Source organism: Physcomitrium patens, chromosome 22 (assembly GCF_059467195.1).
Source record: "Physcomitrium patens ecotype Gransden chromosome 22, ASM5946719v1, whole genome shotgun sequence".
Taxonomy (NCBI): Eukaryota; Viridiplantae; Streptophyta; class Bryopsida; order Funariales; family Funariaceae; genus Physcomitrium; species Physcomitrium patens.
Window position 1 is genome coordinate 4,145,358 of NC_143431.1, and position 72,089 is coordinate 4,217,446.

The 72,089-nt window shown below is 32.0% G+C and overlaps 4 protein-coding genes and 1 long non-coding RNA gene across 11 annotated transcripts; 2 read left to right on the plus strand and 3 right to left on the minus strand.

Annotated features, from left to right (window-relative positions):
* The first annotated feature begins 839 nt into the window (after positions 1-839).
* On the plus strand, positions 840-4,273 carry LOC149986611 (uncharacterized). Of its 4 annotated transcripts, XR_016500002.1 has the most exons (3): positions 1,012-1,759; positions 3,606-3,691; positions 4,004-4,273. It is a non-coding gene; the product is annotated as an uncharacterized LOC149986611 (long non-coding RNA). The 4 variants fall into 4 exon arrangements; XR_016500005.1 differs by lacking the exons at positions 3,606-3,691; positions 4,004-4,273 and adding an exon at positions 2,864-3,588 and having other exon boundaries at positions 840-2,711; XR_016500003.1 differs by lacking the exons at positions 3,606-3,691; positions 4,004-4,273 and adding an exon at positions 2,864-3,588 and having other exon boundaries at positions 1,030-1,759.
* A 4,601-nt stretch (positions 4,274-8,874) lies between these two features.
* Positions 8,875-14,749, plus strand: LOC112274738 (mitochondrial import receptor subunit TOM40-1). Its single transcript, XM_090246148.1, has 12 exons — positions 8,875-9,266; positions 9,631-9,712; positions 10,126-10,225; positions 10,390-10,500; positions 10,990-11,040; positions 11,382-11,447; positions 11,756-11,857; positions 12,206-12,274; positions 12,949-13,032; positions 13,460-13,555; positions 13,861-14,007; positions 14,375-14,749. Exons 1-11 carry the CDS (start codon positions 9,131-9,133, stop codon positions 13,915-13,917), a joined length of 954 nt encoding a protein of 317 aa, XP_090102274.1. The 5' UTR covers positions 8,875-9,130; the 3' UTR covers positions 13,918-14,007; positions 14,375-14,749.
* A 25,822-nt stretch (positions 14,750-40,571) lies between these two features.
* Positions 40,572-43,022, minus strand: LOC112275062 (pyruvate kinase 1, cytosolic). Its single transcript, XM_024505015.3, has 2 exons — positions 41,257-43,022; positions 40,572-41,046 (listed from the first exon to the last, which is right to left on the minus strand). The coding sequence occupies exons 1-2, from the start codon at positions 42,724-42,726 to the stop codon at positions 40,936-40,938; spliced, it is 1,581 nt and encodes a 526-aa protein (XP_024360783.1). The 5' UTR covers positions 42,727-43,022; the 3' UTR covers positions 40,572-40,935.
* A 1,420-nt stretch (positions 43,023-44,442) lies between these two features.
* Positions 44,443-46,767, minus strand: LOC112275063 (glucan endo-1,3-beta-glucosidase 1). 3 transcript variants are annotated; one of them, XM_024505018.3, is made up of 4 exons: positions 46,471-46,767; positions 45,444-45,767; positions 45,157-45,190; positions 44,443-44,925 (listed from the first exon to the last, which is right to left on the minus strand). In XM_024505018.3, the coding sequence occupies exons 2-4, from the start codon at positions 45,742-45,744 to the stop codon at positions 44,805-44,807; spliced, it is 456 nt and encodes a 151-aa protein (XP_024360786.1). In that variant the 5' UTR covers positions 45,745-45,767; positions 46,471-46,767; the 3' UTR covers positions 44,443-44,804. The 3 variants fall into 3 exon arrangements, with proteins under 3 accessions (XP_024360786.1, XP_024360784.1, XP_024360785.1); XM_024505016.3 differs by having other exon boundaries at positions 46,135-46,548; XM_024505017.3 differs by having other exon boundaries at positions 46,277-46,495.
* A 5,454-nt stretch (positions 46,768-52,221) lies between these two features.
* LOC112274796 (uncharacterized) lies at positions 52,222-55,672 on the minus strand. Of its 2 annotated transcripts, none has more exons than XM_024504563.3 (10): positions 55,466-55,672; positions 55,178-55,258; positions 54,695-54,765; positions 54,505-54,569; positions 54,212-54,324; positions 53,788-53,931; positions 53,374-53,460; positions 52,986-53,051; positions 52,789-52,869; positions 52,222-52,666 (listed from the first exon to the last, which is right to left on the minus strand). In XM_024504563.3, the coding sequence occupies exons 1-10, from the start codon at positions 55,526-55,528 to the stop codon at positions 52,589-52,591; spliced, it is 849 nt and encodes a 282-aa protein (XP_024360331.1). In that variant the 5' UTR covers positions 55,529-55,672; the 3' UTR covers positions 52,222-52,588. The 2 variants fall into 2 exon arrangements, with proteins under 2 accessions (XP_024360331.1, XP_024360332.1); XM_024504564.3 differs by having other exon boundaries at positions 54,695-54,784; positions 55,466-55,669.
* Between the last annotated feature and the right edge of the window lie 16,417 nt (positions 55,673-72,089).

Consider the following 72,089-nt stretch of genomic DNA (forward strand, 5'->3'; position numbering starts at 1 on the left):
TTTGCTCTTCAATATTTTTTGTATTTTGTGTAGATAAGTTAATGTGGTAAAATTGTTTATGAGGTTGTAAAATCCTTCAAAATCTTAGTGACTTTGATGAAAGAAATACTTGATTTTTCATAAAAAATGATGCACATGTATTAAACAATTTGAAACAATGATGTTTCTAGATTGTAGAAATCATCCAATTTTAACAATACTTGATAGCACTTTACTTGTACTCCCCTTTGCTACTCAAAAGTGATGCAAAATATTTCTTATCTTGTATAAATATCAATTGCAATTTCAAGTAAATATGCATATGTAAATAGTGAATATACATTTCACTTTATATTACATTTTGCCAGAATAGTTTGTCACATGCAAAAAAATAATAAGCAACACTGAACTAAATAGAACCCATTAGGATAGGTAAGCCAACAATTAGAACTCATGATGTCCCCTCCACATGGTTGCCCATTCCAGTAATACAATTCAGTTTCCTAAAAAGTGAATATGCATAATATGCACAAGAAGCTGCTAACATAATAACATCAGCATAACTAAATTTCCAGAATAGCTATAGTTAAGTAAATTTCAGAAAACATTTCCTCCGAATTTTTAGCAGTGTTGTGAAACTGATATTGATGAGGAAAACACGTAGATGTCACAGAATAGACTTTTTATCTTGTACACACAAATATACGAAGAATGATAATAATAATTATTGGAATTCAGGGCATATATATATATATATATATATATATAATATAAATGAATATATTGGGTGGGATATGTAGCTGGCAGAAGTGGAAATGGGGGGAGGTGCCAGGCAGGCAGGCAGGCAGGAAGGAGGGAGGGGAGGGAGGGAGAGAGGGAAAGTGGAGTTCCCAGTGCTACAATACAGGGCCTTAATATTACTGCGCCAGGGTCGGGCAATAGGCCGAAGGGGAAAGCACGCGTCTGCTGCTCTGCCGCCGAGGGGGGAAAAGAAGGCTGGCTCGAGTGTTGGCGGATGAATGCCCTTGCTATCTATCTTTAGGGCCGTCAGCTCCGAGTAGAATGAGAGGGTATAAGTGCGTGGCGATGATACTCTTTTTCCAGCGTATGTGAGTCGAGCCTGCCTTTGTGCGTTTTGGGCTACCTTTGTCTGGGATCGTGCACATCTGCGGAATTGCTGTATGTTGGCCGTCTACGGTCTGGCCCGGGGGGAGGAGCGGCATCAGCAGCAGCATGGCCAGGTGAATGATGGCGGGAGGTCAGTGGCGGGGTTCGAAGAGAAAGAAAGGCGGACTGTCTCATGACAGCGTAGTAGTCGCGGGGTGAAGGCAAGGGTCGGGGTTGGGCGGGGGCGGGGTTTGAGGTCCCTTGGCCACCATGATTGTGAGTTGGTATGGTAGGTTGAGGTGGGGGTGCGTCAGCACGTAGAGTGGCGGTGGAGGATGTGGGAGTGACAGAAGAGAGTGAGCACAGCTGAGCATGTACATGAGGAAGTACTTGCCCATGTGTGCTCACTCTCTTCCTGTCGCACCTCTCCTTTGACGCTCGGAGAGTTGGAAAAAACAGAGAAAGCCAGCGTGAGGTGAGTGTGTGAGTGGCGTCGATTCTGACGATGCATGTGACGAAGGTAGAGTGCCCTTGTGACGATGAATTGGCTTGCAGTGCTTCTGGCAAGTATCAAGCCAAAGGGATACGACGGCAATACAGCGCCGGCACATCATGCGTAATTGTTGTCCCAGAACGTGCGTGCGACTGCCTGAAGCACAAGGCGCAGCAAATGGTCAGTGTGATGTGCTCCCGTTGGATGCATGCTTCCTTCTTGGGCTAACGTCAGTGTGCAGGAAATTCATCGCCCAAGATCAATGTTCCGTGCCTCACTCCCGCTTCATAGATTCTGTGCTCCAAGAGCCGGAGGTCAACTTGTGCATTGGTGACATTGTCCACACGCAGTGCAACAGAGGAATACCTTCTCGTTTTATTACATCCTTTCTTTGAGAATACGATTCACACGCTTGAGATTGGTCTGTCGGCATTTCTTGAACTTGAGATGGGATGCACATGGAATCTGTTCATGTGCCATAAAGTCCCGCACAACGATTGGATTGCAAGTTCGTTCCTCACTGCACTAGAGCTTATCCATGTTGTACTTGTGGCTGAACAGGTGCTGTGACTTCGCAGTTGATGAAGTATGTAGTGTGAGTTGAGAGCAGGAGACACTATGTCGTCGAGTGAAAAAATTACCGACCTTCGGCACTTGAGAGGCCCCTCAAGTTTATACGTTCTTATATACTTTCAAGGAAAGCATGTTGCTTCGTAGTAAGGCACCGTATTCTACAATTCATGTTCCGATCTGTTGCAAGTGTTTGCATGTAGCCAATATTGGTTACGAACAGATTTTATGCTCGTAGCCAGCTTTTTGTTCACTATTCGCCTCCGTTTTGCCATGTTCCTGACTTGGTCAAGATACATGTCTTCATTAGAGATTGCGCATCCTGTGAAAGATTTGTAGTTGCTTGTTGTATAATGCTGCTTCTTTGATGTGTGCCATTCTTACAATAATCATAACCGAAAGCGTTTGGACATCGTCGTTCTCTTGTTAGTGGATCTGAAGGGAAACAGATGTCTAGTGAAACAGATATTCAGTGAACTTTGGAGTGACTTGGCGTGCCGTGGATTCTGGTGTGGATTTGTTCTGTCCAACATCAGTAAGAAAGAAACCGATCTCACATATTGTAGGTCACTTCCCTTGGAGTATTGTCATGAGAGGAGACGCGGATATTCATTTAACTGCTTGCAGAAGAACATTCCTCCTTAGCCATCCTTTCAGTTTACGAAAACTTATGCAAACCTGATTTGAAAAATCAAGTATAATTCCTCTGTGCAGTTCCCATCAAACTCTGAAGTTCGGGTAACTACGGATTTCGTCACTATGATCTCAGTGAGTCGAATGAACCGTTTGTGAGGATGTGAAGCTACAAGAATGCCTTTATACAACAAGCGTCTGGAACGTTCACCTGCAACATAGAAGATTCTATGCTACAACCTAGCAAGGGATAATCTCCCCTTATCAACTTGCTCGACCTCTAGGAAGCTCACAGGAAGGAGTGTGTGTTTTGCGCAGAACATGAAGTTGCGACTGTAAGCTGAATTTAAGAATTGTTTACAGAACCGGTATTAATATTAGAGACCGCAAGTGTGTCGAAGCATACATAAATAGTTCGCTACTCCCTGTAACCGTACTTTTCGCTTTGTTTGCAACCGATCACATCTCATACAAGGTTCATTACGAGTGTCTTTTCACCTGTTTGATCTGCAAACTGGTAAACCTTCGGAGGTTTTTACTAAGAGAACGTGGAGACATAGGCAGGATTTGAAGACTACCTCCACTTATTTCTGCGGTTTTAGTACGATTTGCAGTAGCTATCGATTCTTCTAACAGTTGCGATGTTTTTAAAAAAGTTGCCATGATTTTAGTTTACTGTTGTCAATAGTTTTCTCTCGGGATATCACTTCAAGCTTGCAGTGAGTGCATTGTTTGAAATTGCAGCCAAGTCCGTTGATTGTACACATGCAGGCCATCTAATATTATTCTAATAAGTATTAACCTTGCATCGAGTGTGGTATAGAATGCCAGGCTTGCACACACGGAGTTTACTCGTGCACAACTTCAACCAGTTCATTTCAGAGATGTGCTCTTGTTCCTAAGCAAGTGGTAGGTGTGAATTCGGTCAGATAGAGTCCATGCTTTTCCAGTGCACGTAGATACGATTTCCATTGAATACCTTTCAGATTTGTAAAAGATTTGGCTGATTGAAATTCAAACCATACTATTTGAAGTACTGAGCGTCTTTGAGTTCTTTTTTTTCAAATCTCTCCGAGAAATCGAATTCTTGTGTCCTGGTTTCTTCTTTAAATGTCCTGTTCGATTCCAAAGAGGATTCTTCTGTTCTGAAATGCAGATCAGTGCCAAGTGGGGTACGTAATACGTTGTTAGCTTATCTTCTTTTCCCTGTGTTGATGACAGGAGTCACTTTCGTTTCATAGATTCAATGTGAATCAACAGTTTGAAATAATCTTGTGGTGATCGTGAGCTTGTGAACTTGACTTCTGGATTAAATACTCATGATTTCATGCTCATTTTCTCTCAATCATTGAAGTAAATGATTTTGACCTCATCAAACTGGACGAATTCATCAATTGGAGCTCGCTCGAGACTGGTAAACAGCATTTTTCGACTCAGTAATGCGGTGTATGAAAGACAACTTTATTGTTCACTGAAGGTGTTATTACGAAACATCACTTTTGTCTTTCGTCTGTCATGAATGATCAAGGCATAGTTATTTGTGCATTTGATGACTGTGTTGGCAAAGTTATTTCTGCTAAGCATGAAGCTAGTGAGCACACTGGAGGTCGGTTCTTGTAAGATCATGATGCGCATAGTTCAAGGATATGAAACTGTTTCAAGGGTGTAACCGAATTCAGTCACTGGAATGAAGCCTACATGAGTTGAGTGGTCAATACATGTATTGATACGAACTCGAAACTGTCACTCACAGTGTATGTAGATGGTCTCTATAGATCCCGTGTTGGATTCATGAATTTATCACATGAGCACGCCAAATTTCGCTACCAAATCGAAAGTGTAAATTTGGGATCTTCTTTTATTAGACCTCATATTGAATATCGTAGATGGAATCAATCAATCAAGCCTATCAAAGAAAGCTCTTGTAACTAGCTATGTACTGTATTCCGTCAGGCATCAATATTGCTTCATGTCTGCGGTCACCTGGCATAATTAATTGGCTAACTTTGGAACCCTGTGTCACTTGTAAATCATCCGCAGAAATGTTGACATGTAATTCTAAGTAAGTTATAGTTCTTTGATACTACTGGAATAGACAAACTCAATTTAACCACTAAAAAGAGCCTTGCAAGGATTGCGACTGCATCTGATAATATAAAAACGCGAGTTGCTTCATATTACATGTTCCAATCTTAAAACATCAGTCGGCTCTTGCAACACAATGTCTGCATCCATGTTAGCAGACATCGGAGTCCTGGCTCTCATTGACCCTAAGTTTAAATGATGCGTATATATATATGTGTGTTTCGAATAAATCCTGACTGCATACTGTCCATGTAAATCGTTCTTCGAATGATTAAATATTCTGGACTTCTTCCCCTTGGAAGCAATTTATGAACTGGTATTATTTTCCAACTCTTTTTTGCGGTTATCAGTGCTGCACTGAACTTGGTAAGGTTATTAAACCTAGGTAGTATACCATCTAGCTCTAAACTTAATGATATAGCGTGTTCTAGAAATCTGAATTTATGTTTGACTGTTCTCACGTTCCGGTCTTACAATACCAGCTGAGTTTTTTCTCTTCTCTTGGTGTAAACTGTGCAAACTATCAGCACCTTTTTTTAGAACTAACCAGTGTTCAAGGTAGACTCTCAGCTCATCGTAAGAATTGTCATGCTTTGCAAGGTTGTTGACAGGCAAAAGAAGGTGGGAGTTGAAAGTATCACAACAGTGTTTGTGATATGTTGCTTTCTGTGCACTATGGTAGATTTTGACCTTCAAATAAATGGCTTCAAGTTGGCTGAGATAACCGGATTACTCAGGCATCGGACAAGATCATTATGGATCACTCCGATTAACCAGTCTCTTTAACAGGTGAGTTATTTTACATGGAACGTATTAGTTCAGGTCTTGTCAGGAACTTGTCAGGTCTCAGTCTCTTCAACTAGTTGTTACCCTTCTAAAGTGAGCTTTTCTCAATGTTTCTAGTCGAAATCGTCGTTAAAAGATGTGTATTTTGCTGTTAAGAAGTCAAAGTGGTCATTCTATACTCTTAATTTGACATCTGTGGATTAGCAAGAATGACTCTGTAGTCCACTTACCGACCAAATACGTACGCTCACAGATAACTTATCGGGAACGTAGACGTTTTAACGAACCAAACACATGAGGAGAGCTGAGACTATTCATGTTGAGAATGAAAGCTGGGAGCATAACACCGAACATGCATGTTGTTTGTCTGCTTATAAAGTTAACACCAGCCTGTCAAGGCTGCCATGCAAGGCTGTGTAGAAGACTAGCCACAACAATCGAAAACCCCGTGAATTGCTCCTTGGCTATCCTATTTAAAGGTTCGCAGCAGCTAAGATTGCGGTTCCTTATAACCTTTTCGACCCTTCTATTCTTCAAACTCGTGCATCAACTTTATCTGTAAAGTCTGCTTTCCTGTATTTATACGTCGGTTCTCCTTTGGGCGTGTAAGGTCACTAGCATTGCAGCTCGTGAGTAACTTATCTCGCAATCGCAGTAAATCTGCATCGATTGAGATAACTGATAACGAAAAGCGTGTAACCTTACAAGTGATCCGACCATGCAAACATGATAAATTTGCATCTAGATCAAGAAAACCACAATTTTCTAATCCGTCCACGTGAACATCCCATCAGTGGCACGGGTAGAACCCAGGCTCAATTAAACTTTCCTATTTCTTTGAATTCTTAAACGTACCACTTCGGAGTTCCAGGTGCTTTTTACCTGTATTTGAAGCAATCAATTCTTGAACATGGCATACGTAAATGAGAAACAGCGATTTTAAAGATTTTTGGATGGTTCTCTTGACCAGACATTATCCTATTTTTTGAAAGTTTTACATGATTGATTTCCTAACTTCAATTCTCTGGGCAAGCTGAAGAGGAGGTAAAATGTCATTGATGTTGAGCGCGTTTCGTATGAGTTAGTATGATCCATGTTTCAGTATTGGAGAGGTGACTCTGATTTTAGATTTAGATTTTTTTAGAGTACCAAATGTACAAGGGTATAGAGATCGGTCTTACTTTCCGAAGTTAGACTCTATTATGTCCAGCATCCCATCAGGGAAGGGTACGCTGTAGGGATTGATCTTCCTTCCTCTCAGTGTAATTTACTTTGTTTAAACTCTCTTTTTTGTGAGTGGTCTTAAGCAGTGTCTAGCAGCCACTGAGATATCAGTGGTACTAGTTCTTATTGAGGCTACTGGATGTTATGCTCCTGGTGTGATTAACAGCATGCCTCGCTTTCGTTTTGGTGTAATCATTATTGCGAGGCTTGGTCCAGTCCATTAGTTGTAGAAAGCGTTGAGCTCCTCCTTCATAAGTCAATGAACTCAGTTTCAGCAAGTTTAGCTGCTGTGAGTTGAACATGCGGTGCTTGTTGCAGGATGATTTGCGTGGTTACTGACTCATTCTCATGCAATGTGTCAGGAAACCTCAGAACAGTTGAAATTCTCTGGTCAGTTTCTCTGCTGCATCCATGAAACCAAGAGCTTCGACGTTGTTACGAGGTTGGATTCTGATTTTAAGTTGTTAAAGCTCTAAAGACAAAACACTGCCTATTTCTTAGCAGATTTGTGGTGCATTGAAAGTTGTACACCACACAAAGGTCAGACACAATAGTCTGCCAAGCGTCCTGCACTGGAGTTTGACACTGTCAATCATCGTTTGTTATTTGTTGTGAGGTTATGTGGTGGACCAACCTCCGAGTTTGTAGCTCCCTAAGTTGAAGACAGGTGTGCACTCACTTTACAAACAGGTACTGCAACATTCATTGTGAACTTCATAATTTGGTTTTGTTGTGCGTAGATTGTTCGAAGATTGCACTCCTGGAATTTGACAAGATTGAAATGATTGTCAACTGCTAAGTACTTCCAGCTATAAAAGGTATCTCACTTTTGAACCTTTTGAGTTTTATGGAGCATGAAGTCCTATGAAGACCCATGAACATGACATTTTGGCCAACAGAACTGACATTTCATTGAATAGAAAATGTGTCATTGTTGGTTATTTGCATTGAGTACTGAAGTGGACCTTAGGTTATCAGTAGAAGATTATTCTCTTAATTTGGTGTTCTTATGCAGAAAAATTACGTATTTCTTTTATGCTTGCCTCTTTGTTATGCACTTGGTACATTGACTTTTCCCTCATTTTCTATTCATTAACGATTTATTTATGTGTTGATTATGAGCATTCTAATTTTACATGTAAGTTTAGAGGATACATGCATGTGATTCTAGTTTCCAATCGGGGCGCTTTTTCCAAAGAAACACGTCCATCTGAGCTACAATAATGGCGCTTTACATTAATTTTCCTATTTTTTGTTTACCGGATATGAGACCCAGCAATTGCCTTGTTTAAAGATAAATGTGAATACATCGTTTCTGGAAGCATGTGTTAAGAGCCGTGTCTTAACATGCTCTTGGACATGAAGTATATGTGGCAATGGGGTTCGCAAAGCAAATTACCCACAAGAATTGCATTGCAAACCTTGGGCATTTTGTTTGGTTATGAATCCTGTGCGGGTTGAGTGTCGACTGCAGAGTTGGAGCGCGTTGAGAACGCGCGAGTAAGAGACGAGGGTGAGGGTTTGCAGCGGTTCAAATGTGATCCATGCCCCTTGACGTTGAAACAATGCCCTGCTTCCCTTCTACAACACAACGATGCCCTAAAATATTATCCCTTTTCAGGGGTCAGAACTCTGTCACATTGTTTTAGTATCATTCAGCGTTATCTATCCCCGCTTAGTTGCGGCATTCCTTTTTGAGGGGATGATTTGAGGTTGGAGTTTCATCATATTTGAATAGTTTGTTTGCAAATAAGAGAGGCTCCCCGAATTGTGTCTTAGTGTCTAAATTACCTCCATCGTAGACAACTGTAAATCCTGATTAAAGTTATGTTTCACACCTATTATCGGAAATCAAAGCATTATATCTTGTGTTGGGCCCTGCTACATTAATCTGGTCGGCCTATTGAAGCTGACTCGTTAGGACAATGTGGCTCTGGATTAAATCCTCGAGGGCTACTGTATGTGGGTTGTGTGTGCTGTTGGTATTGCGAAGCTCAGCGGTCAAAAAGGAGCTTCTAATTATATCCAAATTAAAAAAGAGTGGAAGTCTGCTAATGTATAGGGTGCGGAGTATATTTCTTATCCCGGTTGCTTAGACTCTAGAGCCGAAAAGTTGAAAATTCTTCAAAAATATAGGTTATTGTCGTCACAATCTGCTGATCAAACTTAGCGGATTTTTCCCGTAACTCAGTGAAGGGACAACATTGATTACTTCGACGTCGTTCGGGTGAATTGCTAAAAAGTTGAGTGGTAATGGGGTCAGCTGTAAGCTATTGCTCTCCTCAACAGATCCAGACAGTTGATTTGTGCGGCTCCGAGGGAAAAGCTCCTGAATCTACGAACTTACCATGTCCCGTCAAGTATGAAGAAATCAATCACGAAGCGTACAGTAAGTTACCTTGCCTCAAATGTCAAAATTGGATTAACGTGATGTTTGATTCCAACCCCTTCCGAATCTATTTTAAGTGTTCGTCATTGTGTTTAGAACTAAATACTAAATATTGTTGGTAGTTATTGGGCTCTCATCATCTGTACTTCCAAAAAGCAGTTATAACCTTCTGTATTGTATGCGGAGCATCTTGATGATCATTGCAAGTCATTCCTCTTCAGAAGTTTTGAAAGTACCGATGCTTCATGTTCCAAGAAGTTGATTAACAATTCGAAGCAATTTTGTGGTGCATTATTGATGTTGGAACCAAGTTTTAGCTGCAATTCATGCAATTTACGTGATGAAGTGAGTGTCTGTGATTTAGTGTCCCTGAAGCCGGGGCTCTTCGAAGGCTTGCGCTTTGACGTTTACAGATCAATGAACAGAAAATTTGGACTAAGTAATAGGTAAGGGCCTCATTGTGTGTTTTTTCTGTAGAACATATCCACATGAGTACCTTTGTTTATTTAACATGCGGTGGTGATTGTTTCAAATCATAGTCTGTAGCTGACGTTGAGGTCATGGTTAGTTCAACAGTATCTGGTGTGACATCCTGCCGCAGGTTTCCTTTCTATGTCATAACAGTCTTAGTTTCATAACAGTATATTCAATTAGACATAATTTTCAAAACACAATGCTCGGAGGGACATGATGCTACAAAATAGATAAAGATATTCATTGTCGCTTAGAATTTTCAAGAATAATGTCCTAATGTTTTGCAACTATCATGATGCACCTTCTCATACAACATTGTTGTGATTCGCGAAAAATCTTCAGTCATATTTTCATCTTACCAAGCAGTTACGTCTTCGGTATGCAGTTTGTTTATGGGTTCGGTAGACCTTCCCGATTGTGCACCCGACCCTTTGAAACAATCAACAGCTCATTTTGAGCTTGGTGCTAACCTTATTGATCAAAAGGTCAGAATTATAAACAATATTGTCTGGCATATTGGTGAAGTTGAATATAGTTGTTTATTACCCTAAATTCAACCGATAAAAAAACAATTAATTCTTGAACAAATTTCTTGGTGAAGCATGTGGAAGATGTGCTGCATTCAAGCTATTTTTTCCCCAATTTACAGGGCAAGATGGACGTAGTCCTTATGATGGGGCGAGTTCTGTCGAAGGGATGTATGTCAGCTCGAGTGAAGTGTGATATCACTAATCGATTTTCTATCAAAGCGAATGCTGAGGTTTGTTTCCCAACATGTGATTTTATTCCGGGATAGAAGTTGTAGAGCTCAAAGGCGCTGCGACATAAAATATTTCGAAGTTTTATGTGCACCGTATTCGGTTTCAAGGTAATTAGACCACAGTGATTTTAAGCATACATTGATGTCGGGATGTTCATAAAATTGAAACTCTGCATATTAATTATTGTCATTCATTAGTCATTCATGAATTGCAATATCCAATCTATTACTTTTAAGATGTTATTCTCGTTTTATTGAAAATGTCAAATTGTCCTGTGTTCAATTTTTCCCGAAGTAATTGTTCGAACTTTTACCTGAACAATGGCTTTAAAGCAACTGCTTCAGGTGTGAACTTTTTGTCATGTAAGATACAGGAAAAGCCCATCTTTTCTAGGTGAGTTTGAATCATATCTGCGTCTTCTGAAGTGCATAAGGTTAAATTGACCTTCTCTAACATATCGTCTTTAACAATACTTATGGGCATTGCAGCTTACAAATGAGCCTCATTTCTCGGTCGGTATGTTCAACTTCGACTATAAGGTATCCAGCTTTTTTCACTGTTACGAAGGACAGATGGGCCATCCGTTTGAGACGTAGCAATTCAGTGTCAAATAGAAAGTATACAGTTCAATTTGGCTGCGTCACTATAATCTCTGAACCTTCTAGATGTTTCTTGAAGCAGTAACTAATATGTCACAAGCAACGGGAAATTAAATGTACACAAGTTGACAAACTACTGAGCGCAATCATATGGAGGAAAGGTTGTTACGCGATGATGTAATCCACGTGAAATTCGATAGTCTCAACAGCATTGTGAAGAATTGTCATTTATAGATCTTTAACAAACTTTTCTTTGACATGCTGTTGAAAAATCGCCGCAGGGAAATGATTATCAAGCTCAATTGACGATGGGAAATAGTGCTTTTTATAGTGTAAACTACACTCAGGTGAGCTCCGTAATCATGCTTACATTGTACAAGTGGATTTCAGAATTACCCTTTTGCTTGAATCATCTGGATGTGCTTGTTCTTCAAACTCAACGACACTCATTATTTCAAGGAAACTATTCTTTGATCTACCAAGCTCTGATGAGTCACCTTGTACATCTTTGTTCTAGTGACTAACCTCTACTACATTAGCCACAACTCACCAACAAATACCGCTGTTTTGCATACTTTGTGTAAGAGTATGTATACATTTGATGTTTACGTCAAATTGCTAAAGGCTTGACTACTATCGACTAGTGGTGGAGCAGCGTGTGACTCCTAAACTGTCACTTGGAGGAGAGTGGATGTGGTTCGGTCATCAACGGAAATCATGCATGGGTCTTGCAGCTCGCTACCAAACTGATTCCGTGGTAAGGTAGCTGTGTCTGTGACCGCTCGAAAATATTTCTCTTTCCTTGTCATGCTCTTGACTTCAGTTGAAGCATTTCTTGTTCACCTTGACAACTTCATTGACGTGCAGTATCCTCATCCTGTATAATTGGGCTTTGGGACATTATTAGACCTTATCCATCCTTCGTTTTACAACAATCTTGACTTAACGTCCTTCGTTCAAAATGCCTCGTCTTGAAATAGTTAAAATACATCAAGTTATATTATGGGATCATGCAGGTAATCGACCTCTCTGTGATTAGGTAGTGCTCACAACCCTCACTGTGATGAGTGTTATCTTTTCTAAACATCACAATAATGATATGCAGATTACCACAGCTCTAGTGAAATCTGAAGGCGACATATGTTGTACATATATTCAGAAACTGTCCGACAAGGTGATTTCTTACTTTCAGTATGATTTCCACGAGCATACTTTGGTGAGTACAAATATATCTTCCAGATCAGAATGACAAGAACTTACATTTGGGTGTTCGCGTCACTGGTCTAGCTGGAATTTGGTAAGGATTTACAACGGTTTAGTGTGCAATCTTAAATATCTCCACTCCGACTTGCAAAAATCGGCGCAAATGTCACGGGAGAAAGACATTTCAGTACACCTCGAACAGCTTTATTTGCAATTACTGTTGTGTAAGGGATTCGGCTCTAAATTTTAATATTTCCCAGAGATGTAATCCAAACTTGATGCCACGTTATGTGTGTGTGTGTATGTGTACACACATACATACATAGCAAGAGGAGGGAGGAAAAGTACTAAGTATTTTAAGATAATAAATTAGAGTGTAGAAAAAATAATTTCTATTGTATTATGAAGAATTGTAACAAGTAGTATGATGTTTGAACCCACGACCCTCCAAACAACCACACGATAAAGATATGCTTTAATTCCGCATTTGCGCAGATGGTTACCTTGTGATTGCAACCTGGAATTTAGTTGCACAAACTAATACTTCGATACGATCATAGCCTTCAGAGGTCAAAAGTCTTCATTTGTAGAATGGAATAATACATACCCAGCTGCTTTTCAAACTGAATTAGTTGATCATCTCAGGTACTAGTGGCTTCGGACTTCGTGTATAACTGGAATAGCACAGAGGCAGTGACCAGTATTGCTTACGACCATCTCTTGAACCAGGTAATGAGCCTAAAGCAACTACCATACTATGCAGGAGTGCTTTTAGCTTACATTTGGGTCATCAGATTTAACTATAGCCTTTGTAGTTCTGGTATACTGCCTCTAATTCGATACTGCCTCTAATTCGAACATGGGTTGTCCAACATAATTTTTAGTTACTTATTAACAATTTTACATTGATATATTAGCTCTAAGCATACCAGAACTACAAAGGCTATAGTTAAATCGTGGTTTTCACAAACTTCAAATCATCGTGTGATAATGCCATTTATCTTAGTTATAGATTCTCTTGGGATGAGTCAATGTCCAACTAATTTTTCTAGACACCTTCTCCATCATAAAACTTTTGTAAACAATGGGTGGTCATGATTCTTGCATTCTGCAGCTAGATCTTGGTTACACACTGATGTTTATTTTTTGTTTGCAGTATCGAATTAGAGGCAGGATAGACACCAATTTATGCACAGCAGCATACTTGGAAGAGAAAATTTCAGCTGGTCTCACTCTTGTGCTGTCTGCGGAGGTTAGTTGGACCCGATTTTTCTTCAAGCACGGAGCAATGTGGAGTGCATAGAAATATTCTATTCTAGTGCAAAATAGAACACTGAATTCTACAGTAACACAGTTCTACTAAATTAAAGAGTAAAATGTTGAAGTAACCGAGGTCGTATTATGCCTTTGCTGATGTCGAACGTAGAAAAGGACTGGAGTCCCTTAAGAATTTCTGAATGAAAACATCTGATGACAAGAAATAAAACGTGAGTTTCGGAGCTTACACTGCTCTGACACCGATTAATATGTTGCTTACATGATGTGTTTCGTTTGCAGCTTGATCATAGGAAGAAAGACTACAAGTTTGGGTTTGGTTTGACAGTGGGAGATTAAATCTTTGCCCTTCATTAACCGCATGACCAACTTACACTAGGAGATGGTCCTTCTACCCTTTGATCGTGGGCTACGTTAAAGGGGGAACAGGTTATGATTTCTCGTCATTGATTCGATTCCTTAACCAACAGCAATGAGCATCCAAGTAATTTATCGAAAAGAAAGAAATGCTTTTCACATATATTGGGTTGGACAAATGCTACAAAAACGGGTTGTCAAGCACCAGTTTCTACTTAAAGATGTTTCTTACTTAGGGGCATATTTGCCATGATTTGAACTCTCTTATAAATCACAAACTCTTAGTTTTGATGTATCTCAACTTCAAGGTGAGCACTAGGGGCACTCGGAAAACTGGTCTGATTCAATTCTGTATAAAAGAATTAAGAAGTTAATAGTTGAACTTTGATTAGAGTTCGAAGCTTGACAAGGTTTCAGTTTCGTTTTTGTTGAATACCAGGTTAATCAGAGACCAGCATCATGCAGCGAAGGGAAGGATGTCGACGAATCATGCAGGATTCATGTAAGGTCTGATGGCTGATCTTGTGAAAGTTGGCCTCACATAACATTTCTACAGAGAAGTAACAGAACATTCAGGATATCGGTCATAAACTAGTTTGCCACATAGAAGTCCCTTTTCTGTTTAACTGCATTTTGCCACGTTAAGCAACTCAAATTGAATAATAACCTACAAATAGCGGAAGAATTTTGTCAGAAAATTAAATGCAAGATGATACGTCGTTCAATACATACATTGTGGTTGATAATCTAAAATCTATTTGAATTTTTTGTTCCATGAATTTGAAAGTAGTTTGTTGTGCAGATTAGTTCAAAATTTGAGTAAATTTCACAAAAATTTGAAATGTGGTCTGAATACTGAAATGTAAACTGATTAGCATGGTAAAATAAGGCACAAGTATAAATATATACTTCTGCTTTTTCTTTAATAAAAATTGTATATATATATATATATATATATATATATATATATATAACTTTAAGAATATAAAAGAAATTGATTATGAAATTTTCACTTTAAAATTATTTATATTAATATCTTCATTTTTTTCTCTCTATTGTTTTTAAAATTTTGCAAATGATAAAAGATTGGCTTCATTATTTGATCATATTTTTTTGCTACAAAATTAATAGTTTGTAATTGCTATAATTGTTACAATGAAAATGAAATTATAATTGAGTTTCATTTAGTATTTTTATACTACTGATATATATTTATATATATATATATATATATATATTTATATAGATATACCTATTATTTTCTAAAAGTTATTGAAACTTGTGTATGAATACTAATATGTTCTTTTCTTAAATATTTGTTAAGAAAAGCGAAGTAAGATGTAAGCTAAAAGAAAAAAATTGATAGGTAACTTATGTATTAATAGATAAATAAATAAATAAAAATTCAAGGACATACTTTGGATCTTAAAAATTATTCAGATTTAGTAAAATTTATTAGAAAGTTTGAACATTTGAATCTTTACAAATAACTTTTAGATTAATATTGAAATATAATCTTTCAAAATCTATTTAGAGTAATATAGTATAAATTAAAATATAATCTTTTAAAATAGTATCTATTGTACATAAAATTCTAATAGTAAATTTATACTTTTTTGTACGAAAATTATTTTGTTGATTTTATACTAATTTGTTTTTTAGAGAAATATTGTATATTATCTTTTAAAAATATTTATCATAAATTATTTATAAGTTTCAATTATAATTTTTTATTTTCACATTATTTCTAAATTTAATTTAAGAATATATGTTTTTGTAGAATTTAATTATTTGGATAATAAAACTTTTACAATCTATTGATTTTATAATTATTAGAATGATTTCAAATATTTGTAATACTTTGCTATTTGAATTGAGATGGAAATTAATAAATTAATAGCTGATGGAAACACCAACATTTATCAAGGACATGAATCATAAGAAACCAAAGGATTGATACATTCTTATGTCTTTATAAAACAATGTGTAATCACTCAAAGATGGTTTAATATTAAACTAAGATGGCTATTACTAAAGATAAAAAAATTAGAGATTCTTAAAATAAGACTAAAGACAAGAAAGATGTTGACAAGAGTGAGGAAGACTTTATTCTTGCCTCCATATACTATCTAACTAAAAGTTATATGACAACATTGTTGTATTAAGTGAAGTTTTGCTTGAGAATGCACAGAATACTTGGTAGTAGAAGGTAAAAGAAAATTGCAACAATAAGTCCTAATAACTTTAATAGAATCATATATAAATTAAAATTAAAGCTTAACAAATATAATCAAATATTCATCAAATTTAATTAAATTATCAAATAAATCATAAAAAATTACAAAAAAATCTTAAATAAATCCTAGTTGAATTTTAATAAAATTTTAGACAAATTTTAGACCAATCCTTGATAAATTCTAATCAAATTTTAGAAAAATCCTAAAAAAATTCTAAATCCTAAAATAACTCTAAATCTTAAATAAATACTTACCAAATCCTATGGCGGTTTGAAACTTCCATAATTAACAATCAAATCATTGATTTCAACTCAACTTTTGCATTCATCTCAAAAATAGGATGGCAATAAGGACAAATATTTTAAAGAAGATCAAACTTATTAAATAAAAGATAAATCCTAAAATCTACTTGGATATTGACTAACCTCCTTCTCCAATCTTGATGCTTATCTATCTAAGCCAAAATCTCTTAATTTCACTATTAAGTATCTCTAAAATTTCACAAATATGTTGAAAATCAAGTCTACTATTCATGCATATAAATTTCATTTCAATCTAATTAGTAGATTGCTAAAGATCTTAGAAATCCTCACTAATCATCAGAATCTTATTTTAGAGACCTCAACCAACTTGAACTTCAATAACCTTTAATCGAATCATTTGATCATACTTAATTTTATAGAATATAACAAAATCAATTTTAATTACAAATCCATAAATTATCTTTCACAAATCTATTATCAAACTCACAAAATTCTTCTAAATAAGAATCTTTTTTTATTCTATAAAATTAGATTCACCAAAAACAACCCTGACTTTGCAAAGCTCTTATAAAGTCATTACAAACTCAAATTATTCAAAATCAATGCTTAAAATAATTATATAAAGTCTTCTCTCAAATTCCACTCTTTGATTTTCAAAAGAACTTCAAAGTCGCTATAGGTGCATGGATTTGTGTCTTAAGATTTGATTTTTATCTTGGTTGGAAATTGATCCTTTTTGGATATTAATTCTTATTCTCTTAAAATAATTTTTCAACTCCCTTGTGTATATATCTATATTCTATATTTTTCTAATTTACCTTATTTTTTTTCATTTATTGCCCTACAAAGTAAGTAGAAGCTTACTTTGCAATAAGGCAACATTTACATTTTTAATTTTATTACCTTTTGACTATTATCTATATTTCTAAGATAATTTATCACAATATTTTGAATCAAGATATTTTATAATATAATATTTTTTTCACTCTTTCACCTATTAGTTATGTTATATCACGACAATATTTTATAAGACATCCAATACATGTTCAACTTACAAGATGAGTTTCCTACATGTACACCACATAGCCTATTTATACCACAAGTTGCCAATATGTGTAATATGTAGCCAACTTATTGGCCAAGTTTCTAATCTATAAATCACATATAAATATGTATAAAGATAAAGCCTTATTTATATAGCTTCTAAAAAACTTTACTATAAGATATTATTAAATCTAATTACTTTTATTTTTTATCTAATTTTTATTATTAAAATAATTATATATAATCATAATATATATATATATATATATATATATTTTTTAAAATTTTAAAATAGAGATAATAGAAATAGAAGCTCAATATTAAGGTTAGAGGAAGTTGTTTAATCTCTAAACAAAATATTTGACTTGTTATTCAATTGATAAATTCAAATATTTCAAAATAAGTTGTAGATTTTTTAAACTAAAAATTTAAAGGTTTACAAAGCATAAAATTGATAATTAATTAAAAAGTTAAAAGAATTTTTAATTAAATTTATTTAAATTCATTCAATCTTATTTGTATTTGATTAAGATTTGATTATGATATCTTTATGATTTGATTAAAATTAGATTATAATCTATATATAGAATATTTAAATCTTCTTATTATAAATTTTACCTAATAATATCTCACAAGATTAATAATAGATTATTTTTAGATAAGACTAAAGTCCAAAGCCAAATATTATCATGGACATACTATCACGGACATACATACTTACTCTAATAATTATCTATATGATTAGATAGAATTAAATAAAAATAGATAAAAATAGATTAATTTTATAATATCTCTAAATAGCTTTTTAGAAACTTCATAGATATGATTTTGACTTTACATGTATTTATAATTGATTCTTAGGTTAAAAACTTGGTCAAAAAATTAGCCACGTGTCACTCAAGTAGATAGCTTGTAGAATAAGCTAACTACATAACATACACATAAAAAACATGCCTTGTAAATTAAGACATGTGGCTTACAAAATTAACACATGTTGGAGGTCCTATAGAACATTGCTACATAGCTTTTAAATGAATAATATATATATAGGCAAGAGTGAAGCCTTCTTCACTCTTATCAGCTCTTTTTTTTACTCTAGTCTAGATTCAAGAATCTTTAGTTTTTTTTTTTATCTTTTGGAAATATCTATTCTATTTTTTTAATATATATATATATATATTTATTTTTATTTTATAATACTTCTTTGAAAAAACTTTCATTTGATTATTTGCTTTTTTAGGTTCTTATCCTTGATAAATTGATAAGAGTATACTTATAATATCAAAGCTTTGTCTTTCTTGATTAAGAGTAGATTATTCATTTTTCTTAGTAAGACATAAGCACATTAAAAGTTGTCGATTATCTTCTTCTAAACTAATATTTTTCTTAATATTTTTTTTGTTCTCAAATCCTTTCTTCTATTTATCTTAAACAATATTAGATATCTTCTTTTCTCTAAGTATTATTATAAAGCTTCTTGAAATAAAGAATACAATTGCACAAATACAAGAGCAATTTAGGAAGTTAATACTTGTGATATATCAATTCAATTTACCACCACAAGAAGAAACAAGAATGGTAGGAAGCAAAGGTGTAGAGATAATTGAAGTTGTTTCAATATTTGTACCAAATCATATCCCTTTTCCTATAATAGAACATCCTTCTACTATTAGAGAACCAAAGATTGTACTATCTAAGAAGTTTAATGGCATAAGATCTAAGTTTTGAGGATTTATTAATTAAATACAATTTGTGATTGAACTTCAATTCCAAAGCTATCCAAGTCTAAGATTGCAAGTTAGATTTATTGATATACTTTTTTTAGATTCAATATTATTATGATTTTTATCTTTTTTAAAATAACAAGATTCAATATTGGATTATCTAGAGATTTTTTTGAGGGAGTTTTGATCCATGTATAGAAAATATGATATAATTTATATTGCAATCAATAAGATTTTTATTTTTTAATAAAACAATTGATCAATAATATTATATGCTTCATAGTTTTAATAACTTATAATTAATATCAAATGGGATGATGTTGCACTTATTGGCCAATTTTTTTATAGATTACAATATGAAGTAAAAAAAATTGATGCTCAACTTACTTGATCCTCAAATATTAAGTCAAGCAATTAACTTTACTATGAAATTTAACAATCAACTTTTTGAATTTTAATCTGAAAGTTGCAAAAGTGGGCTTCAACATTATTGTAATTCAATAGCAATATATCACAAATATACACATATAAACCAATAATTATCTATATGATTTAGATAATAATAAGTAAAAGTAGATAAATTCCATAATATCTTCTATAAAAACTTCTTAGAAGCTTCATAGAGACTACTTTAACTTTATAGGTATCTTTAATTAACTTTTTAGGTTAAAAACGTAGTCAGGAAGTTAGCCATGTACCACATATGTTGGTAGATTGAAGAATAAGCTGACTATGTGGCCCAGACGTAAAAAACTTACCTTCTAAGCTAAGGTATGTATCGTGTAAAGTCAACACATAGTAAAGGTCCTATAGAACATCGCCATGTAGTTCTTAGTTAGATAGTATATATAGAGATAAGAATGAAGCCCTCTTCACTTTAGTCAACTCCTTTCTTGCTTCTAGTCTAGATTTAAGAGTTTCCAATTTGCTTATCTTTTAGCAATAGCTATTCTAATTTTTTTTTAATATAAATATTAATTTATTATTATTTTTTCATTTTTCTTTTAACTCAAGTTTTTCAAATTTATGCATCTTCTTCCAGTTCATGTCTTTGACAGATTGATGAGATTATACTTATAATATTAAAAATTTATCTTTTTTTTTATTAAAAGTAAATTATAATTATATTTTTATATTAAAAGTTGTAGACTACTCTCTTCTAAATTAATATTATTCTTAGTATCTTCTTTATTCTCAAGCCCCCTCTTCTGCTTGTCTTGAGAAATATTAGATATTTATTTTTTAAATATTATCATGGCAGAGCTTATTAAAATGAAGAGTTAATGCTTGCAATGCATCAGCTCAATTTATCACCACAAGGAGCAACAAGAATAGCAAGAAGTGATGATATAGATATGATTGGAGCTACTTCAACATCTGTATCCAATCATATTCCTTCTCCTATAATAAAACATCTTTTTGATATTAAAAAACTAAGAGTTGCCTTGCTTGAGAAGTTTGATAGCATAAGATCCAAGTTTCAAGGATTTATCAATCAAGTACAACTTTTGATTGAACTTCAATCCCAAAGTTATCCAACTCCAAGATCACAAGTTAGATTCATTGACATACTTATTTCAGGTTCAATATTATCATAGTTTTCATCTTTTTTTGAACAATAAGATCCAATATTGGATAATTTGGAGGCTTTTTTAGTAGAGTTTCAATCCATGTATGGAAAACATGATGCAGCTTGTCTTGCAACCAATAAGATCCATATTTTAAAATAAGGCAATCGATCTGTATGATTATTTACTTCATAATTTTGAAAACTTGCAACTCATTTCAAGTGAGATGATGCTGCACTTATTAGCAAATTTTCTATAGATTACAATATGACATAAAGAAATTGATGCTCAACTTACTTGATCTTCAAACATTTAGTCAACCAAATGATTTTGCTATGAAATGTGATAATCAACTTTTCAAATTTCAAATTGAAAGTCCAATAAGTGGGCCTCAATATTAATATAATTCAATGGCAATACCAATGCCTCTTCAATACATATATTCAGAAGTAGAGGATATACAAATTAATGTGGTACGTTTCAAACCTCTTACTGAGTAAGAAAAGACTCATTGTTGTCAAAAAGGATTATGCTTATATTATAGAGAACCTAAGTATTCTACTCAATATTATCCAAAGAAGCAATTCAATTATAAAATGAAGAGTTGAATGTCAAAAAAGATAATATATTAAAAAATAAGTTTGCCTTGCTACAATAAGGACTATGTGGCTAGAACCTTGTATAATATCTAATGAAGGTCCTATTCTCTTCTCAGAACCCTCTCCTTGTTTTATATTAAACATTATTTTAAGATCCATATATTACAAAGCTCCTACCTTATTAGATTCAAGAGTCTCAACGTATTTCTTAAATGAAGAATTTACTAGAAGACTTAATATATCTTTAATAAGAGAAACTAAATCTATTCGAGTAGAAGTTGTAGATGGTCGCCCATTATCTTCTAGAGATGTTACTCATGAAACCCTTCCTATAGAAGTAATAACTAATAGTCATAATAGCTTTATAGTATTTAATATCATTAGATCTCTCTCTAATCCAATCATTTTAGATTTATCAAGGTTAAAAAAATACAACCCTCAAGTAAATTGGATTTCTTATATTCTTGACTTTTTTAAAAGTATAACTAAGAGTATAATTAATCAAGTAAAAAATCACAAGTCTAATATAATTAAACATATGTTTGTAGGTGTAAGAGCTTTCTTACATGTTGTAAAAGAAGGATCATCTTGCGTCATTTATACCAAATTTATTTCTAATGGTGCAAAGACTTGAAGTGGTATTTCAAGCTAATATTAAGATTTTTAAGATGTTTTTGAAAAAAAGAATGGAGATACTCTTCCAGAACATCATTTCTATAATTGCTCAATTGACCTTCAAGAAAGAGCACAACCACCATTTGGACCAATCTATAATTTATCATAAAATGAGTTGGCCGAACTGAAGGAATATATTGAAAAGAATCTAGATAAGAACTTCATATACCATTTCAAATCTCTAGCAAGAGCTCCAATTCTATTTGTGAAGAAAAAAGATAGATCATTGTAGATGTGTCTTGATTATCAAGGATTCAAAAAGATCACCATCAAGAACAAGTATCCACTACCTTTAATATTTAAACTCCTTGATCAGTTGAATCAAGCTAAGATCTATACAAAAATAGATCTACAAAGAGTATATAATCTAATAGGCATCAAAAAAGGAGATGAATGAAAGACTACATTTCAAAATAGATATGGATATTTTTAATATAATATCATGCCTTTTGGACTTATAAATACACCATCAATTTTTCAACATCTTATGAATGATATTTTTTAAGAATTTTTGGATAATTTTAATATTTATAATCTAGATGACATCTTGATCTATTCTAAAAGCATATAAGAATATAAACTTCATGTTCATTGTGTGTTACAAGAACTAAGAGATACAAGACTCTATACTAAGTTAAAAAATTATGTATTCCATAATACTCAAGTTAACTTCTTAGGTTACATCATTTCAAACAATGGACTTATGATGGATCTTAAGAAAGTTCAAACTATTATGGATTGAAAGATTCCAAAAATGGTCTGAGATGTCTAATATTTTTTAGAATTTTCCAATTACTATTAGTTCTTCATCAAGGACTTCTCTTGAACAATAGCTCTACTTACATATTTGACTTATAAAGACAAACTTCAATGGAATCAAGAAGCAGAAGTAAAATTTAAAGCTTTAAAGATAGCCTTTGATTTTGCACCAATCTTGTATCGTGTTGACTTTTTTAAGGTATTTTTTATGAAAATAGATACAACAGACTTTGCTTTAGGTGTTGTATTATCACAAATGGAAATAAATGATAAACTGCATCCAATAGCTTTTCATTACACAAAATTTTCAGCAATCAAAATTAATTATGAGATCCACTACAAAGTCCTTTTTGCAATTGTGGATTCTTTCCAACAATAGCATCATTATCTAGAAGGTACTTCTAGTTTAATCACTATCTATATAGATTACAAGAATCTCAAGTATTTCATATTAGCTTATATTTTGAATTATCGCCAAGCTCATTGAAGCATGACTTTGTTAAGATTTGAATTCAATATTACTTATCAGCCATGAAAACAAAAAGGTTTGTGTGATGTCCTTTTCAGACATTCTTATCTTGTACCTAAAGAAAGAGATGCAACTTTTGATTAATAAAAGACAATCTTATTGAAGCCAAAAGAATTTCATCTTTGAGTAGTGAAATCAACATTGATTGTTAATTCAACTTTTCTCAAACAAATTCAATCAAGTATATCCTCTGATCCTCTAGTTCATGATATTAAAAATAATTCTTTTAAGTCTCATGATACTTGTAAGTTTGAATTTAAGAACAACCTACTTTATTTTAAAGGATACCTACATGTGCCAGAAAGAGAAGCATGTTTACGTATTTTTCAAGCACGTCACAACTTTCTAGCAGAAAAATATTTTAGATACAATAAGATTTTAAAGCTAATATCTAAAGATTTTTAGTAGTCGCAAATATTAAAGACTATAAAAGACTTTGTTCAATCTTGTGACATTTATTCAAGGTCAAAAACTCCTCAACATTGACCTTATGGACTTCTTCAACCATTACCTATTCAAAAACAACCATGGTCTTCTATTTCTACAGATTTTATCATGGATCTTCTAGTCTTAGGATTTTATAATTTTATATTTGTAATAGTAGATTGTTTTACCAAAATGACATATTTTATACCATACACAAAATCTATTGTAGGTAAAGAAACTGCCAAACTTTTCATTGACAATATCTATCGATATCATGGATTGCCAAAAGATATAATATTGGATAGGAGGACTTAATTTGTATCAAGATTTTCGAGAATTCTTTTTAAGATTTTAAAGATAGACATAAAGCTTTTTTCAAACTTTTATTTTCAAAGTGATGGATAGACAAAGCTCGTAAACCAAGTTTTGAAGCAATAGTTAAGATATACCATCAATTATCAACAAGATGATCGAAGAACCCTCTTGCCATTAGGAGAGTTTGTTTATAATAATATGATGCATTCTTCTATGCAACAAACACCTTTTCTTACTAATTATGATTATCATCCATAACTTTATACTTTTGACTTTTCAAAAGTTGATAATCTTAAGGCAAAAGGTTTGGCAAATTATTTGTTAGAGCTACATACAACAATGAAGGTACAATTAAAGGAAGCTCAAGAATGACAAAAGATAAACGTAGATGTCTATAGAAAAAAAACAACCACAATTCAATGTAGATGACAAGGTATGATTGCTTCATCGTAATATCAAGACAAAATGTCTTTGTGATAAGTTAGACTACCATAGGCTTGGACCTTTTCTTATTTGTCAAAAAATCAATCTAATTGCTTATCGATTATATCTATCGGAGGCAATGCAGATCCATCTTGACTTTCATATGTCTCTTCTTGAACCATACAAGACTATAAACATACCAAGACGAAGACAAGTTCCACCTCATCTTATAGAAGTGGACAATAATTAAGAGTTTGAAGTGAAAGAAATTTTAGACTTAAAGTAGCACTAAAATAAATTGAAATATCTTGTTCATTGATGTAGATATGATATTAGTGAACCCACATGGGAGCCAATAAAGAATCTTACAAATACACCAAAGGTGATGGAGATTTTTTTTCAATAGCATCTATTTAAATCAAGATGAAGAATAGTAAGTCTTTGTTATAAAAAAAAAGAAGTTCCTAGGAAGATTGTATTCTATCTTCTATCTTTCTTTATAGCTTCTATGTGTTTGTGATGCTAACGAGATGGAGAACCAACGACTAACAGATTCAATTTAAGAGCTTTCATTTGTGGACTTATCAGATGAGACATTGTAATTGTCACAACCTTTAAGATAACAAATTTGAGATGAAGATCCTCATGAATGACATGTCCTTCTTCAAATAGATGACAAGATATAATGCATTTGGTATCACAACTTTGGAAGAGACTCTCGATGTTTGGTATTTTTATTAGAAATAAGAACAACTCTTGACGATGTTTTAAATATTTTATTTGAAGGAAGTTACTAAGGCATTTACAATGACTAAATAATATGGTGGTCTTTTCACCCTCATATGAAACACTATTGATGGCTCAGAAGGCCTATCAATTATCTTCAACAAGAACAAAGATCGAAGTATGTGGCAAATATAATTTGTCGTATCTTGGATTTCCTCAACTTATGAACACCACTCCTCGTCGAATTTGTTTTTAGAAGCAAGAATAATATCACACACATATACATGTATACCAATAATTATCTATATGATTTAGAGAATAATAGGTAAAAATAGATTAATTCCATAATATCTTCTATAAAAGCTTTCTAAAAGCTTTATAAATATTTCTTTGACTTTATAAGTATCTTTAATTAGTTTTTTAGGTTAGAAATATAGTCAACAAGTTGGCCATGTACCATACATATTGGTAGCTTGAAGAATAAGCTAATTATGTGGCTTGCATGTAAAAAACTTGCCTTGTAAGCTAAGGTATGTGTCTTGCAAAGTCAATATGTAGTAGAGGTTCTATAGAACAATGCCACATAGCTCCTAATTAGATAGTAGGTATAGAGGCAAGAGTGAAGCCCTCTTCACTCTTATCAACTCCTTTCTTGCTTTTAGTCTAGATTTAAGAGTCTTTAGTTTGCTTGTCTTTTGGCAATAGCCATTCCAATTTCTTTTTAATATAAATACTACTTTATTTTTATTTTGTCACTTTTCTTTTAACATAGATTTTCTAGATTTATGCATCTTCTTTCAATTCATATCCTTGACACAATACCATTATCTCTTTAATACATACATTTAAAAGTAAAAGATATATAAAATAATGCAATACATTTCAAACTTCTTACTGAGCAAGAAAAGACTTGTTATTATTAAGAAGGATTGTGCTTGTATTATAGAGACTCTAAATATATTACTTAACATTTGTTAAAGAAAAAATATAACCATAAAATGAAAGGAACGACTATCAAAGAAGATAGTATGTCAAAAAACGAATTTGTCTAGTTACAATAAAAATTGTGCAGTTGGAACCTTATACAACACTTATTGAAGGTTCTATTTTTTCCTCAAAATCCTCTCTTTGTTTTTCAATAAATGCTATTTTATGACCTAAATATCACAAAGCCTTTTCTTTGTTAGATTCAAGAGCCTCAACATATTTTTTAGATGAAAATTTGCTAAAAGACATAGCATACTTTTAGAGAAGAAAATTAAACTTGTTCACATAGAAGTTATAGATAGTCTTCTATTATCTTCAAGAGATATTATTCATGAAATCTTTCCTATAGAAGTAACAACTAATGGTTATAGTAGCTTTATAATATTGAATATCATTAGATCTTCCTTTAATCTAATCATTTTAAGTTTATTATGGTTAAAAAAATATAATCTTAAAATAGATTAAACTTTTTATAGTATTGATTTATTTAAAAGTATAAATAAGATTTCAATTAATCAAATAGAAAGTTATAAATGTAATACATCTATACTTATATTTATAGGTGTAAAAGCTTTATTGCATATTAGAAAAGAAGGATTATCTTATGTCATTTATATTATACTCATTTTTAATAGAAAAAAGTCTTTGAATAGCATTCCAAGCTAATATTAAAATTTTCAAGATGTATTTGAGAAGAAGAATGTAGATACTCTTTCAGAACAACATCCCTATGACTACTCAATTGACCTTCAAAAAAGAATTCAATCATCGTTTGGACCAATCTATAATTTATCACAAAATAAATTGGCTAAATTTAAGGAATATATTAAAGAGAATCAGGCCAAAAACTTTATTTGCTATTCTAAATCTCTAGTAGAGGCTCCAATTTTATTTGTGAAGATATAGAAAGATCATTGCGGATGTATGTCATTTATCAAGGATTATACAAAATTACCATGAAGAACAGATATCCACTACTTTTGATATTTAGAATTTTTAATCAATTGAATTAAGATAAGATGTATACAAAAATAGATCTATAAAGAATATAAAATCTGATACACATCAAAGAAAGAGATGAATGGAAGAATACATTTTGAACTAGATATGGACATTTTGAATATAATGTCATACCTTTTGGACTTACAAATGCATTAGCAATTTTTCAACATTTAATGAATGATATCTTTTGAAAGTTTTTAGATGACTTTATTATCTATTACCTAGGCAACATTTTAATCTATTTTAGAAATACAAAAGAATATGAATTTTATATATTTTATATGATATAAAAACTAAAAAATGTGGATTTCTATGCTAAGATAGAAAAGTATGTATTTCACACTACTTAAATTAACTTCTTCAATATCTAATGAATGATGATAAATTTGACTATTGTAAGCTTTTGTCATAGATATATATTTACTATAATTATTACTTAAATAATATGAATAGATAGAAGTAGATAAATACAGATTAATTTCATAATATCTTCTAAAAAAACTTTTTAGAAGTTTTTTAGACATTTTTTGACTTTACATGTGATTGTAATTGATTAGCATGTTAAAAACTTGGTCAACAAGCTAACCACATGCCACATGTATTGATAGCTTATAAAATAAGCTAATTATGTGGCATCCATATATAAAACTTGCAAAGTAATACATGTTCTACAAAGTTAACATGTTTTTGGAGGTCCTATAGAACGTCACTATATAGATCTTAGATAGATAGTATATATGGAGATAAGAATGAAATCTTCTTAACTCTTGTCAATTCCTTTCTTCCTTCCAATCTAGATTCAAGAATCTCTAGTTTTCTTATCTTCTGGCAATGGCCATTCCAGTTTCTTTTTAATATATATATATATATATATATATATATATATATATATTTTTATCACTTTTTTTATATAGATTTCTCAAGTTTATACATCTTCTTTTAATTCATAACTTTGACAAATTGACTAAAAGTATATTTATAATATTACAGCTTTGTCTTCTTTTAATTAAGAATGATTTTTTTTTTTAATAAGACATAAGTGTGTTAGAAGTTGCAGATTACCCTCTTCTAAACTAATATTGTTCTTAGTATTTTTTTTATTTTCAAGTCCTCTATTCTACTTGTCTTGAATAATATTAGTTTTTTTTTTTTTTTTTTCTAAATATTATTGTAGCAGATCTTCTTAAAATGAAGAATGTAATGGCACAAATAGAAGATCAATTGAAGGAGTTGATACTTGTAATGCATCAATTAAGTTTATTACTACCAAAGGCAACAAAAATAGCAAGAAGTGAAGATACACATATGATTGGAGCTTCTTCAACATCTACACTAAATCACATTTCTTTTCTTATAGTAGAACATCCTTCCAGTATTAGAAAACCTATAGTTGTCTTATCTAAAAAGTTTGATGGTACTAGATCTAAGTTTTGAAGATTTATCAACTAAGTAAAACTTGTGATTGAACTTTAACTCCAAAGCTATCCAATGCTAAGATCATAAGTTAGATTCATTAATATACTTCTTTCAAAGTCAATATTATCATGGTTTTTTATCTTTTTTTAAACAATAATATCTAATATTGAATAATCTAGAAGTTTTTTTGAGAGTGTTTTAATCTTTATTTGAAAAACTTGATGCAATTCATGTTACAATCAATAAGATTTGTATCTTATAACAAGACAATTAATTAGTGACATCATATGATTTATAATTTTGATAACTAGCAATTGATATTAAATGAAATGATGTTGCCCTTATCAGCCAATTTCTCTACAAATTATAATATAAAGTAAAGAAATTCATGCTCAAGATACTTGATCCTTAGACATTAAGTCAAGTAATTGACTTTACTATGAAGTGTGATAATTATCTTTTTGAGTTTCAATTAGAGAATTATACAAAAAAACCTTCATATTATTACAATTCAATGACAACATCAATGATCTCTCAATTTAAACATTTGAAAGTAGAAGACATGCAAATTCATGTAGTACGTTTTAAACTTCTTACTGAATAAGAAAAGACTTGTTATTGTCAAGAAGGAATTTATTTATATCATGGAGAAGCTAAGCACATTGTTCAACATTATCCAAAAAAATAATGCAACTATAAAATAAAGAGTACAATTGTCAAAGATGAAAAAATATTGAAAAATAAATTTATCCAAGTATAATAGGAATCGTACAGCTAGAATCTTGTAAAAATGAAGGTTCTATCCTTTCCTCACAACCCTCTCTTTATTTTACACTAGATGTATATTTAGGATCTAATAATTACAAAGCCTATGCCTTCATAGATTTAAGAGCCTCAGCTTATTTTTTAGATAAAGGATTTATTAAAAGCCATAGAATACTATTTGTATAAAAAACTAAATCCATACATGTAGAAGTCGTATATGACCATTTGTTATCTTCTGGAGATATTTTTCATGAAACATTTCCTATAGATATAGCAATAAATAGTCATAATAGTTGCATAATTTTTAATATAATTAGGTCTTCCTTTAATCTGATCATTTTAGGTTTATCATAGCTAAAAAGTATAATCCTATAATAGATTAAATTTCTTGTAAACTTGATTTTTTAAAAAATATTATTAAGAGTTTTGTAGAAAGCCATGAGTTTAGTATAGCCAAATTCCTACTCATAGGCACAAAAAAAAGATCATCTTTTGTTATTTATGCCACATCTATTTTTAATGATGGAAAGACTTCAAGTAGCATTCCAAGTCAATATCAAGATTTTAAAGATGTTTTAGAGAAGAAAAATGTAGATATTTTTTCAAAGTATTATTTATATTATTGTTCAATCAAACTTAAAGAAAGAAGTCAATTACTATTTGGTATAATCTATAATTAATGATAAAATGAATTAACTAAATTTTAAAAGTACATTGACAAGAAATTAACCAAGAATTTCATACACCATTCAAAAAATGGATTACTACAAATGTGAATAAATTATCAAGGACTCAATAAGATTACCATTAACAATAGGTATCCTTTACCTTTGATATCTATATTTTTTGATCAACTAAATCAAGCTAAGATCTATACAAAATAAATCTACAATGATCATATAACTTAATCTGTATTAAAAAAGGAGATAAATAGAAAACTATATTTTGAACAAGATATGGATACTTTGAATATAATAAAAGTCATACCTTTTAGACTTATAAATATACTAGCTACTTTTCAACATCTTATAAATGATATTTTTTATGAGTTCTTAGATGATTTTATTGTTTGTTACTTAGATGATATTTTAATCTTTTCTAAAAACACTAAAGAGCATGAAGTTCATATTTGTCAAGTATTACAAAAACTTAGAGATGTGAAATTTTATGTCAAGTTAGAAAAGTATGTATTGCATACTATTTAAGTTGACTTCTTAGGATATATTATTTCCAAGAAAGGACTTATGATACATCCAAAGAAGCTTCAAACTATTATAGATTAGAAGATTTCAAGAACAATAAGAGATATGAAATACTTTTTGAGCTTTGCCAATTACTATCAAATCTTCATCAAGAAGATTTTTTAATTTTTAGTTCTTCTTATTTGTCTTATATGTAAAGAAAAACTTGATTGAAACAAAGAAGGTAAAGCATTTTTTAAAGCTTTAAATTCAACATTTATTTCTACACCAATCTTTTATTGCATTAATTTTTTCAAGGTATTTTTTAAGGAAACAAATGCATCATATTTTATTAGTGGTGTTGTCTTATCACAAATAGAAGAAGATGATAAGCTCCACCTAGTAGCTTTTTATTCTTAGAAATTTTCAATAGCTAAGTTTATTTATGAGATTCACAACAAAGAACTTCTTGCATTAATAGATTCTTTTTAAGAATGGTGTTAATATGTAGAAGGTACTTTCAATTGACTCACTGTATATATAAATTACAAGAACCTTAAGTATTTCATGTTAGCACATATTTTGAATCATTGCCATGCTTATTAGAGGATGTCTTTGTCAATATTTGAGTTTAATATTACTTATTAGATAAAAAAATAAGAAGGTTTTTTTGATGTTTTTTTTAGATATTTTTATTATACACCAAAAGATAGAGATGCAACTTTTGATTAACAAATGAAAATTTTATTGAAGCCAAAATAATTTCATATTTAAGCAAAGAAATCAATATTGACTATTGATTTAATTTTTTTCAAGCAAATTCAATCAAATATGTCTTTTGATTCTCTTGTTCATGATATCAAGAACTCTTCTTTTAAATCTTGTAATACTTCCAAATTCAAGTTCAAAAATAACTTACTTTATTTTAAAGGATGCCTATATGTTCCAAAAATAAAATCATATTTATGTATTTTTTAAGTACGTCACAACTTTCCAACAACAAGACATTTTAGATACAACAAGACTTTGGAGCTTATATCCAAAGATTTTTGTTAGCTACAAATGTCAAAGGCTATAAAAGACTTTGTTCAATCATATAACATTTATTCAAGGTCAAAAACTCCTTGTCATTGATCTTATGTACTTCTTCAACCATTACCTATTCCAGAACAATCATAATCTTTTATTTCTATTTTTATTATAAATCTTTTAATCTCAAATTTTTATAATTCTAAATTTATGATAGTTGATTTTTTTACCAAAATGGCCCATTTTTTATCATACACAAAATCTATCATAGGTGAAGAAACTACCAAACTTTTCTTTAATAATATCTATTGGTATCATAGATTATCAAAAGATATTATATTAGATAGAAAAATTCAATTTATATCAAGATTTTAGAAAATCCTTTTTAAAATTCTAAAGATAGATATAAAGCTTTTTTTGACCTTTCATCCTCAAATTTATGGACAAATAAAGTGCATAAATTAAGTTTTAGAGTAATATTTAAGATGTACTATCTTACTGATAATTGCACAATCTTCTTGCCATTAAGAGAGTTTTTTTATAATAATATGATATATTCTTCTATGCAATAAACATCTTTCTTTGTAAATTATGGTTATTATCTACAACTTGATACTTTTGACTTTTTAAAAGTTGATAATCTTATGACAAAAGTTTTAACAAATCTTTTGTCAAGGCTATATGCAACAATGAAGGTACAATTAAAAAAATCTCAAGAACAATAAAAGATCAATGCCGATGCCTATCAAAAGAATTAACCATAATTCAATATAAGTGATAAGGTTTGATTACTTTGTTATGATTTAAGACTACTCATCTTTCTATTAATTTGAACTACAATAGGCTTGGATCTTTTCTTATTTGTGGATGAATCAATCTAGTTGTTTTTCAATTACATCTACCAAAATCAATGAAGATCCATCTTATATTCCATGTATTTCTTCTTAAAACATACAAGACTATGAATATACTAAGAAATAGATAAGTTCTACTTCATCTTATAGAAGTGGACAATAATGAAGAATTTGATGTAAAAGAAGTTTTAGATTCAAGGCGGCACCAAAATAAATTGGAATATCTTGTCTATTGGTATGGATATGATATTAATGAATGTACATGAGAGCCAATAAAAAAAAATCTTGTAAATGTAGCAAAGAAGGTGGAGGCTTTTCATGAACAACATCTATCAAAATCTAGATAAAAAATAGAAAAATTTTGCTATAAAAGAAATAAGATCAAGAAAAGATAATATTCTACCTTCTATCTTTGTTTGTAGCTTCCATATATATTATGGCACTAAGAAGATGGAGAACCAACAATCAATGGATTTAACTTAAGAGCTTTCGTTTGCTGACTTTCTATATGAAATTTTACAATTGTCTCAACCTTCAAGATGATATAATCAAAATGGAGCTCTTCAAGAATAATATATTTTTCTTAAAATAAATAATCAAATACAACATTGTTGTGTTGTGATTTGAGTATCATGTAAAAATATTGTATTTATATGTTTGATATATGATTTATTGAGTAACATAGTAAAAAGTAGGTTAATGAATTTTAATTGGTTGTAGAATAGAATTAGATTACTATCTTAAAAGAGGTTGTTTTAAAGAACTATTATTAGAATTTATATAACTTTATTTTCTTTTGGTAGTAACTTTTGAAGTTGATCTTATCAGTAGTAACTTTTAAACATTTAGAATCACCCTTATTAGACATACGTGACCCTTAAAGTTTTATTTTGGTTCTTTTATTTGATCTATAGGACATATATTATATAAATATTATTAGAAAAAGGATTGGAGATGAGTTGTGAAAGCAAAAAGAAAAGTTAGGGCATTCATATGGATAAATGGAGATAGTTGATAAAAATCTCTATTCCTATTGGCCAAAAATCATGCCCAATGGACTTCAAGGAGGCTACTTGAGGCCTTATTAGGGATTAGGGTTATTCTTTTGGAACCATTTGAACTTTGGAGGCTAAGGTCAATAAGTTTAGATTTTTGAATATGGCTTTGGTACAAATTTTGTATGATTTGGAGTTTATATAAAAAATATATAGGCACTCAAAGTTCACGTATTGATTTTGTACCTACTGTCACTCTTTTAGACATAACATATACGTATAAAAATTAATAAAGGATCGGTGATCAAGATTAGAGAGAACATTTCTTTGGCTATACTTTTGGCATATTTTTTAATAGATTCTTAGTTAAAATTAAGGAGATATTGGAAGTTGAAATCAGTACTTTAAATCTAAGAGTAGTAAGTAACCTGATTTACTAGTGGTTGTGTTTTGAGCTATATCTTGAGAAATTTGACAAGATTTTGGTTCAAAATTTTTTAATTGTATGAAATCATATTAATAAATTTTTTGCACAAATTTTGTAGCATTTGGATTTTTGGTTTTTGAGATATGAATAAAATAATATTCAAGTGCTTATTGATTAGAGTTAAGATCATCTTCAAGGATTTCTAAGATACCAAAAGATCGGTAATAGATTTATAATTTATTTTATTTGTAGTAAAGTTTAAGGATAAAATCTATATTATATAGAATTTTTTAAAAAATAAAATGATTAGATCAAGAGATAAATTTTCAAAGTTTAAGATAAAAATATCTTTTGGGAGAAGAAAATATTTTGAAGGGTTTTGTTATAATTTGAGCTTTTGTGCAAAATAAAGGCATTTTTAAGAGCGAAGAATTTTTCTATGAGTTAAAGGTGGAATAAATCATTTATTAAAGCTTATCCAATGAGTTAAAACTAAACTCTCTATAAATAAGATACCTTATATATTTTCAAATTACAAATCCTACCATACGACAAAGTGTTTGATGTCACAACTTTTGAAGAGACTCTTGATGTTTGGTGATTTTATTAGAAGTAGAAAAAATTCCTAATAATATTCCAAATGTGTTATTTGAAAGAAGTTATGAAGACCTCAACAATGATTAAATAATAAGGTGCTCTTTCAGCCTTAGTAAAGGACATTATCAATGGCTGAAAGGACCTATCAACCATACTCAAAGAGAATAAAGATTAGAATACGTGGCAAACATAATGTATTGCATCTAAGATTTTTTCAACATAAGATGATCGTACCTTAAGGAACTCATAGCTAAAAAAGAGAATAATGTTACGAACATATTGTCATGGATATATATATATATATATATATATATATATATATATATTCTAGTAATTACTTATATAATTAGGTAGAAATAGATAAAAGTAGATAAAAATAGATTAATTTCATAAAATCTTATAGAAAAGCTTCTTAGAAGCTTTATAGATATGATTTGACTTTACATATATTTATAGTTAATTTTTAGATTAGAAACTTGATCAACAAATTAGCCACGTATCATACATGTAAGTAGCTTATAGAATTAGCTAATTATATAGTATATACATAGAAAACGTGACTTGCAAGTTAAGACATGTGGCTTCTAAAGTCAACACATGTTGGAGGTCCTATAGAATGTTTCTATATAGCTTCTAGGTGGATAGTATATATAGAGACAAGAATGAAGTCTTCTTCACTCTTGTCAATTCCTTTCTTGTTCTAGTCTAGATTCAAGAGTCTTTAGTTTTCTTGTCTTTTGGCAATATCCATTCTAATTTTTTTTTAATATATATATTTTTTACTTCTATTTTGTCATACTTTTATAAAAAAAAATCTCACTTAGTTATTTTCTTTCATTGGATTCTTGTCCTTTACAAACATTTGCTTCTAAAAAAGTTCTGAAGCTATTCTAAAGATCAATAAAAATCCTTCTAATACCAAACATTGTAAATAGAATCAAAATATATTTACTTTTTTCACCAAGTTCTAGTACTACACCTTATATCAATGCAATTTTTTATATTTTTGTGCAAAATAATAATAAGCTATTAACAAAGTATCTTAGAATAATAATATAATTTCATCAAAAAATATCATATCTAAATCTTCTTAATTTTTTTTTGTCTATTCTAGAATCCATAGACAATATTGCATTAGTTCTAATTAAATCCTTAGAAATCTTATAGGTAGTCATTATTTATCAAAAAAATTAATCACAATAAATAAATTTTAAAAAATAAGAAAACCATTGAAGAAATAATAAATTTTAAAACATCAAACAAAGTGCGGCATACTCAATAAAAGAGTTTAGAATTAAACACCTTTGATCTGACAAAAGATGAAGATATAAAGGCAAATTAATAAAAATTACTTTTTAGAAATAATTTTATTATTAAAAATATAGTATTTATTAAATTACAATTACTCTTGTAGTTTCTTCCTAATCTTCTATTTTAAGTTTTCAATTAAGTCTCAAATTAATAAAGCACTAATCAACAAATTTCTAAAAAATAAAAGATCCTTTATTGGTTATATTTCTTTTTAAGATGGAAAGCCTAGTGGATATAGTAATCTCTCTATTGACTATCATAACTAAGACAAGAACTATGATTAAGCCAAATTATCAAGTATTAGTTATTTATGGCTTCAAAGAGACTGAATAATTATGCCTCAAGGATTGACTTGCACTATCTTATGTAATAGAGGGATTGCTTGACTTATCTTTATCTTAAAAGCAAAGGCAAGGACTACAAATATGCTAAAACATTTAGCACAAATCATTCATGACGTCAATTGCATAAGATATTTATGCCTTGAAAATAAGCCCATATTTTCTTATTTACTTAAATACTTGCTCTACAAAGATAGAAGATATCTTTAATTATATTAAAATGGCAAATAAGACCTTATATTGCTTAATCCATATACCTCAATTATAACAACATAAGGTTAAATTTTTGTAGAACTTTCAACAAATGTAAAACCTAAATATTAATGGATTTGTTTGATATGATTCTATAACCTTGGTCAACTCTCATAAGAAGGAATTAAACAACACACTTTTTTTAAGAGCTATATTGGCCAAGTAATGGAACCAAAGACCTCTAATGCATATAATATTGTAATCTATTTTGGATTATTATATGTAATAGATATCATCTATGTAATAGATATCATCTATATAATATGTGTTTTATTTTAACTTAGTATATATGATAAAATTAGAAGTATTATTTATTTTTTTAAAAAAATAGAAAAACTAAGTACAATTTATTATATGAAAAAGATGATTATTCCTTACACGATCAAAATAATAATAGTGATTATAGGAATTCTATACAAAGACAAATAAATAAACATTCTAATCAATTCTCTCTTTTATAAGGTATAATTTTGAATTCCTTTGAGTTTTATAGTATGCAAATCAACTCTAAAGCCTTCTCATCTATAAATTCTCTTGATTTTAGAAGGAGTAAGAGAATAACAACATTGCAAGACAAAGAGAAATTATGGTCTTATTTGAAATTTTATTTATTTCTATTTGATGCTTTTAAACAAAGAAGTGATCTAAAATATTCTTGAAACAATAAATATGAGAATAATTGGATTCTTATAAGATTAATAAGCCTTTTAAATTATTTTTATTTTTATATTTTAAAAATATATATATATATATATTTTATAATAGTAAATATTATATTATTAGACCAACTTCTAATTAAGTTTATTATTTAATTATAAAAATCTACTCCTTGATATTTGCAATATAATTTTTTTTTTTCAAAGATCTACAAATGATTTAACAATTAATAGAAATTTGGACTCATTTTAAAATATGGAGTTTTTTCATTATTAAAATGAGAAATTTTTTTTGTTTTTAAAAGGCGTTTTGTAAAGAATAAGCTTTCTTGAGAACAAAAAGGCATTTCAAACTAAAGAAAAATTTAAGGTATTCTAGTTACAACTTCATGCTAATTCGTAAGATTTCAATGCACAATGCCAATTAAAATAAATTCAATCTAAATTAAATCAGTTTGAAGAGTGGCAATAAGAAATACAACATCCTAAAGCAAGACTTTATTGGAGACAAGTAGGCAATAGTAATGGGACAAAATTCTTTAAAGTTGTTAAAATATTTCATTTTTGTTTTATAATTATAAAATTAAGAAACGAAGAAAAAATCTATCTTTAAGACTCTTTAAAAAAAATATATATGTCTTGATTAATATTCTAGTTTCTACAATATATATATATATATATATATATATATATATATATATATATATATATATATATACCTAAGAATCTTTATACACACTATTAAATATCTTCAAAAACAAATTAATGACAAAGAAAATATAGACCTTTTGATCTTTTGATTTCAAGGAGATTAAAGATATTATTAAAAAAATAACCAAAAGCAAGGCCCTCAAGTTGGATGATATTAACATTGAATTTAATCAAAAAAATAGAATATAATTAAAAAAATAACATCTCTATGATTAATCTAGCATTGACTAGTGGTGGTTTTTATCAAGTATTATCAAAGAAACATTTTTCTTCTCTATAAAGGCAAAGCTAAATTATTATTAAGCAACTAAAAACTAATTACACTTTTTAATATTACTTATGAAATCTATACCAAAATCCTACCAAAATAACTTCAATATGTTTCAATAGAAGTAATCTATGCCAACAAAAATTCATTTTTCTCCCAACATATTTTTTTGGATAATATATTTGTCATACAAGAAACAATTAGTTAAGTCAAAGAATCAAATAAGTCTCTCTTGATTTTAAAACTTATTTTTTCAAAAGCAAGAATAAAGACTCATTAGACTTTTTATTCAAAGCATTAGAAAAATTAAGTTTTAATCAAAACTCTCTTTAAAAGTGGTTGTATTTTGTCTTATAATCAAAATTCTCTTTAAAAGTGGTTGTATTGCTATTAATATCAATGGATCTTTCATAAAGTATTTTTTGCTAAAAAAATTATTGCAACAAGGTAGTTATTTAGCTCTACATCTATTTTTATAATGATAAGAGAGATTTTAAATTGTGCCATTCAAAAAGCTATCATAAAAATAAAATTAGAAATTAGAAATTAAAAACTTTTTGAGTTTCAATTAGAAAATAATTAATCGTTATAAACACAATTCAATAATTCCAATCAAAATATATGAAGATAATATCAATACTTTGGTTAAGGTTTTAAAACAATTCAGCTCAACATCTAGTTTTGAAATCAATTGATCTATATCAATAACATATTGGCAATTTTAGAAAATCATCAAATCATATTGAATTAATAATTTTAGATAAGCATGGGCTTTATCAAGTAGTATCAACAAATTATTAAAAACACGTTTTAGCATCTTTCTTTCCTCTCTAAATGTAGACCAATTTTTTATCAATTGAATATCATATAAGTTAGAATATATGTATTCTATTAAATTAAATATAAAAAGTTGAGTAGTCATTCTAAACAATATTTTCTTCTCTTCTCTTTTCTATGTTTCTTCCTATCTATTTGAATTGGATCTTTAAAGGCTATTTAGAAAAAAAAATTTAATTAATCACAAAAAAAATATTATTACTTATGATCTAACTTCCTAAAAAATAATTATGAAGTATGAAATAGATTCTTATGGTGGGATCTTACATATCCGTCTATTGAATTAAACGTTCGTTTGGCTAAAACACTTATTTTTTATATCCAAAAAATTTACAAAGAATAAAATACTTGTTTAAAGATCCTTCATAATCCATTTCTTTTTAAGAAGCTTTACCAAAGTATAAAATATTCTATGGTCATAGAAACATATATCTTTGGATGATTTTACACTCTTATATTTCTAGACCTTAGAAGACTTTTTTTCAATTGGATTGGATTGCACTTAAGGGATAAAATTAAGTTTGGCTATATACATTGATTGATGATCAACAACTATTGGTAGTTTTTTAATTTCTTATTTAGCTTGAAGGTATAGACAAAGACAACTAGTTCATCCTCCCACATCCCATAAAAATATTTTTTTTCTAAATAAGAACTTAATCACAAGTTCTATACCATATCAGTAAAATTTCTAAGGCCTTAGATTCCCAAATCTCTAGGAATATTAAGACACTAGTAGTGGACTTAAAGAAAGTAGTATGAATGTCTCTAAAGACAAAGGAAGTAAGCAAAGTTATTTTAGGAACCATTTTTTTTTTTTTTTTTTTTTTTTTTGTTTTTTGCCTAATTTGTGATCATACATTTGATCCTAACTTGTATTCTTAGACATCAAGAGAAGACTTAATGACATGTTTAGCTAAATTAGGAAGAATAATTTTGCAAAGATTTTTCTTACCTCCAACACATCACAAAAATAAATTGCAATGTTAGACCAAAATTTTAAATTTAATTTGAAGAAGGTCTAAACTCAACCCTGCTATTGTAGAGAAGCTATATTTATCTAGCACATTTGGCACAAGAGTATGGCAATAAAGATAGAGAAGAAATCTATTTCTTAATGTTAATTGCAAGATCTGTTCTTCACACAAGCCAATATCTATTATACATTATTTATTTTTGGAGGTGCTTACAAGTACAGAAATTTTGGGATTGGTCTACTTCCCTCTTTTATAAATTGACGTCAACTTGTTAGGAAGAGACTATGGAAGACTTTCTCTTGGAAACAAGACATTTTTGCAGATATAATCACATATTCACATATTTTTGAAAAATTTGGTCATTACTTTGGATTGCAATGCTTGTGGACGATTTGGATTCAAATGTATACGTTTGTGTTTGAATAGAAAGTATGGAATGACGTCCATACTAGAACAATGATTCATTTCAAAGTGAATCAAACCCTACATTAGCACAAGACCTTGAGCTGAAGACCGACTGCTACAGCAACAAAAGACAGAACCACAAAGAAATGGACGAATCAGGCCTCGCAGCCCAACGCAGTTACTTTCCCACAACCTCCGCCTCAAGAGAACATAAGATCGCCTCTCTTCATCACGAAGCACACTCCTCCACCCAACCAACTACAATCCACCTCACCATCCCCACGTTTGTTGCTCTCAGAGTCCACTGCTGTACTGCGCCACACCAGCCACCATTCCCTAGTCCAAAACATGCTCACATCACCACTTTATTGCTCATCCCAGTATCAGTCTCTCGACGCCTCTGTGGGTCCAGACGAACAGCAGCATGTGCGGATCTCTAGTCTCTGAGTACACTATCTACTCGCAACCAACCCATCCGAGGGTATCACTCCCACTGGACCCGCATCAAGCGTAACGATGCGAGCTCACGACATTTCCCGAGCTTCACCCTTCACCACGTCTCTATCCACCTCGCAGATCGCATGCGGTGGTTGCAAAATCAGCACAGCTTAACCCTACCGCTGCGGCTACCTATATCTGTGCAAAATTCAACACAAAAAACAATATATAAAAAAAATGCGTGCGTTGTGTTCCAACGCTGCTCAATCTAGCTCGATGATTTTTACCACCGACGAGTCCCCAACTTTTTGGCACACCACGATTCGATCATGTGCCTTCACAATGCCTGCGGCCTTGCCGTGATCCAACGCTACCTGCGTCACGAGCCACACGCATCAGCAAAGACTCGACCATGTTTACATACCATTACAGTCTACACACCATTTCCCACAGACTTTCACGTCTACCGGACCGCTGCACGCATGGTTTGCGGTGCCGCATTCCGCATCCAGACCGTCACTAGCGAGGATGCAATCATGGCATGAAGAGCAAACAACCAACACAAGGAGAGAATCTATCTGCACCTTCAAAATGGATTCGTTCGTTGTGCTGGCGGAGTCCGACGAGTGTCGAGGGTCGGCCAACATCGGGAACAGTCCTCGAACCGCCAGGCATTGCCGAGCCTGGAACGCGCCCGTGAAGCTCCACTTCAAATGGTTGGTGGTCAGCCTGGGAATCACCACACATAGCACTGGCATGGTGGGACGGTACTTGGCAATCAGGCGTGCGCAGCGCCCTGATGAAGTGAACACCACGATCACCGACGCCCTCACTTTCGAGGCAGCTCGCACGGCGGATGACGCGATCGATTCCAGATGCTGCATCGGCTCCCTCACGGCCTTGATGGTTCTCTTGAAGTACACTGCCTGGTTGAACACCTTCTCCGCCTCCGCACAGATCTTGCGGATGGTGGTGATGGTCTCCACGGGATACAGGCCTCTCAGCGTCTCCGCACCCAGCATGATGCCGTCCGTCCCATCCAGAACGGCGTTGGCAACGTCCGTCGCCTCGGCACGGGTGGGGCGGGGACTGTCCACCATGGAATCCACCACGCGCGTCACGATGGAAGCCTTTCCTGCAGCATTGCACTTCTGCAGCGCCACCTTCTGGAACAAAAACACCTTCTCGGGGGGCAGATCGATTCCTAGGTTACCGCGGGACAAAATGATGCCGTCCGCCTCCTCCAAAATCTCGTCAAAGTGCGCCAACCCTTCGTAATTCTCGATCTTCGCAAAGATCTGCGTCTGGCGAAGATCCCCGAGCTTGTCCAAGTACTCGCGGCAAGCGCGCACATCGTCCGGGTGCCGAGTGTACGAGAGCGACACAAAATCGATCTGGTTCTTCACGCCCCACGTAGCCATGGTCTTCAAATCGGCCTCGCTCAGGGTGGGGAGCTCGATGCGTACCTGCGACATATGGGCCGTGAACAAGCTCCCGGTCAAGGTTGCCGTGTTCTTCACGGTGCACACCACGTCCTTGCCTTGGGTCTCCACGACCTCCAACCACACGGAGGTGGTCTCGCTCCCCGTGAACAGATACTGCCCCAGAAAAATGGTGTCCCCTTTCGTCACCGCGGACGCCAGCCCATCGTAATTCAACGGCAAAACCTCCGCGGAAGCCCCTCTGGTCTCGTCCGCCGTGAGCACCACCGTCGCCCCCTCCTGGAGCTCAATCACATGCTCCTCCTTGTTCAGCACACAAAGCTCCGGACCGATGGTGTCCAGCATCACGGCGCACAGCCGGCGCGTGTTCCGCACGGCCTTCTTCAGGTTCTCCAGCGTCTCCTGGTGGTATGCATCGTTCCCCCACGAGAAATCGAATCGGGCAACGGACATGCCCGCCTTGAGCAGCGCTTCGATGGTCTCCACATCGCGCGATTGCGGGCCTAGGGTTCCGATAATCTTCGTGAGAGCTGAGAATGCTGTAGGCGACGACGGTTCCAGAATGGAGGCCAGCCGGATGGGCTCCTCCAGCAACAACTGAGTGGCCTGCATGGCCGCTTCCTTCCTCCTTCCCTCCTGCAGTCACACACCTCAAAAGCCTCCGCGCACTCAAATACGATGAGCGAGACAACACAGAAAACTCGAATGCGTCTATCGTATGCACGTATCCTTGCGAGAGTTTCAACGACTATGAAGAAATTCAAGGCAAGCAAGCAGGCTGGATTGATTCCAGAGAAGCGAGAAGGCAAATCTGGGAGGAGGCTGGCGTGGCGTTGGCATGCCCTGAAGGGCTACGCTTTCGTCGACGATGCACAATTGAAAAGGCAAAGTAAGTGGATTTAACAATTTCAACAAAATGCTGGAAAGGATTCAAAGAGGAACAGTTTATTTTTTTATTGCTTTCTTCCAAGTCTCCTCCTCCCCCTTTCCACGTTCCGTCTCTTTTTCTTTCCTCTATTCTGCTCTTATAATTTCTTTTTCTGCTTCTTACCTCTACTTTCTCGCGTTAGCTGCAGAGTCCAGGATTGACAACTGCCATAGTACACTTTTTAAGATAAGGTTTTGCGCTGTATTGCGATGTTATGTAATACATGAATACTGTTTGAGTAGAAACTTAACGTATTGGTAACGTGACCACAGTGTTTTCTTTTGTCACAACTTTACTATCCACTGCATAGTTCACACACTTTTTTTTGATACTGTCATCATAAGTTTTTTACTCCAAGAGAAAGAAATTTGTATTTTTGAAAATGTCTTTACTTTTCAAGTTATGCAGAATTCACATGGAAGGGGTTTATAATTCCTTCAGTGTATAAGGTGGCCCCTATACTTAAAATGAGAATATCATTCAATTGGTGATAACTTACAAAGACTTTGTCTTGCTCATAGTAGTCAAAGATAAAAATTATAGACGTCAAGAAAAATAATAAAAATAAAAAACAAAACTGTGGGGACAAATCGTCACTTCCAATTAGAACAATTTTAGAACGACCTGTTTTTCAAAGTTAAAAACCAAAATAAATTCTCTCTGGTTTTTTTCAGTTTTTCAATACTTAAGTTGCTTATTCAGTTGAATGAGTAATTTTACAAACTTAATCTTCTTCACCACCCAAATATTGGCATTCATCCGCTTGTCCTCTTGTGTGAAAAACCTCAAGTTTCTCGACTGGGTTTTCATGTCTGTTGTGTTACTGCATACACCATAATTATGGGATGCTTGACGATCACAATTCGGCCTTGACAGCGAAAAAATCCTCGACTGTAAGGCGATGTCGGTTTGTCATCAGGGCTGCCGATTTCACCAGGGAAGGACAAGCAGGAGGGACGCATGGAGTTAAATCTTTCGTGAGAGCGTGCGAGAGATGAAGAGAGAAAGAGAAAGTGAGAAAGAGAGAGTTGTATCTTAAAATAATATGCCTTTCGGTTGTCTTCCCGAGCAAAGAGGCGTCTTTTCACTGTAGTGCAGACAGCGGGGCGACTCGGTTAGCCATGCGTATCTTTGCCAGCGATCATTTCGGCAGCCATCGCTCCCGACTCTCCGCATTGCCCCCACGCCTCTCCCAATGACCATCTGTTCGTTGTCGATACATCAATCTATTTTCCACAAGCAACCCCCATGAGGTGTCATCCGCTCTTAAATCTGTCATGACGTGCTGAGGTGGACGTTTTTCCGTGATCCTGGAATGGCTTTTGACGTTTGGCAATGAACAACAACGATCGGGGTACTGATGAACAGAAATACACTAGATGATCTCACGAAGAGAGAAGTTAGGGCGAAATACTTGTTTGAATTTCGAACTTAGTGGCACATACATAAATGTGTTGAATACATCAGGATGCTACGAATATCCACGTGCTTTCTTCCCTCTGCTCTAGCATAATGGGTTTCGGAGAGTTCTGCCCTCAAACATGTAGTTGCTTGGACAAGTTATAGATTCTTCATGTGCCACTAGAATCAGCCTCTACTCCTTCGACTCAAAATCCCCACATACATCAAAATTGCTGTTCAAACTTAATAGGAAGGCTTCGAGATTGGGTGTATGGTTTTAAAGGGAAACCATGAGAATCAGTGAAGCTCTGTAGATACCGAAAATACAGGCACGCCTCCACAGGCTCCCAGCACGAACCTTTTAAGTTGCGATGAAGAATGAAATCACAGAAACCAATGCTGAGATAAATGGGAGGGATCTTGTGTGCGTCGAGTAGTCGCTCACGGCCCCACTCGTCGAATTAATTCCAGCACTTGTTGTCCTGGCACCATCAACAATTACAACAACTCATCTGTGTCCAAGCCTCAGCATCAACTCGTGTTCTGATTTCACTGTTGGTTCAATTGGACTACAGTATCGCACAGCTTGTGCGATGTATAATACCGAATTAAAGAATAAGGAGACGCTATAATGTGCATCCCAATCAGCAAAACTCCAAGTATGCCCACAACCAAGAAATTGACACCCATTCAGCATGCAACGGCAATCTTACCCATTTGATGCCGTGTATGGACAGGTCGATGTACCTGCAGCGAGAGACACACGAAGTAGAACAAAGTTAGTTACTGACATTAGCCTGTGAGATCTTCAAAATCGTTGAGAAAGGGTTCACAATTCAGTCGTGAATTCTGCTCCTCGCTACTTTTGACCTTACAGCTAATTCCGGAGTAGTGAGGGAAAAGCACCCAAAACATGCTAAGAGGATATCAGCAGGTACGACGTAAAAACTGCAACCTAAAAGATCTCTTTTACACAAATCCAGACGACATAATAACTCACTGGGGTCAGTGGTGGAGATGACGGCTGTGCCCTGGAAGTCACACGCTTGAGCTGTTTGGCCGTGAGTTTGGTAGTACGCGTTGAAAGCCCAACTAGCATGGCTTTGATATGTATTGGGTAGATAACAGCTTTGCCCTGGTTGAATAGGCCCGCAATTCACTTGTCCTTGTCCGGAAAGCGGTCCACATGCCCAGTCCAAGGCGCCTTGGTAGTTGGCGTCTTGCAGGTTGGGCTTGGCTATACACCACTGCTGGGTTGCTAGCCGCCGTCCATGAGATCTGTCAAGGCTTAGATCTTGCATCGGCACTCCCACTCCCCCAACTCCTGCACAATAGGTATCATACTTCTCAGAACCATTAGCACAAATCGGAGCAGGATGTGCTAATATTCAATTAACCCTTGGTGAAAATCCGTCACAGAAGTCAGATTACAGGCACAGTTTGGGTCTAGAACGTAGGTGCAACAGCGTGACAGCGAAGTCATAAGAATTTCCATTGACTTCCCAGGGACGAAGTGCTCGATGCAGAAGAGCCCTGAACTTGGAGGTACGTGTCACTAGCGAGACAACAATTCTGCTTACGATTCTGTGACAACAGGTTCCGAGGTAGCTACAGTACACGAGAACTTCACCATCTGATCAAAGCACAAAAACAGAATCGCACTTCCACATACAAAGTGACCAGCAACAAACCTAACAGGCAATGTGAAACGAGAAACAGAGCCGCTACAGCCACGACGTGACTCATCGCGGAAATTATCCTCGACACTCCCCAACTCACAGCGGCTACTGCGTGAATTGCTCTGCGCTGAATCGCTAGACGAACGAGCCCAACCTCAAAGAAAAGCAATAGCACGTGTCTGTGCTCTCATAACTCCTTTCCGCTAAGTACGATTGCTCCGGCACCACCCACTACTTCAGACCCGGTTGCCTCTTCCGCGAACCAGCTTAACTCCAAAACTTCAACCTCCGCTCTCCCAACCGGAAAAGGTAACTATACTCACACTGTCGGGATGCGAAGCAAATTACCGGAGGCAAGCCCAACCCAACAGCGGTTGTGAAAGCGACGTTGCAAACCAATGTGGTCAAAACAGCTTAATCAACTGCAGCAGCAGCAGCAGCAGCATCGGGTAACGTGAGAAAGTGGGAACTTGAAGACGATTGATTCCCGAGGCAGATTCCAAGCGTGTCAAGTTTTACGATCGGACCAAGAGCATTTAGTTGGCATGAGGGGAAAACGTCGACGATGGAGAGGAAAACAACTGGCGGCTGTATTGAGGGGAAGGGATCGGAGCAGGAGAACGGATTCATGGATACTGTGACAGATCCGCAGGAGCACAATTACTTAGGATTCCTCTTACCTCTTGAATGTCGGGCGCAGCTAATGCTGCGGCGCCAAAGGACTGATGCGGCCCAGCAACACGCGCGAGAGATCTGTCAGACGGTGCAGGGGACAAGTTCAACCACATCCCTCCTACACTCCACTCTTCCTGTTTTCATTTCTTATTTCTTGCCTCATAAGTTTCTGCATTTCTTTTCACTGTTCACCAATTCAATGCTAATCTTCCAGCTTCACACTACCTTCCTAAAACCATCCCATGGCTTTGTAAGAAATTGCAGCTTTGATATGCTCGGGTAAGGAAATGAGGGTGAAGATGGGTTATCAAACACTGTTTTTCTGCCTTTCACATTGTCAAAATCAATGCTGGAACCTATTAAATCAGAGAGATTTTTAGGTACCAGGCTTATGAAGCTGCTTTGGATGTAAGACAGGTTACAACTGTGTGAAAATAACTCTTAAACTGTATGAGATGGACTCAAAGTTTCATGAGAGTGAAACCATTGCTGACAATGCTTGAAAGCACTGAAGGAAGGAAGCTACCCATGACTTAGTTTTCAGCTCTTTTTGTGCCAAATGACTGTTTGTTTGTATAGTGCATTGGATATTGTAAACAAAAAAATCTGTTTTTTGGTTGAAAGGGATTGATAGCTTAGTATGTGGCTAAGAACAACAATTTGTAACTAATCTTGTGCCATGCTCAGAGGCTTGAATGTAATTGAGCATTTTGTGAAAGTGAGTCTAATTAATGGTTGTTTATTGTTTAGTTTTTAATTGTTGTGAGCAATTACTATGTTAAAAATAAATATTTTTTAGTTGAAGAACAATGGATCAACATCATCAAGCGTTCTTAAAAAAGAGCTGCACCATAGTTCACTTAGTCATTTATTGGGGTATTAAGTTTACATGCATCAAAATACCAATGACAATGTTTAATATAATTATTTTTATTATCACTGTTGTTTTTTAGTAAAATTGTTCTTATGAAAGCCATACACATGAGCCATGTTCCATTTGGCCATGCTTCTATTATGGCAAGTTGCTGTCCTCACAAGGGGGAGCATGCAAGCCAAGAGTTCTAATCCAAACAAACTCATGTTTCTTTTTTCCCCTCAAATACATAGAATCTATTGAAACTTTCATTTCTTTTATCTGTTTATGTTTTTTTTTATTTTATTTAATTCGGCTGCTACCCAAAGTTTCATCAGGGGCAGGCCTCAGATCTGCCCAATAGTTTGGGTGCCAGAGCAGTAATCTGTTAAAGTCTTTAGCTCATTCATCAGAAAGATTGGTTAAACCAAATTGTCCGCCACTTCCAGATCTCCATGGGCCTCAATTTATTCAATTTAATTGTTTCTGAAAAACTCTCTCACGATCACCAGGTACACATTTCGAGGGGCAGCAGTATTTTTTCACAGATTGTGTGCTCCAGAGTTAGGAGCATCACTATCCATCAATGTGCCAACAAGGATAAGACGGCAAGTATCAGAATGCTGGGGTTTAGGGTTAGGGTTCAGAGCCTTGAAATTCAAGGCAATGGACGAAAGTCAAAGTCAGGTGAAAGTTATGAATTAGAGTAAAATTTGACTTGGCTGCATAGTTCCAAGGTGTAAAGTTGGCTTGGGAGAGGATAATGATAATTACAGTGATAAGAAAATGTTATAATAGATGGTAGAGTTTGTTTTAATTGTATGGAGAGCCTAATTTTTTTTGTAAAGGTTGTAAACAGGCATAGTTTTAAATATAAATTTTCTTTAAGAAATAATTATCTTGACACTTGGTGTAAATGGATTTGGATCAATCCCAACTCTCTAGCTGTGAAGAGAATTCATCATTCAATTTATTAATCTAAAAGTGGCTCCAAGTCCCAGTAGAATACCGTCACAAGAATGAACTCAAGTGGCAATATTATGTTTGAGTTGCACAGCCTTCGATTCTGTACAAGTGTATCTCATTTTAGAAACCTATTAGCGCTAAAAAATATATATGTTAATATATATATATATATATATACAATTTTTTTCATCTCAATTTAAAATATAAAATATCATTGTAATGTTTTTACAATATACACAGGTTTACATTCTATTGCATTAAATTATATCAAGTATATGTCTTTAAAATTTCGAAATATTACATTGATAGTGAAATTTTATAATTTAACAGATTTATATGGAAATAAAATTGTACTTTTCATTGACATAATTATATTACTAATAATAAACATTCTTAAGAGAATTAGAGCACATTAAATCAAACAAGTAAAAAAGGTGGACAGTGACATATGGTATAATGTTTGAATATAGAAATTTATAAATTATTTATTATGAAAAAAAGCTGAGAGTTACTTTGAAAGAGATTTTATTTTATTTTATTTTTATATATTATTTAAATGGATTTAGCATATGATTCATTGGGGTAGAATATCGTGATATAATTTTGGAAATAAATAAGAACCAATTTTTAAAAATGATATATCTAAGTTATTTAAAGAAGTAATTAGATACTATTAGGAAATATAAAATTTTCTTGATAACTTAATTGTGACTAATTTTTACACATGTATGTATATTTATATATATAAGAAACCAATAGGTTGATATCATCTTTTATTTCATAGACACCTCTTTGTGCCATGCATTTTTATATACTCACTTGTGTAAAAATAACTAATATTGATTTAAAGTCACAATTCTTAAATTCTGATTCTAGTTATATTTATAAACTTAATATCATAATTTGATATACCCTTATCCATCTGTATTCGATGGCTTCAAATTATCTTAGCCTTTAATTCTTTTTTCCTTGCAATTATTTATCAAAAAAAAAAAAAAAAAAAAAAAAACTATATTTCATTATTGTTATAATTTATCAAAATCAAATAAGAAACAAGATAAAATAAACTTAGTTTTTGCAAAGATATGAATGCAGGAGTGTGTGGCATGGTGACGTGTCTTTACAATAAAAGGGGGTGTACCCATAAATTCTCTCTCTCTCCCTCTCTTTCTCTCTACTATGATAATAATAATAATAAAATTTAAAATTTAAAAATAAAAACAGATTAGTATCATAGAATAATACATGATTTTATAATTTTTTAAAGAAGCGCCATCTATAAATTTCAATTAAATTTTTAATTCTAAACTAATTAAAAAGTAAATATATATAATAAATTGTATAAAAATGTTGTCTAATTATTTAATGTATATTGTGATGAAATATTTTTTATAAAAAATAAAAAATTCAAAAATTGTGTTAGTTTTTATATTATATAAATATCGTCTAAAAATAAAATTTTATTTAATACCTTTCAAAAATTTCATTTTTAATTTTTTTTGTAACAACGTAAATATACACAAAATAATAAGCTAAATGATTTTTTATTTTCTTATTTAAACAAAATTTGATTAATAATTATTATAAAATATTTTACTAATTCATCATTAATTATATGAAAATTTTGAAATCACGTAATTCTTTGGATTATATAAAATATCATATCATATATATATATATATATATATATATATACACACATATATATTAAAATTCAAAAGTTTTGTATATTACATATTATTTGTTCATGGTGTACATCAAATCATTTAATGTTTGAACTTATCAATTGATATTTTAAATTTTTATAAGATGTTTCTTCTTTAAAAATATTAAAAATTATTCATATGTATCTTATTCATATAAAATATATATTTAGTATTTTTAGAAATATTTTGAAAAGTATTTTTTTCTAATTCTTAGTAACTTTAATGGCTAAAAATATAACTTACTTGAATAAATTGCTATTTTTGAGGGAATTTTTATTGTTTTGATTTGAACCACAAAGAAATAGGATTGATTTGTATTTCAAGCATATGGTAGGATTTTTAATGTTTTAAAGTTTATCAAATTGATAATAGTAATCATTATTATTATTGTAGAGATATTAAAGAATCTTATATATAAATAAAACAAAAAGAAGTCAATATCTATTAAAAAAAAATATATTATATGATAAAGTTTTAAATATATACATTTATTTTTAACCTAAAGATTATACTTTGATAACTTTGGTATAGAATTACAAATAATTGATGCAATATTTGAAGGCCATATAAACATTATAGATTAAAAAGGTATTTACAACTACAAAAGCAAAGTTAGATTTGAAGAGAGAAAGAAAAAGAGAAAAAAATAAAATAAAATAAAAAATAAAAAACAAAACTATATAATTAACTAATTAGTAGTTAATTTAACCGCAACATCCAAATAAATTAAATATGTGCTCTTATTATATATAACTTGTAGTCATGTGGTAGCAAGATTGGGATAGTGGTGAACCTTCTAGGTCACCCAAAGAGCTCCTAATCTAATTTTAATACAATAGTCAACTTGTGTCTTTGAGGTAATAAACGTTAATTTTAAGATAAATATTTAAATATTTCATTTTAATAGTGTACTTTAAAGTTTAATTTTATAAATGTCTTTGGATTAATTTTAAGTTTATAAAAAACTTTGCCATAAGTTTCAATATTACAATTTTTCTTATTAAAATAAATTAAATATTGTCAAAATGTTGTGATTTTATTATTGTTTATTATTTTAAAATGATTTCTTATCGATAATTATTTATTTATATCTTGTATAAAAATCATATATTATGATTTATGTTGTAGATTACAAAAAAATTATAAAGTCATTGTAATTAGAATATAAGTTTAAAGATGAATATTTAATAATGATATTATTTTCATATTCTTGTGATTATATATATATATATATATATATATATATATATATTTATACATATATTTTAACATAATGTCATGCCACAAAATAAATCTTTGTATTTATGGCATATTATATATTAAGTTACTTGTAGACTTTGTGCCACAAATCTATAAAAAAGCCTAAGTTGGATTATTGATTTTAATTTTTACATCGTTAAGAATTTATCTAATGTTAAGATTTTCAAGTGTCATGAGATTCTACTAAACAAAGTGTACCACATTGTCCTTGGTGCCAAAAACTTTAGTTCCTTTCTACTGGAGCTATGACCATGGTTATTACATGATATACTTTGTCTGGCTTGATTTCATTCTACTTTTTTAAAGGTAAGAGCTTTATATCTACTCACACCTTTGATGATCATTCTTAGGTGTTCCTACTTACAAAGTGGCCTGCGATGGCAAGTAGTTGATATATCTTTGGTTATTAGACTAGGAAAGCTCTTCCTCATTTCTTTGAAGAATTTCCTTCTAAGACTTTTTGAAAAGTTTAGGTGACTTACGAAAAATCTGAGACGTACTAAACGAATGCCTGAGGTTGTTAAGAGAATTAATAATCGACATCCCGAAATACCTTGTGTGCTTATCATGATTTCAGCATAGATGGATTGATCTGAGACTTGCGTATGTTGGAAGTATACTCGAGAACAAGAGAACAAATTAAGGAAACAAATTGATTTTTCCTCCGAGTTAATTGTAATGTAATCAGTAGTGTTTGTGATTGCAAAGCGAAATAGATGAGGTTAGTCCGCAAACTGTGAACAAGGTGCTGCAACTGACGTGCGATTTTCTGAACACTTCAGATGTGGCCTCTGTTTATCATCTGGTATCCTCACCTAACATCAATCGCTTCACGGAAGCGATCGACTGCATGCACTGTGCGCGCCGGCAGAGCTAACAAGGGCGTATCATGCTCTCTACATGTTGATGCACGTTGGTGTGCGTAGAAGGTGTTTTTCTACATAAGAAAGATGAGTCTATGTTGAGTCGACATTGCGCACGCTGAATAAAACCTTGAGAAGCACTCTTAGAATGAAAGCCAGTCATTGAAGTACACGCATGTCTCTGGTGATACAAGGCCACCCGGTTGGCACTCATGCAAAACCTGAAAATTGAACAATAATGTACTTAGTTCTAAAGTTACACGACGTTCGGAGTCAACAAAACATGTATATATCCACAACCCACAACAAAAGCCCCTGTCATATAACTCAAAAGAACACTTACAGGACATATGCCGCAAGGAACGTTTGTAAGTGCTGAGGTCTCAGGTATACGTGCTTTAGCAACCCTGTAACATAAAGTATCCTGCACCAATTTCACAGAATCAATGCTTATATGGGAAACAAGGAGAAAGCAAAAACCCTTTTTAAAGTGATTTCATACGAAAGCAGATCCTCATGATTACTACCAAGTTTACTCACAGAGGAATATGTTCCGCCACCCATAGTCTCCTCGACATCTCCATCCAATACAAGGGTGTCCATGATCTACACCATCACAGGAAGCTCCAATAACTTACATCTTTCCCTTCTATAAACCTTTCAATGTGGAATTTAAGAAATATACTAAGATCTATAGTTCCTGCTTGGCATGAACAGATAGATTGAATAGATAAGACTCACAAAAAGAGCAATATTCAAAAGAGCTTTGATTGAAATTGGTTAGGCTTACGGTTGAAAATTTGGCATTGATGATCAAACCTAGAACAACAATTTCTAAGTAATACGGATTCCCACTATCACATTTAGGATCAATATCTACAAGCTCATCAAATGCATGAAAGAGAAAGACAACTGATTGAGCGCTCACCTGCTTAAACTCTTCCAACCCTAGCTCAACCTGTGTGATACCTGACTTCTTAATAGCATCTGCAATAGCCTCTAAATCGGCTAGTCCCTGCAGGCACACACATGGGGACCCTGCAATGAGACCCCAACCTCATAAGATACCAACTAGAGGACCACCAAAACACCCCCTCCCCAAACATTCATATTTGACACGATCAATTTCTACGTCAAGAAAAGGCAAGATTTCAAATGACGCAAAGGCATCGAAATGAGGTGACTGCCAATGACTTCATGATTTGAGCAAGTTGGAAAAATCCTACAGAGAAAATCGATGAATCACACTGGACATGATTCCAATAACAAGAGGCCTCACAAGAGGAATGACAATGGAAAATGAAATGTTCAATACATAGCTTGGGTGGTTTCAAAGCCTTGCCTGTCTTGTAATGAATTGCAAGCATTGTTGCTTAACAACATCCACAAACTCTGCATCATAGTCTTGCTCTGTATACCAAGCACCACCAGTGACCTCTCGAGATGGAGTTAAGTCAAAGAGCATGTACACCTTGCGATTCTTGTTCTGCAAAAACGTTCATGATTTTAATGTCATTTCCAGTATGAGAAGCATGCCCTAATGCCGAAGAGTCGCATAGCCTCAGGAACAATAGGCCAACAAAACACTTCTATTCGAAGTTTACACTTCATCCGACTTTTCGCGATAGTCATCCATAGACGTGATAACAAATTAGTATCAACGAGTGCGATGACATTGATTAGGGCGCTAAAAAATTTAAGAAATGAAAACTGCACACAATAACATTAATAATTCAGCGGCGAAAAATTGCACAACGAAATCGTACCGTAACAGTCTTTACAGCTTTGACCAAGCTACGACCCTCCAAATTCTTCAACGCTTTATTAATTTGTGGTTGTTGCAAGTTCGTTCTTCTCTTCAAATCTGCAGTCCATATCCCTGTAAGACGAACCGATGGGTAAGTAACTCTTTTAAAGAGATCAAAGTAGTTGCGTTCACTTAATGGAGTACACGTCCAATCATTATATTAATTTGAAATATTAGACAAAACAGTAGCATTTTGTCAGAATTTTCATCCTTCGAATCACCAAAACACCCATTCTTACTTAAAATGAGTACCTTGATTTGCAGCTGCTTCAATCGATTGGTAGACAAGCATATCTTCTGAAGACAGTCCTTTGAACCTGCATACCTTAAGCACTTGTCAGTTGCAAAAAACTTCGCTTCTAAATCATCAAGAGCTTCACTTCTCTAAATAAACCAAAACTGCACTAACTTCAGTTCAAATATTCCAGAAACCAACACTTACTTCACTGCTACATCAGCACTTTGCTCCTTATATACAATATTGTCTCCCTGCGTAAACACTACCAACTTTTGCTGCACCCACATACATTATCTGCAATCAGAACGTCAGAATCATGTGGAATTGAACCATAAGAAAATTTCAGGAAAAAAACCATCAGAAAACTTAGAGTGCCCTTTAATTTCATAAGATATTTTTTCTGGAATAAAGAATTGAGCAGTTGCTGCTTAGCTCTTTAAAATATATTTAGACAGTATGGTTTGATCTTTGAGTGTAGAGTAGGTAGTGATGAATTATGAAATAACTAGACAGTCTAGCAGGCTTCATATGATGAGATTTCTACGCCATAGGAGAGGGACCTCTATTAAAAAAATTCATTGTCCATTCCTTCACTTCATTATCCTAAATCTAATCACGTAAAATTTACATGAAAAAACCCTAATCTTAAACCCCGATGAAAATAGCTGATTGCCATCAAAAACGCACCTTCGAAAGCAAAAAATTGAGAGCTTGGCTCAGCATTTCTAAATCTGGAATTTCTTCATCCAAGACTCTTTGAGGCAATCCCTGCACATTGTTCCCATACCCAGTTTCCCAGCTCAGCCCGGAGAGGGAGAGAAAATTTATGCGTATCGCAATCAAGGACCAAGGACGAGTTCCCTGAAACCATTCTCTCACGAGCTAATAAAACATAATCGGCTAAAAACTTTAGCGGCAGACCAATGAGAAGAAAAATTAGGGCTCCAAACTAAAAGTTAGAGCATTTCACAGTACATCAGGATGCGCACGACACAGGTCCAACAATTTGTTGATGGTTTCACCCAACCCCGGCGCCATGTCGCCTGTTCCTCTCCCAGCTGCACAGCCTGCCTACGAAACGAAACCAGTGTCCTCGAACCCTGAATAACGAGGCCTATTCCCAGAAACGCAGAGTAAGTCCGACACCGAAGCCGTCGAAACGGAGCTGTTACCAATTTTCCTTCGCCTTCAACTTGGAAGAGATGTTGAGAATGTTCTATATAGATAACCGGGCTCTCATGCAAGAACCCGCCTGTAATACCCGCCTACAATACCAGCCATCAGGTTTGGATTGAGGTACCGGTGTGGACTGAGTATGTACAGTGGCGGGTACACTGTGTTGAACACCACGTTATCAACCCAGGTTGCATTGTTCCCCACGGGTTGTGGAATAGTAAAGAATTGGATTTAGTTATAATCCCACTTCTTATGTCCTCATAACATAGTCATAACTTGAGGTTTAATAAAAGGGAATTTACAAATAGAGGAACAAATCTAAAAGTATTTACAAAAAATGGAACAAAATCAAAATAATTACAAATAAGAAAACTATTTTTCTTAGGTGAGATAAGAATTATAGCCATAGTATCTTCTTGCTCTCCGCTCATCTCTTTCTTATCGCTCTCAACCAATCTCATTCACCTTCATTCTTCCATGTTACTCTCTAGAGGTTTTACTTTTTGTTATTTTAACTTACTATCAGTCTTAATCTTTGATACTTTCTATCTTCAATTTTGTGTGTTCTTTGACTTCTATTGCATGTGTTCTCTAGCTTCCAATAATCTTATTCTCTAACCTTTGTTACATCTCTACTTTGATTGTTATTGTATCTACTCTCTATCCTCCAAAAGTTTTGCATCAATTCTTCAATTACCAATAGTTTTGCTTTCCAATCTTTGTTATTCAATAATCTTGTACTTGAACTTTTCTACCCTCTAACCTTTATTATCCAAAAAACTTACATTCTAATAGTTTTCTTCTTTACTATTTAGTCTTTAATCATAAAACTGATCAAGATTGTTACTACATTTTTGACAATAGAAGAGACTTAGAAAGCATAGGATTTCTATAACTAAAAGTCATCTATTTTATATAAATTTAAGAATAAAAAAATGATAAATATTATTTTTATATACTTGATAATAGAATTTTGTACAACTTTTATATCTTTATATTAATATAAAGATAATTTATTTTATATAATTATATTTATTTTACAAAGTAAGTATTATAATACTTATAGTTTTTGGCTTTGTCCAATTGATGATTGCTTGTACCTTCTTTGGATCCATAAAAAGGCCTTTGTTGGAAATAATATATCCAACAAATTTGATTGAAGTGCATGAAATATACACTTCTCCAGTTTTGTATATAACCTAGCACTTTGTATTTTTTTCAACATAAGGCAGACATGTTTTTTGTAGTCTTCAAGATTCTTGGAAAAGATCAGAATATTATCAAAATAGATCACAACAAAGTCATCAAGATACTCACAAAATATATCATTAATTAAGTGTTGGAATATGGCTGGAGCATTGGTAAGTCCAAAATGCATGACATTGTATTCAAAATATCCATACTTGGTGTGAAATGCTATCTTCCATTCATCTCCTTCATTAATCCATACCAAGTTATATGCACCTTGTAGATCAATCTTTGTAAAGATTTTTGCTTGGCTAAGTTGATCAAGAAGTTTGGATATTAATGGCAATGGATATCAATTATTTATTGTGATTTTATTAAGACCGTGGTAATTGACACACATTCATAAGGATCCATCTTGCTTCTTCACAAATAATATCGGAGCACGAGCTGGTGACTTGGAATGTTGAATAAATTCTTAGCCAGATTTTTCTTAATATACTCTTTTACAGTTGTAAGTTCATTTTGAGATAAATTGTAGATGGGTCCAAACAGTGGTTGAGCACCTTCTTGAAGGTTAATTACACAATTGTAAGGACAATGCTTTGACAAGATATCTACATTTTTCTTTTCAAATATATTTGTAAAATCCTTATAAGCCTCTAGAATTATTGTTGTAGCAACCATAGGTTTCGATTGTGGATTTGCATAGAAAGCAAATATAGTACCTTGTTTGGCCACCATCACAAATGTTCTAGCTTTGATAAATAAATATTTTTTAAATTTTGGCTTGTTGGGTATTAGAAGCTTTTTTTATAGATCTAAGGATTCCAGGATCTATTAGAAGAAATTCTAACTTTCATGATATCCAATCTATTCATAGATTATATTTTTTAAGCCATGAGTGTTCTAAAATGATTGGACTTGATGGTAATCTAATGATATTGAATACTACTTGTTTGCTATGATTGTGAAAGATTATTTTTAATGGAATTGTTTCATGAGTGATATCTCCAGAGAATAAAGGTCGACCATCTACTACTTCTACATGTACGGCTTTGGTTTTTTTGACTGTATAAATTTTGTATGATCTAAAAAATTCTTTGTCAATGAAACATGCAGAGGCTCCTGAATCAAGTAATGCATGACAATCTAATTTTGTGACTCCTAACCGTACAAGTATATTAAAACAACAAGCAAGGTTGACAGATGGTATAATATTTTTTTTGGTTTGTCATAGTGAAGAATCCAGTTGTATAGTCTTTATTTGTGGCTAGACGTCCTAGTTTTTTTGCAATACTTTTGATGATGTGTCCACACTCCTCATTCAATATGAATGCTGGCATTTCTCTAAACAATTATTAACCTTATAGTTAAGTTTTTTTCAATATTAGTATAGGCCAAGTTCTCTTTGACACTTTTTTTTCTTATTCAAAAAGAGGTTTGAAGCAAATTGCATCAATCTGCATCTCTTTTGCTTCCAACTACTCATTAGAATTGGGTTGTGAAGAAGCTGCAGAATAATTGGTGTATATATGTGGCATAATTGAAGAACGTTTATCTTATCATCATTGAAATAAAAGGTTATCATACTTCACAGCTTAACTAATGGCTTTATTGAGTATTAGAGGATCTGGCATAGACAATAATAAATCCTTGACATTGTCTCTTAATCTCCAATGAAATTGGCTCATCAATGTATCTTCTCTCCAATTTATATCACATGCTAATTATTAAAAATCTGAGGCATACGTTAATGTAAAGCGGACTCTTTGTTGAAGGCTTTGAATTTTGGTTGTTGAAGAATAAATCTTATCATGTTCATCAAATGCTTCTACAAATGCTGCAAAAAATGTTTCAAAATTGTGCAATATAGGATAATTCTTTTCAAATAATGGAGTGAACTAGAATAAAGCTTGACTTGAGAGCAAGATTCCAACCAAACCAATATGAGAGGCTTCAGTGGAATATTGTTGAGATTGAAGTAAGGTGATTAGTCCTACTTGGTTTATAAAGCTACAAAATTTTGAGCGAGTGCCATCAAACTTTTTTGAAAGGCTGATCTTTGATTCTTTTGTTGTTATTCTTGTCAGATCATTACCCTGAATCGATGCTCCTTCTAGGATTGAAGTAGATATAGTTGTTTGAGAATTAGAAACCTTTGTTGCGATTTGATGTAGTGGTTGAGATACTCTGGCTCTTTGACCATTATATATAGTTATATATAGTTCTTTATTCTGCTTCAACAAATTCTCTGTCTTAACCTTTGATGCTTCAAAAGCATTAATATTAGAATCTAACTTGATCTCTTTTGACTCTGTCATATTGAATTTTTTACCTTCTGCTATAGAAAATCAGAGAAATATACGCCTTTAAAAAGAAATAAAAATATGATCTATGATATAAAAAAAAGAAATTAAAAGAATATTAAAAAAAATAATATTAGTTTAGAAGAGGGTAATCCGCAACCTCTAGAATGCTATAGTACTTCCAAAAAGAGGGGTAGTTCACTCTCTGTCAAAAAAGACCAAGTTCCTAATATTGTTTTATAAGCTTCCTAGGACCTAGTATATATATATGGCATATATTTCTCTAAATTTTTGACCTAGTATATATATATGGTGTATATTTCTCTAAATTTTTGACCTAATATATATATATATATGGATTTTTGACCTAGTATATATATATATATGGCATATATTTCTCTAAGTTCCTAATATTATTTTATAGGCTTTAGACTCCTATATATACTAGGTCCTAGGAAGCTTCTTAAAAAGTTTTTATGAGGCTTAAGAATACAATAAGCCTAAGATCCTTCTTCAGCGACTTTCTAAATCATCTAAAGCCTCCTAAAACCTTCTAGGATCTCCTATGACCTACAACTTTTTTAGAATCTATTAGAATCTTTTAAAATCTTTTGGAACCTCTTAGAACCTTCAAGAGCCTTCTTAAAACCTACTGGTACCTTCTAAAACCTTCTAGAACCTTTTTTAGTTGTATGTCCATGACACTCCTAATGTTTGATGATTTTATTAGAGGTAGGAACAACTCTTTACCAAATTGTATTGTGACATGACTATTGAAACAAGACCAGTTGTGAGTATAAAATTCCACCCCTCAATCCAAATTATAAGATGGCCTCAATTAAGAGTTTCTTGTAATAGGTGGTATGAAGTGGAAGTAACAAACAATAAGAACTAAAGAAGAATAACACAAAACAAGTGAAACAAGTGCAATCAAGCAATTGTACACTACAAAACGAATTACAATTTGTTCTCTAGATTTTTATCTAGTAAAAAGTAAAAAGTAAAAGTAAAAATTATATTTTTAGAAATTTGATTTTTTAATCTTTTCAATGATGTAGAAAACATATAAATCCGAGTTATTATGAGTAAGTTATGAAGGATTGAAAATAACAAGTAAGAAATGGAAAGTTAAGTGAAAAATATTTTACCTCAAGGATAACAACCTCACCAAGGTTCACATGTAGTATATATGGGTTGCCTAAAGAGGCCTTGAGGCCTTAGTCTTATCTTCCTACCTACATCCAAAGTGCTACAACCCATATGGGACTTGTGCACCTCCCTTCTTACAAGGACTATACTAGCTGCTGGTCTTCCTATTTTTTACTAATAGAATTAATATTTTTATATTTTTGACTTCACCATGGTGTTCAAAAATACCCAATTAGCCTAGAAACATTGTGTGGCCTTCTAACCTTGCTCCATTTCTTCATAATAGCTCCCCAAGTGGTAAAACTCAATTTTATCAAGGTCTTAAAAATTACCCTAAAAATTCATAGAAAATTCTAAATAAATTCTAAATAAATTCTAAAAATTCTTATAATATTTTTAAAATTATAATGTCCATTTAAAGATATAATTTCTTATATTTATTATTTTTTATAGTAATAAAAAGTAATTTAAATCTACTAAAAATTCTAAATAATTTCTAAATAAATTTTAAAAATTTCTATAATATTCTTATAATGCTAATAGAAGTTTAAGGATATAATTTCCTATATTATTGATTTTTTACAGTAATAGAATAAATTTAAATCTACTATAAATTCTACTTTCTATATAAATAACTAAAAAGACATGAGGTTCTTTCTCATGCTTCTTTTAACTACTAACTAATATTTATAGTTTTTATATAAGTAAAACATATAGATATAAGATTAGTATAAATATTAATTTTATTAACTAATCTTTAATCCTCAATAATAAGTAAAAATACTAAAACAACTAAAATAATTACCTCCAAGACTTACTAAGACTCCATTTCTTCTTTATTAATACTATTCTTCTTTCTTTAACATCTTCTAAGCACATCTTTACCTAATAATTGTAATTTTGATACTCTACATGCATTCTTTTGTCCTAAAACAATTAGTGAGTCAATCTTATTACTCACACCAATCTATCTTAAGAATCTAAGACTCTTCTAATCTATAATAATATAAAACCTCATCACAAAGTAAGATAAAATTGATTTGAATAAAAGTAAATAGAATTAAACAGAATAAGAAATGAAAGGCAAAATTATACAAATAGAAATAGAATAAAATAAAATTGAATAGGAAGATGCAAAACCAAACATTACTAAGAAAAAAGGTCCAAGCCATACCTGACTAGATGCCCCTATAAGGCCCTAGCTAGTCCTATTTATATTTTATTCTACCACCCTAGACTTTCTAGAATATTCTTAGATGATAGATTCTACTTGGATAACTCCCATAAGCTCTTTTTAGAAGGTTCAAAGGTAGATTCTACATAAATAATCATCTTAAGCTCTTTTTAAAATGTTTTATAGTGGATCTTTTTTTAATCCACTAACCTAGCCCTAATTCTAAAAACTTCCATAACTTCTCAAACATGGTTCTAACTATCTATTCATATGTATCAACAATACAAATATCTTATTAAAATCATGTTATAATTAATTTTCTTCTATTAATAGAAAATATTATCATTTTACTTTTGATGGTATTTTAAAATTATTTTATGATAATAGGTGAGGTTCTATGCAATAAAACAAGGACATCTAATATTCATCTCAATCATTTCATCTTTTAAGGGCATCTAGTATTCATCTCAATCATTATGATGAATTACCACGAATGCCCACAATGTATCTTTTAAGGTTTGATTTTCATACTTTCTTTGTCTATTAATTTGGAGATGGAAGGTTGTAGATATGACAAATTGTGTGCTTAGTAGCTTAAAAAATTCTTGCCAAAAGCTTCTTGTGAAGCATGGATCTCAATCTGAAACTATAATAAGAAATAATCCATGGTCATGAAAGACAATATCAAAGAAGATTCATGCAAATACTGAGATATAAATATCCAAGTGTACCATGGCTAAGTGAAGTTGCTTCAAGAATTGATCTACAAAAATAGCAAGTATGGTGTGATTATAAGACGTTTATAGTAAACACATAATAAGATCGATAGTCACCTATTTCCAACATGTTGTACGTAGTAGAATTGGCTGTAATATTTTAGAAGATGCTGTATTACATACTTTATTATATTGACATGACTTACATAAGTACACAAAAGCTTAATTATTACAATCCAAACTTATCCAAAATCATGTTCTTGAGATCTATACTAGAGACTTTTCTTGCCCTAGATGTCCAAATATTGAGATGTCATGTCTCTTTTGAATTCTGCACATCTAAAGTATAGTATTATCGGGTACATAAATCTGATTCTTGGAATGAAGCAAGCTATTATTAAGACTATAATCTTCATATTGTATATTGCCTACCTTCAATCAATTGCTAATTATCTTAAAATAAATATTTTTATATATAATTTTTTTCTATTTTATTTCTTTAGTTAGGTTTAAATTATACTATTAATAGTAATAATTTTTATTTTATCTTCCAATTCAATCTTTAAGTATGGTCTCCACAATAAGCTGTTTGATATAATATGTTGTCACCCTTACGTATACTCAAGTTGGATATTAAAAAGTTGCAATTACTCTTTTGAACTATGATATTATAATTTCATATTTTTTAGATGCAAATCATGTAGCAATAGTCAATGGTTAGTCCAAAGAACCATTGGCTTTTTCAATAGATCGTATTGTTATATATTTATAGCATATATAATTACTGATTGCTTTTGATCACATGCAAAGTAATTGCACTATATCCTTTTGAGCTTGTGTGATTCATATGCCATAGATTAAAAGCTCCTATTAAAGTTTTATTAAAAGGCTATTCTATTAGCAAAGTCAGAAACATTAATATTAAGTATATAAAGAAGATTAGGATCATATAATTATAATATTGGAGTAGTAATGAGTGCCTCCTTCAACCAATCAAGGGTACATTATTATTCCAACTTCTATTCAAATGAAGCATCTTTTTTCCAATAGATTTATTAATGAGGCAATAATATGTATAAACTATCAAATAAAATGGCAATAATATCTAGTAAGGCCTAAAAATGAGTGGACTTTAAAAGCATCCTTGAAAATTGGCCAATCCTCTACTGCTTTCACCTTATCTTGCTCCATATGCATACCTTTGGAGGATACCATATATTCGAAGAAAATGACTTCTGACTTCAAAAGTTTATAATTTGATTGCTTATAATAGAAGCAATTATCTTATAGGTGGCACAACACTTCTCATAGGTATTATTCATGATTTTCAAGGATTTTATTATTTATGATGATATCATCAATGAAGACAACTACATATATGTCAAAAAGGTCCCGAAAAAATCTATTCATGTGACTTGTGAAAGAAGCTAGAATATTGGTAAAGCTAAAAGGTAAACAAGCTGTTTGAAATATCCATAGCATGTATAAAATACCATCATTTTAATATCCTCTTTTACAATAGGTGTCTGCTAATATCTACTCCAAAACTTTAATTTACTAAAGATAGTCATATCTCATAGTTGATCAAGAAGATCATTCATGCATGGAAATGGATATAAATTTTTAATAGTTTGCTTGTTGAGGACTCAATAGTCGATGCAAAACTAAGTCACAATCTGTTTACTATATTTTCATCTAATAAAAAATAAAAAATAAAAAATATTTTTTTAGATAGATAATTTTATTATCTTTTCAATGACGTAAGAAACATATAAATCCGAATTACTATGAATAAGTTATGAAGTTTTAAAGATATGAAGTAAATAATTAAAAAGTGAAGTAAAAATATTTTACCTCAAAGATAACTTGCTTATAAATCAAGGGTTCGAGCCTCAACAAGGCTCACATGTAGTATACAAAGGCATCTAAGAGAGGCCACAAAGCCTTAGTCTTATCCTCCTAACTACCTTCAAGGTGCTACAATCCATATGGGACTTGTGCACTCTCCTTTCTACAAGGATTATACTAGCTGCTGATCCTCCTATTTTCTACTAGAAGAACCAACATTTTTGTAATTTTGACCTCAACATTGTGTTCAAAAATATCCAATTAGCCTAAGAACCTCTCGTGGCCTTCAATTCTTGCTCCATTTCTTCATAAAGGCTCATAAGGTCGTAAAACTCATTTTTACCAAGATCTTAAAAATTACTCTAAAAATTCCTAAAAAATTCTATATAAATTCTAAATAAATTTTGATTTTTTTTTTAATATTTCTATAATGCTAATATCCACTTAAGGCTATATTTTCTTATCTTAGAAATTTTTGATAATAATATAAATCAATTTAAATCCACTATAAATCATATTTTTTTATATCAATAATTAAAATGACATGAGATTCTTTTTCATGCTTCTTCTAACTACGAAAATTTATAGTTTTTATAAGTTGTACATATACATAATAAATAATCCTTACTATTTAACAATGAATAAAAATACTAAACCAATGAAGATAATTGCCTCCAAGACTTACTAAGACTCTATTGCCACAACTAATATCCTAATTTTCTATTTCTCTAAGGATTTCTACATGACTTACTATATCTTGTGATTTAAAGCATTCTAAATATATATTTTTATCCTAAAATAATAAGTGAGTTAATTTGATGTCTCACACATGGCAACCATCTGGGATAACTTGTAAAAGAAAAGAATCTAGAATTGTCCTTCTAAAATGCTATTGAATAAAAAGAGGAATTGTCTACAAAAGTATTTTAATAACTATCTAAGATAATAATGAGTAATTTTCTACTAATATGAAGGAACTAAAGTAGGTTTTGTTCTATAGATCTAAACAAAGAAGACAAAAAAATTTAAATCTAATCTAAGATTTTATATATATATATATATATATATATATATACAAAAATCAGAGCTAAAAAATAAAAAGTGATCTTTTTAGATTCTTTTTTAATATGAGAGGATTTTACTATCAACCTTCTGAGGTCTATATATCCGTTAGGTATCAAAGTTGGTCCCTTCCTGCACTAACACTAGTTCATTGAGATAGGCCATTTTTTCCAATCAGATTTGAACCTCGGACATTCACTTGACAATTTCTCACTTGTCCAACCTCTTTATGCTCTTTGGATGTTTATTAAGACATATTCTTTTAATTTTTAATATATATATATATATATATATATATATATATATATATATAAAAGTCTCATCAAGTACTTATCTCTTTTAGTTAGAATATCTCTAATTATTTGGTGAAGGAACTAAGTTGGAAAGAAGACAAAACAAATGAATATGACTATTTCTTATCTATAATTCCAATGATTTAACTTCTAAATTCCATCCGATTTTGATAATTTATAACTTAAGGGATTGAATAAGGGTGAATTTGAGGATGAACCATTTGACTTTGTATATGATAAAAATCACACTTTATATTCTTTACATCTATTTCTAGATGTTCTAGTAGAAAAATCTTTCTCATTGAGTGTTTGTAGCCAAATTGAATTATTTAGAAAGACTTATTTTACTAAGTAAAGATCCAACCATACTGCATCAAATTTATCTAAGAATTTTAATCTCTTAGTATCTTGTAAGAAAACTAACATGCCAAGCTAAAAAATTCTAATTTTATATTACTTATTAAAAGTTTTTTTTTTTATTTTTTTTACAATCTTTGTATATTTTGGATTTCTTCTATTTATTTTTTTCCATCTTTTTAGTTTTCCCAATTAATATTTAAGAAAATATCTATTAATTTATAAATTATATTATAAATATATAATTATTCTATAGGTGCTTTATACCAATCATTTGGTATTAGTAGATGGATGGCCATGTTGGTTCCAATTTTAAGACTACTCGAAGTTTGTTTGAATTGTAAAAGTAGAATAAGATAGCCTTTTTCTATTAAATCATCTAATTTGTGAACTTGAGAGCTATCAAAGTTCACTCCAAAGACATCTTTAATTTTTATGTCTTCAACTAGAATTGCTACACCTACATCTACTTCATTATTTTGTCAAGTAGCAAAATTATCTATAAAATTGACATTCATTATTTCATCTATACTTAAAGTAGGGTGTTCTATTAACCATTTGGTGAATTCTCCATCATCCTTCCAATCATATAGTCTAGGGCCCATATATCCTAATGGACTTGGTTGAACTGTACTTGAGTGAGCTACCTCCTTTGCTACCAAATCATCAAACATATATATATATATATTTTTTCATTCTTTTTGTGGTTGTGGATTCTATTGAAGAAAAGAAGTCTAAAAGCTACAAACACTTAGCATCAGCAAAGACTATAGTCTAAGAGAAGTGTAGAGAAAGATATCTCTTACTTCCAATACTCTTTACTTATAGGTAGAGTTTATATCCCAAGTACATAGATCTCATCCAGAGTCACATTCATCTTTTCAATCTAGATCTAGATTTAGATTCATCTTAACCTAGGTGCCGCCATAGTAACTTCTTTTAATTCTTTGCTACCTTTTGACTATTAGCAACTTACTATACTTAATTTTTATATGGTAGTAACCAAGTAAGAACTTACTGATCTTCAACAGATTCAAACTTTCATCTTCCAAAGAATAAGATAAGATTTTGGCTAACGATAATCCTTGGAATTGAATAAAGATTTTAGTCAAAATTTTTAATAGTCCATAGATGATATGGGGCTTTTTACCTCTCCAATCAATTTTTGCATTTACTGCCTTTAACTATAATCTACCTAAAAGTAATAGATATGAATTTTTGCTAGGACTCATGTGAATCACATGAAAGGTGAAGAAATATTCTTCACCTCTTATTATCATCCTACAACTACTAATTTACTCCAAAGATATGTCTTGACTCTGATTAACCATGTTGATATCACTAGAACTTCTTGACTCTGATTAACCATGTCTAAATCATGTGAGATGATTGTAAGTGAATTCATAGGCTCTCAATCAATTCTTATAGCAATGACTATAATTTCTAAATTACTAAAATTAATTAACTTGCTATTTTAATTTTCTAAAGTCTATGATTTTGATTCTAATTATTCTAATTTAAAGAATTATGTTAAGATTTGTACCATCAAAGATTATCATCCTCAAAATTCTAAAAAATTAGATTTTATTTATATAAACCATGATCTAACTTATTTAATTACTAAAAAATATAGAAAAAAATACAAAATTTAATCTGGAAACATAATCTAGAGCTCACATCTTGGTCAGCCTCCTTCTCCAATCTGAATGTTATATTTTTAATGCCAATATTTTCTTGTCAAACCATTGAATTGTTCAAATTTTTTTCATATATATAGGAAAATAAGTCTACTACCTATATACATAATTTTCCCTCTAATTCAACTGATAGATTACAAGAAATCTTAGAAATCCTCATTAGACCTAAAACTCTACTTTCCAAGACCCTAATCTACTTAAACCTCAATAACTCTTGATCCAATCATTTAATCTAGCTTAAACTTAAAACATATATTGAATATACATAAATCCAAAAATCTTCAAAATTTCATTTGTAGATCTTTTTTCAAACTTACAAAATTCTTCAAAAAGTATCATACATTTTATTTCACAAATCTAGAGTCGTCCAAAACAAACTCCGACTTTACAAAGATCTTATAAAGTCAATACAAATCCAAATCATCCAAAACCAATGCTTATCAAAATGTTATCAATTTTGCTCTCTAATTCTTTCTCTAATTTACCAAAGAACTCCAAAACCGTCATCAAGGCTTGGTTTTGTGCCTTGGGATCTAATCTCAATCCTAGTTCATAACTTGCCCTCTTAGGGTATCAATATCTAGTTTTTTTAGATAATTTTTATTAGAATTTACTTTTAAGTTCTTTTTAAAGATGCTTATATCATTTATTTTGCCAATCTACTTTATTTTGCCTTATTTATGGCCCTACAAAGTAAATACAGGTCACTTTTTTAAAAAGATAGTATTACGATTAAAAGTTTTACTACCTTCCTATCTTTTATCCATATTTTTCTACTTTATCTTTTAACTTGGCTCTTCTATAATAAGATCTATATTATCATCTTTCACCATGTAGTCGTATTACAATATAACATCCACCTCCACTCAACTTGTGCATCCTCCAATATGCCCCAAATAATCCAACTTTGTTTGATTCATACTATATTCTCAATGTCTTTATTCAATTCTTCTTCTTCTTTTTCATAATTCAAATCAAAATTATCTTCTTGACTTGAAAGATTTATATCTTTGATAAAGTCTTCTATATTTATTTATGTTTGCCTTTATTTGAATATCTTCAGTCATTTTTCTTATCATCATCATTTAATCCAATAGATGCAATTTTCTCCAAAAATCTTTCAATCCATTTTTTGATAAATATCAAAAAACTTTCATCATCTTCTAATATTTCTAATTCACATAATTCTTTTTTAATTTTTTAATTTTTTTTTTAATTCAAATAAAACTTTAATCAAAGACACCAATATCTTGTAAGACTACATCCATTTTTATACCTCTATAGTCTTATTTCACAATGATACTTCTTCAAAATTTATTTATTAATTAATTAATTTATTTTTAATTCCAATATTTCTATTTACTCCATATGTGCAAGTAATTTGGAAATATCCTTTTTTTCACATGACCAAACTTTTGGCAAGGTACAAAATTTGAAATGAAAAGACTAAATCGAAACCTCTCCCACATAGCTACATACATCTTGCTTGTATCTTTTTTTATTTTTTTTATTTCTTTGATTCTATGTCCCATTTAAGATATCCATGTAAAGTTTAAATCCATTATCCATGTCTTTATATTTGAAGATTTTTATATTTTTTACCCTTGAATTTCATACTTGATGATGAACCTTATCTTTGTCAAAATCCAATTGTGTCCCTTTTACATGTTCATTATCTATATAACTTTGACTTTGATCTAAAAGAAACGTATTCATAATTAACTTAATCATAGCCAATGACTTCGTACTCTTATTTTTTGTTCTATAAACTTTATTTGCCACATAATCTTGTATAACATCCTTCATATCTTCTTGAATGCATCCTTGTAAAATATCATAATCTTTTGTTGTCTCAAAGCATTGTATAAACTCATAAATTTAAAAAATCTCATACCCTTTTGAAATCTCATACTCTTGAAAAGTCTCATAACTTTCATGATAATCTTTTGTAATTTTATAACTATATTTAGTATCATAATCTAATATAATTTCATAACCCTCTCTATAATGATCATGTAAAAATCTATAACTTCTTTCATCTAACCCATATGTGATTTCATAGCCATATACAATTTGACTTTCATCATCATCTCCGTGCATAATTCCACCACTTCTCACATCATAAGCTTGTAAATTCATATAACTTCTATGATCATAACCTTGAGTAGATCCATAATCCATTTTTTTTAAAGGTTCAATCTTAAACTCTTCAATATAATCTAAAATACTAACAAAACATCTTTACTTCCTTCAAATGTAGAAAATACCCTTTGGTCACCAAAAGATGCTCCATCTAAATTACCATCATCTACTTGCACAAACTTATTTAATGTAAAATAGCCATAGCTTCCAACTGCATTGTCATTAGTTTCCAAATCCTTAATCTTGTCATGAATTTAGAATACGCACTGGAAACAAGAAGCTTAAGAAGAATCGGCAAGAATTAGATTAATCAGATGAGTACAAGAACAACACTAGAGAGGTGAGCTTAGAGCTCCAAGAGCTGTGTTGTCGAGATTGAAGATCCTCTTAGTCTCAACTCTTATATATACTACAAGCTAGCAAGCTTTTCAAGTAGCTTCTACAAATTAGGAAGCCTCTCAAGTAGCTTCTACGAGTTAGGAAGCTTCTCAAGTAGCTTCCATAATCTATGTAGCTTCTTAAGTAGCTTCTATGAACTAGAAAGCTTTTCAAGGAGCTTCCACAAACTACAAAGCTTCTCTAGAACCTTCTAGAATCTTCTATAACTTCATAGTGTATGTTATTGACATCACCCCCCTCCCCCCTTTAGCTTCGAGGTCTCCAAGAAGTACTCCTATTTTGAGTCAGTACCAATGTAAGAAGTTGAAAATTTATCATATAGTGTCTGTAATATACTCCAATTGTTGTTTGCACGATAAGTAGTTCATTGGTCCTTGTAACCAACGATAGTGTCCTACGCCTTCGATTTCCAACCAAGCATGAACTTCCGTGTCTGCATTATGAAAAATACCCTACAAACACTCCTTCAGGAAGATCACCGTAGGCAGGTTCTACGTCAAACACAATCACTGATGATCTGTTACTAGATATCCTCCGTCAATTTTGTGATACATGAAATTCTTCATCTCGGGGTCATCTTTGTGAGATATTTGGTTGAGAAGACATAATTGATATGGTATCTATCTCTTGGCTATCAATATCACACCAAAAAATACAAGCACTAAACATGGAAGAATGGACTCAGCTAACAAATTTATAGTCTCTAATTATGTCTTTTAGATGTTCCTTCTCATCCTTCTTTGTAAGGCCGAGGATTAAGAGGCTTCAAGGAGAAGGAACTTCACTGAAAAAATTTCATTGAAAGAGCTTAGGTTTTTGAGGATAGCATCGATGAAATTCATATACCTTTTGCAACGCATTGATAAGATTTTTTGCTAGTTTCTATGTGTGCTCATTGATATCATAGTTGCTCTAATGCACTATGTACTCCAATTTCCCCCACTTATGCCATGAATCTAGTACCTTTTCTACCTCGTATTCCTTGTGGTTCTCAATTTCAATATTAGGTGGCGGACATTGCATTCTTCTAGGAAAAGATGACTCTTGATAAGGTTCCAACAAATAAACATGAAAGATTGGATGTACCTTCAAAGAAGCCAATAACTCTAGACGGTATGCCATTGGATTGATTTGCTTCTGGATGACAAATGATGCCTATGATTGTCATTTTACTTATTGTACAATTCCTTTCAGAATAAACCTGTATAGAGGAATTCGAATACAAGGAAAGACTAAGTGCATGAGTTTTACTTGTTAGAATCACACAATTAACTGTATTCCGAACCACAAAAATACTAAAAAATACTACAATGCTTTCTTCGAGTAACAATACTCCTTCATCAATTGATAACAATAGTGTGGAACCTTGCACTCTCAAAAGACAACTCAAAATACATAATTTTTATCCAACACCAGGAATAATAGATTTCACTCCAATAATCTGAATTCATAGAATTTCTTTAATCATGAACTTCCTTTGCCCAAAACACACACAACTCTCAATAAATAACAATCATAATCTTTCAATAACTCTTCATATAATTCAATCACTCATTACTCTAATTACATAATCAATAACTCATAAATCAATCTTTGATTTATTTCATAGACTCACTTCTTAATATTCAGAAATTATCCATTATTCTTCAACAACAAAGAAACAAAGAGACAAAGAAATAAAGAGGTAGCACCAAGCTTACCCTGACTCATGACTATCACAATCTGGCCCCCATACTAACTTCTACAACTCCTATATACTTACTCTCTACTCTTAGATTCTAACTGAATTCTGTAATTAACCGCTTTTAATAACTAAATTAACCATCCGTCCTCCTAAATTGACTATTCTATAGACTATAAGTCTATTTTACTAATATCTTATAGAAACGAACTAATATCTATTCTACATAGCCCCACTCTAATTTCTGAAGCATCCTCGTAAACACACAATTGTTACCTATCTAAAAACTACTCAACAAAACTCTACAAAGTTACTATTTTCTCTGACCCACCTAATTGATCATTTGCTGCATTATCTAATGTGGGTTCCATCGATTCTGGTTCTAAATTCAAATCTTCCTCCTCCTCCAAT

Coding starts and splice junctions, on each gene's coding strand:
- LOC112274738 (XM_090246148.1), top strand. CDS start 9,131: ATGGGGTCAGCTGTAAGCTATTGCTCTCCTCAACAGATCCAGACAGTT. Junction 9,267..9,630: donor AATCAATCACGAAGCGTACA/GTAAGTTACCTT, acceptor TCTGTGATTTAG/TGTCCCTGAAGCCGGGGCTC. Junction 11,041..11,381: donor TGTTCAACTTCGACTATAAG/GTATCCAGCTTT, acceptor AAATCGCCGCAG/GGAAATGATTATCAAGCTCA.
- LOC112275062 (XM_024505015.3), bottom strand. CDS start 42,726: ATGCAGGCCACTCAGTTGTTGCTGGAGGAGCCCATCCGGCTGGCCTCC. Junction 41,047..41,256: donor CGAACGAATCCATTTTGAAG/GTGCAGATAGAT, acceptor CTCGTGACGCAG/GTAGCGTTGGATCACGGCAA.
- LOC112275063 (XM_024505016.3), bottom strand. CDS start 46,189: ATGAGTCACGTCGTGGCTGTAGCGGCTCTGTTTCTCGTTTCACATTGC. Junction 45,191..45,443: donor CATCTCCACCACTGACCCCA/GTGAGTTATTAT, acceptor CTCTCGCTGCAG/GTACATCGACCTGTCCATAC. Junction 44,926..45,156: donor CCATACACGGCATCAAATGG/GTAAGATTGCCG, acceptor TGATGGTGCCAG/GACAACAAGTGCTGGAATTA.
- LOC112274796 (XM_024504563.3), bottom strand. CDS start 55,528: ATGGCGCCGGGGTTGGGTGAAACCATCAACAAATTGTTGGACCTGTGT. Junction 55,259..55,465: donor TGTGTCGTGCGCATCCTGAT/GTACTGTGAAAT, acceptor AACAATGTGCAG/GGATTGCCTCAAAGAGTCTT. Junction 53,461..53,787: donor TGCAATTCATTACAAGACAG/GCAAGGCTTTGA, acceptor GTGTGCCTGCAG/GGACTAGCCGATTTAGAGGC.